The sequence below is a fragment of the Argiope bruennichi genome, chromosome 11 (assembly GCF_947563725.1).
Source record: "Argiope bruennichi chromosome 11, qqArgBrue1.1, whole genome shotgun sequence".
Lineage (NCBI taxonomy): Eukaryota > Metazoa > Arthropoda > Arachnida > Araneae > Araneidae > Argiope > Argiope bruennichi.
The window spans coordinates 34,027,799-34,099,887 of record NC_079161.1 but is presented as its reverse complement, the minus strand read 5'-3'; the positions used below and the strand labels follow the sequence as shown (position 1 = coordinate 34,099,887).

At 29.6% G+C, this 72,089-nt stretch overlaps 1 protein-coding gene across 1 annotated transcript; it reads left to right on the top strand.

Annotated features, from left to right (window-relative positions):
• Window positions 1-24,075: 24,075 nt before the first annotated feature.
• On the top strand, window positions 24,076-45,392 carry LOC129957510 (uncharacterized). The gene is made up of 5 exons (XM_056069843.1): window positions 24,076-24,142; window positions 39,413-39,642; window positions 40,554-40,790; window positions 44,224-44,362; window positions 45,002-45,392. Exons 2-5 carry the CDS (start codon window positions 39,421-39,423, stop codon window positions 45,256-45,258), a joined length of 855 nt encoding a protein of 284 aa, XP_055925818.1. The 5' UTR covers window positions 24,076-24,142; window positions 39,413-39,420; the 3' UTR covers window positions 45,259-45,392.
• The last annotated feature ends 26,697 nt before the right edge of the window (window positions 45,393-72,089 follow it).

Genomic DNA, 72,089 nt, shown 5'->3' with positions numbered 1-72,089 from the left:
AATATTACATACAACCTACTTATTTTTTTTCCCCCGGATATCTATTTCTATACGTTTTTGCATGTTTATCTTCCTCAGGAACTTTTGTCAGATCAGAGAAAGGGAAAATGTTCTCTCGGAGAAAGATGCGCATTGACATCTCATAAATGAATACTATGAACAAAAGAAAGAATTGGGCAATAAATTAATATTTGAGCCGCTACAAAAATGTAAAAGATTTTGTTTCTAATTTTGATTTATTTACCACTAGAAAATAATTTTCTATTTCTCGAGACCTATAAACTTAGTCTTAATGTTACTGTTTCAGCGTGAGGCTTGAAGTGCTTGTAGAACTGAGTGCTGACCGTCAATACGGCAATTATACTTGACCGGCTTCAGTCCCGAAGCTGGCAATTGTCCACAACGCTCGGAGGATCTGTCACATCTATCTTATTCTATGAAGAAACCATGCATAACATCAGAAAAATGATTAAAAAAAAGGAAAAATTAATAATCAGTCAGCAAGTCTTCAGCCTTTCGCTTTTAGTCACTGAATATATTTGATGCAGAAAGTTTCTTCACATTTCGAGGTTCAGTAATCAATATTGTTTTATTAGAAACAGACTCAACTGACTGACAGTTCATGGCTCTGAAATTATAAACGAACAACCAGATTTTAATTCTATGAATGTGGCACATCATCGCCAAAAATGGCTTTTGCGCTACTAAAATTAAATCTTCTTTTATTATTATTATTATTATTAACAATTTCAAAATTCCAGGATGCAATATTAAGAGCAACAGAAAGTGCAAAATACACTTAACATATTTTTCCAAATTGGTTAAAAAAATATAAAAATTACCAAACATTGATCGCGAGTTTAAATACGCTGGTGAAATTTCCCTTCAACGGTCACCATTCCCGGTCATCCACTACCATGCTGAATCCATGAACAACGGAATCTAACAGCATGATTCCTGACTTTAGGAAGGATCAAGAGCCATTTGCTTGGACGAGGCTAGATGGAATTCCAGAACAATTGTTAAATCTGGATTATAATTCTTCACAAAATCACAGAAAGAGCTTATTTGTTATTATGAGACATTTTATGAGCTTTGAATACATTGCGAATGTAAATACATTTTGGAATGTAAATGTGTGCATTCTTTTCTGTATAAAGAATTCTTTATGTCTAAATTAAATGTGAACTTTAGTATCTTTGCATATAAATAAAATTAATGAAATAAAGCTGTGAATGTGGCTTTGATATTGGAATAACTCTTACTGAAAATGACCATTGATTATAACAATTTTCATTTGACGTTTCAGATCTAACTAATTGCTGCCTTTTTTATTTTTTATTTTTTTCTTCTTTTATTTTCTGAGAACATGATGTTTTGGTTTGAATTTTTTGAAGCCTCAAATTGCGTAGGCAACAAATTGGCGATATCGCTTTTGAGGCATCAATTTTTCGCTTTTAGAATTATTAGAAAATACGTAATGCAGAAGGTGGTCACATTTGGCAATTTATCGCCAACTAAAGTACTTGGCTTCCAAATTATTCATTCTCTGAATTCTTACGAATTGCCTTAATTAATGTAAGTCATTAACCAGTTTAAACCGGTTTGAAACAATTTATATATATATATATATATATATATATACAGAGAGAGAAAGAGACCAATAGAGAAGTCTCGTGATTGTTTCAAACCGGTTTAAATTGGTTATGGACTTAAATTAATTAAGACAAATAATAACTTAAAAAATAATAATGTTCTCACATGATAACTTGAAATTGTTGATCGTAAATTTCATTTTTATAATTTTATTTCTTTTTTCCCTTGGCTAGATTTATTATCTTTTTTTGCGTTTTGACTGTTTTTGTAGAAGTCTTTCCACATTTCATTCGTTTTTCAGCTGAAAATTCCTCGCACTTTGTTCTCCTGTTTGGTTTTCTTTTGCTTTCTTTTACTTTTTTTTACTGAGGAAACTTACTTCTTTATTTTACTTTTTTATTTTGTGAATTTATAATTATGCTTTCATGAGATCACCATAATAACTCCGACTGCAGAGCTCTCCACGACTGATTTTCAAGGGAATGAAAGAGAGAAGTGAACGAATACCAGAGACGAGACAAGAAGTTCTTCGACGAAATGGTTGGGAAGAATAGAATACCTGTAAATAGTTCAATGTAAATATTACATTTGTGTAATCATTCTAAATATAATTAGAACGAATTTGGTAATATAATTGTCAGCAATTAAAAAAATCATCTCAAAAAGCACAAAAGCTAATGGTATGAATGATTAGGTATAAATGAACCAAAATAGAATTAGAAATAAATATTAAGTTTATAGTCAAAAATCAAAAAGAAAGATAAAATGAATCCGGCCTGAAGACTTTTTCTTTTTGATTTTTGACTATAAACTTAATATTTATTTCTAATTCTACTTTGGTTAAGCTCATTTGTGTTTTAGTTGTAGCAGCATTAGCGCTCTCTAAATACAATGTATATTTTATTATATAGATTCAGGAAATTTTATATAGATAATTTTCATATTGTTTATTTCTGGATTGATAGTTGTTTAGGTATAAATGATTCATAGAATATTAGGCATGAATGATTCCGTACTTAAATTATCTAAAGTAAAAAATTTTTATTCGAAAGAAGGAAATTTGAATTAAAAAAAATTTTGATCAGTTACTTTAAAGCAAATATTATATAATTCTGAATGCTTTTTTAATACCTTATGGATAAAGAAGCTTTGCTAAAACAGCGATGAATAAAAAGAATATTCACTAAAATACTGCAATGAAAAATAATGCTTATTGAACAGCAAATATTTATTTTTGAGAACATTCAATCTTTTAATAACTGAAAGAAAATAAAAGTTCTTAAAATGAATCCCTTTTTAAAAAATTGAGACCGAAGATCTCGAATTTAAGAACTGATATCTACTTTTTGAATAAAATGAACAAATATAAATAAATTTAAATAAATAAGGTACTTTGGAAATCTAATCTTTCTCTAGCTCATTTTTCACATGTGCATTTTTTTTTCCGTTTAAGATTAAATGCCTATTGCTTAACAAGTCGTTTAAGATTTTATCTATATCTTAAGCGACATGTTTCCCAGTTAAAAGCTTTTATTTAAAAATTCACTCAATCAACTTTAATGTAACATGTTTTATGTAAGCATTACTTATTTATCTAAAAAAAGAAATATATCGATTCTTCTTTCCTGGCTTTGAAAATTTCTTCGAAATCCACATGAAAAATTAATTGGTATGTCTAGTGAAAAAAAAAAATCACCAATACCTATTGTTGTTCAGTGAGTTTTAATTTTCCAATTTTTATGTACAAAAAAATGGTTTTTAAAAAAGATAGGAATTCGCAATGCTTAAAGTATGTTTGGATATTTCAAGTATCGCTGTCATTTTTTTCTCGATGTAGGAGTTGCAAAACATTACAAGGCGAGGTGTGCGTAATTGGATTTATTGCAAATGATAACATTCAATTCTTTTTTTTTTATTTGTCTTTTTCCGAGACTATTACTTCAAGGTAAAGTTCAGTATTGCGATCCGTCGTTTCCATATCTCCTGTTTGTGATGCTTTCGCTGTTTTTGATCTTTGAAAGAGAAAAATAAATTAGAGGTGCAGATGAAAGCGTTTTTTCAAAAAATCTGAACTTTCGATGTTCGTATGATTACAGATCTAAAATTTTCGGGAAATAATGAGGGCTCTTATTTTTTTTTTTTTTTTTTTTTTTTAGAATTGAGATTTTTTTTTGTTACTTGTCGATCGCAAGTACTGCTACATTTCTCGTTTAAAATTCTGAGATATACAGCTGCTCGTAGCCTTTCCTGCAACAAGACAGTTTAGCGTAGTTAGTTTTAGTTATATTGTTTACTTTATTTTAGTTATATAGTTATGTATATGTTATGTATATAGTTATGTATATGTTATGTATATAGTTATGTATATGTTATGTATATAGTTATGTATATGTTATGTATATAGTTATGTATATGTTATGTATATAGTTATGTATATGTTATGTATATAGTTATGTATATGTTATGTATATAGTTATGTATATGTATTGTTATGTATTATGTATATGTATTGTTTATTTTAGTTATATAGTTTCTTTACTGTAATTTAATTACAGTTAAAGAAACATCGATTATTAAGAACTTTCGATTTATAAGAATTATAATACACTATTTAATTAAAAAAAACATCATCATTGTGATAACACTAATACAATAGCTGTATGCCTTTCGATCAGATGTTTTATTTTCATGATAAGAGTTCGCACATATGTTTTTTTAATATTAGGGCGTCCCATAAGTTTCTTTCCTATTTCTAATATGAAATGAATACACAATATTTACTGTTTAAGATATTATTTATTTTGTTACATAAGAACCCTTTTGCTCCTTCTTCCATCTCTGAGGAAGCATCAGTATGCCTTCTTCCCAAAATTATTGCTTTTTGGACAAGAAATAATCCTCGAGGTGCGCTTTTATTTCGCTGATAGATTTAAAGCGCTTATAGCGAAGAGAATGTTTAAGGACAAAAAGAAGTAATTATCAGATGGAGTGAGATCTGGAGAGTATGCAGAATGCGGTAAAGCATCCCAATCAAACTGTAAGAGTTTCTTTCCTATAACTAATGCAATAATGTGGTCTCACGTCGTCATGATGAAAAACAATGACTCATAGGTTCATTAATTCTGACTGTTTTTTTTTTTTTTTTGGTTTTTTTTGCTATTTCAGCTTTTAATTGATCCAGTTGATGACAGTATTTCATAGAATTTATTGTTTCACCTTGAGGAAGGAGTTCGTAGAAAATTACGCCTTTCCAATCCCACCAAATGGACAAAAGAACTTTTTTGAGGTGTAGTCCCGGCTTTGCGACAGCTGAAACCGATGACATAGATGGCTAGTAGATAAGCCTGCATGTTTGCACAAGCAGAGCCAGATAAGGCCATTCATAGCACGATGAGAAAGAAACTTTTTGAATACCCTAATATTTTTCTAGGGCCTAGAGTACATCTTAACTTCTCATGCGTTACAACCCTTTTTACGGGGCGGACTTCATTCTTGCATTTCATTCATTCATCCACATGAAGATGACACTCACACACATTCGCTTGCACAACCCCTTTTCACAGGGGGGGGGGGACTCTTTTACACACCTCACAAATAGAGCACAGGGAAGAAAAACCTTCCCGAATCAGGACTCGACCCCAGTATGCCTAGATCACGGAGAAAACGCGCTACCCCTAAGCAGGACGGTGGTTTAAACTTTCATTAAAATTCTAATAAAAATTTTAGAAAATCCTTAGTGAATACCTATTTCCAAAGGCATAAATATTTGGGAAATTGGGATGCTATAGATTAAATGTAGCACTATTAATTTCTACTACTAATAAAAATATTTTTGTGTACTGGCGCTCTGTAGAGCAGACCGTTAGATTTAGAATTATTAAAATATACACCTAGAAGCGATTTTTCTAAAATTTTAATTCTTTAAAAATTAAACAAAATTTTAGTCTGATTGGTGCGTAAAACTAATTTTAAAATTTAGTTTTAAATTTAAAATTAAAAAATCTTTTTAATAGTTTATTAACACCAACTTGATTATTGGGTGAGTATTCCTTGAATTTTGATATTTTTTAAAATTATAAATCGAATAACTATCTATAATATATTTCTTTGTTCAACTGAAATCATGATGTTCGTTATTGTATTGATGATGTTCACAATGTTACTTTAAACTTTAATCGATTGATTATCTTTTATTATTTGATATTGATTTTATTGAAAGGTAAAGAAAAAGGATTCTGTTTAATATTTGGGTATTTTACTCAATATTTAACAAAGTGAAGTCAAATTATCGCAAAATGTAGAAACTATGTTTTTTTGGACAATTTAACTTGTTAAATAGTATAATGATGGGATAGAACTTTATCAGGATGATACACCTATACAATGAACAGAACAGCAATAAGATTATAGATATTTGTCACAGTTTACTGCTTTATGTAGCATATAGATAAGCATAGCTTAGTTTAGCTTAATAATAATTTCTTGTGGAAATCCTGAATATTAAATTATACTTTAGAGATTTTTATTCAAAGTAAACACTACCAATATTCCCGGCGACTCCGCTGGTCACCAAAGCCGGCTAGTAAATAAATAAAAGGTTTATTAAATTTCCCTGAAACTTATTTCAGCCTATATTTTGCTTTGTTTCTCAAACGGAAGCATCGAATTCCAAGAATCAATTTCAGTCCATTATCCACATATAAAGGTCGTCGCCCACTTTATAATAAAAAGACCACCTGTGAAGCCCTTCCATTAAAACGATTTCCCCCCTGTTGATGCACCATTAAACAAAAGTGGAAGGAAGCTAGAGCCACCCCTCTTTTAGATTCTCAACCCCTTACAAATGACGTCATCTTTTTAATAGAAGTGACTTGATGTTAATGTTTTCTGTCGGTCCAGAATGTCCTGCTGGGATTGAGGGGAACAAATAGACATGAGTCGATTGTTTTAGTGGTCAAAATCTGTTCACCTACTTACACAGTAAAACCACTTCAGTGTGTCGTTCAAGAGACCTCTCTGATGTTGCATATTAAGAATAACGACTCACGGTTAAATCTCAGTGCCACAAACTTTAGCAGTTACATTATAATGGATTTAAGTCTACTTTTTAATAATATTTTAGTACGAATTTTAAATATTATTATACAATAAAACATTTTTAATGTGTCTCTCAAATAACCACTCCAAGTAATCAACTTTCAATTTGAAATGGGATTAACGCCTTAACCGTAAAATATTATGGCAAGAATCTACAATTAAATTAAATTCCTTAATCATTCTAGCATGTTATGCTTATAATGTCTTACAACACTAGTAAATTTTAATACAATTTAAGTAAGCAATGAGGTTAAAAAGTCAATTTTTTGTGAAATTATTAATTTTTGAATTTATTTAACATTATTAATATTTGAACAGGTTTCTTTACAAAACTGTTAGAATTTTGTTTCTAAGTCTATTTTTTGGGGAATTTACAATTATTTTTATACTTGCATTTACAAACGTTTTAATGCTGATTTACATCTTTAGATGTTATTTTTTTTTTCAAATATAAAATATGATAGAATTTTTTTACAAAAAAACTTCTAAATTAAATCTAATGCATATTTTTTGTTCAAATTTGGTATAGTAATTTCTTTATATGCCCTGCAGTTCCTGAACTAGAAAATAAGTAATCTGTTTAGAAATATTTTATAGTTGTTTCAGTGCTTCATAATGCGAAAAAAAAATGAAAATCATCAGTCGAACGCCAATATTTAAAGAATGTATAGAAACACAACTTGTTTTCCATTTCTGGAACTAGATAATATATTCCTTAAGCTATTCGAAAAATTTTAAGCAAATCATTTAATGAACCTCTAAAGCCTTTTTTTTTTTTTTTTTTTTTTTTTGCTTTATTTCTCTTTTTAGCCAAAAAATACTCTTTTTTCCAAATTAAAAAAAAAAATGACTCTTAACAGGTATATTTTAGTTTAATAGATGTTTTTTTAAGCAAATATTAAAAAAAATATTTCAGAAGTTTTTCAAAAAATTCATCGCTAAAGTAGTTACATATCTTTAAAACATTTAAAATATCAAAAATCTTAATTTTTAAACAATTGAAGTACACTTAACTATAGAGCACTTTTATTGCAATAATATATCTTGTGTTACAACGCTAAATATTATTATTCAGGAGATAGCTCATAAATATCGTAAAAAGGAATATTAGTTTATATAATATAGATTAAACTATTTTAGCAGTACAATATATTAATATAGGCTTACTTTTTAATAAGATATCACGACCATTGCATTTTATTAAATATATATCAGTATAGCAAACAATATTCATATAATTAAAAGCTTTAACTTGTAAAAAATTGAATACAGTTTAAGGATTTTGGCTCTTTTAATTTTATATTTCTTCTTAAATAACCATGTATCCATAGTTGTATTCTGTACGTACATGTATATCTATACTTTATAAAACTCAATGCGTGTGTGTGTTTGTGTGTGTGTGTTGACGCTTTACAGACCAGACCGTTCTGCCTACAGCTACCAAATTTGACACGTGTATACCTTAAAGGCCGGAAATGTGCACCTCGGAGCGATTTTGCTTAAATTTTTAATTAATTAAAAATTAAGCTAAATTTTGGCATTTTTCCGCAATAACTTCCAAAAATTTTACAACATAAAATTGATTTTTACATAATATTAAAGTTAAAAAATAAACTTTTCAATGATACTAATGTTTTAACGAACAAATTGAATTTCTATTTTTAATGTTTTTTTTTTAAATTTATTTAATTACATTTTTTAATAATTTATTTCGCGCAAAATAAAAATAAAATTTAAGCTGCACGTTAATGGGAAAAAATTAACTTTTATCAACACGTTGCCTTCATATTGACAAAGGTTTAAATTAAATAATAAGTTAACTATCATTCCAAATTAAATATATAAAAATGTAATTTTCAGCACGTTAAATTGAATTAACATGAAATTAAATAAATATGAAACATGATATTTTTTGAAAATAAATGCAAGGAAACGTTTTCTATGATCTTTCACAATACCTATATTACTAATTCAATGAAACAGTTTTATTTAAGGCAAGTATGTTTAATGTGTACAAGATATCTACTCTAATTGGAACCTAACAGCTAATTTGTAAGCCTTTAGTAACAGACATACATCTGTTAACAAATGGTTCAAATGAAATAAATAATTATATTTTATATAATTTGAGTCAATAAATGCTGATGAATTACGAATTTTAAATTTTTACGTATATCATGTGCTCTATGAATCACATTTAACAAAATATTCTTAAGACGCTAATATTTTATATAAAAAGAATTGCACTCCAGTCAATCAATCACAAAAGCAGATTGACTTATGAAAATTTCAATATCACTATTCTATAAAAAGGAGTGATTATAGATCACTACATCGACCATCTCAAAGAAGCCAATCATCTTCCAGAGTTTCTCAAGAATGATTGGCCTAGATTATGAAAAGGTTGATTGTATTAATATTGTTACATGCTAAACTTAATAAATCGGTCAGATTTGAGCGCAGAAAATAGAAACGTTTATTTATTTATTTAAAAGTTGGAGAGTCAAGAATATTTTGCAGAATATGATTCCTTAGGACCAAAGGACTGTTTAAAAATTAACTTCATAATTTTTTTTGAAATATTTTTATAAACCGAAAAAATAAAATATTATTATTGACAGTGTTTATATCCTTTTAAAACTAAAACTAAAAACTGAATTTTTCCATGAAATTTTTATTGAATAATTCTTTGAGATATTACATAAATGATGAAAATTATTCTGTAAAGCACATAAGACTTCAATGCCAAACGTCTCTGCTTTCAGTTCTCATGTTTTATTTTAATGAGATGCTTGTATTCACTGAGATACGTGTTTATATTAATTGCAGTTTCATTATTTCCAAAATAATTTAAAATTGAATATTACGGGCGCTAATAGAAAATTAAAGAAGGACGCATACATAATACAAGGAACAGAACGGCTTAAAGCCTACATAACAGTATAAGTGAATAATGTGATTATCAAAATTTGAAGCTTAAAAATAGTTTGCTGAAAAACCTATTATGCGAACATAAAGTATTAATTGAATAATTTGGCGAGTATTAATACTGGCGAACCGGCTGGTCGCCAAAAGTGGCTATTTAATTGTATAGTTGTAGTTCTTTCTTGTATTTTTGTTACAGTATATTAAAAAGAAATTCCCATTTTCAGGTATATTGCCTTTGAAGCATCTGAAATGTATTTTACACCTTAAAAAAGTTATTAAAAAAAGATGTTTTTAAGTGTTTATATTTAATAAAAAATATGCAAAAGGTCTTTCTTTTTCCTTGTTGAAATTATTTAGTATTTTTCAATTATCAGTTTATTAATATTTAACCATGCACGAACACACCGAGTCAAAAAACTATTTTCAATTCAGTTCAATCAAGCATTGGAGAATCAATTTGAATTGCCTGACGCAATATGTACATGCATTCTACACCACATATATTGTATCAGTGTACATACGTACACTAATAGAAAACATTACAACAATGTCATAATGTTAACACCGTTGGCTGTCATGTACCGCAAAACAACCACAACAACAACAAAAAAAAAACCCGCACAAAAACAGGTTTAACTGTACTGTAAAATAAAAGTGCAGCTGAAAATCTTCCTCCAAGTTAATGTAAAAAGGAGCAGTTCCTTATTAAATCTTAATTTTCGCTTTAAGAAAAGTACGCAGTTGAAAGATTTGATGGAATAATGAGATTAGTTGGAATTTTTCATCATAATAATGAAAACATGTTACGGATTGTGCGTCAAATTAAATTTTAAATAACTATTAAGATTAGAAATTTTTTATACCAAAATTAAATTGGTATTACTAAAAAAGTAATTATTTTTAGTTTAAAAAAAGCGTAAACATCATTTTTTGGGATATACTATTTTTGAATATTTAAAAAACACATTGAATATTTTTGAATTTTACAATTATGTTGCTGTTGTTACTTACGGCACTTTACAAGTCCGCTAACAGTCTGTCAGCGATTTAAGCCTTGAGTGTGTCGTGTTTTTTCAGCAGCGCCAACTAAGGCGAAGAGTACGACTAAGCTACTTCATGCGTCACATTCGCTAGCTCGGCCCCTTTTCACAGGGGGCACATTTAGATGCCTCATGGATAGAATATAGAAGAAGAACAGCCGTGCCCGAACCGGGACTTGAACCCGGAAAAGACGCGTTACCCCTATGCCAGGACGCCGGGATTTTTCAATTATAATTAACTTATATTTGATTTAACTTTTCAGTTTCAAAAACTACAGTGACTTTGCAAATAAATTCATTTTAACTTTTGATAAAATGTTATAAATGTTCAGAATCATCAACAGAAAGATCTTAAAAAGCTTGCCAAGCATAGAAAATTATTAACAAATTAATTTCTTGAATCCTAAATAAGAACAGTGATTTTAATTACAGTTATTTCATTTCCTGGGACAAAAATAAGTTTTTATTATTTGCATTATGTCATTGGGTTTTACGATGAAAGTAGAAAAAATATTTTAATACTGAATTATTTAACCGTTTCAACCTCTTCGTAAAATGCGTATCTGAATTGTCATAAACACACACACACACATTAATATTTTTCGAATCCTGTCAGCTAAATAATATGAAACATATTTTGGTTTAAGTAGAATGTAGGTTCGAAGCAGTGAAGAGACTTGATATTTTTAATTCTCTTTAATATCCATCTCGGGAAAGCAATTTATTCACAAGCAGACGCAACGCGGCACAAAAGCAGGAGTAAGAAAAGGCAAAAAAAAAAAAAAAAAAAAAAAAAAAAAAAAGGACGAACAAATGATTACTAGTCTTATATAACATAGGATTTCTGGCCACACGCCAAAATACGTGGTGACCTTTGACACGTTTTCAAGGGCACCGAAGGGTTACTTTCATTTGAAACGTAGCACTGATTACTAGCATTAGTTTTACTGAGGAATTAATTAAACTGAAAGTGGAATTGGATCACGAAATAAGAGAATATTTTAGAATAAAGTTACTATGGGCTAAATTAAGATAAAATCTTGGAAATTAATTAAATTGAAATTAGAATTAAAATATCATTATATATATATATATATATATATATATATATATATATATATATATATATATAATTGTCATTGTATTATAATTAATATAATAATTGTCATTGAATAAACTCGTTACAAAGCAAAAGAGCAAAATGTACAAAGCAAATGTACTCGTTACAAAGCAAAATGTTGTACTTTTTTCCCATGACAAGTACACTCACTAAAAACAATTAACTGATTAAATAATCTCATATTTTGATAGAAGTATAAGATTTATAAGAAGTGGAATAAAATGTAAAAAAAAGTGCGAGGTAATGTAGAAATCCTAAGACGAAGATGTCAATTTTAGTCATCGCAGCAAGATGTCACACTTCATTATTTTATCACTATACAGAAATAAAATCAGTCAAAAAAATATTGTTGCCTTCTTGTTGATTAAAAAAATCGTGTGGATAAAAACTTTCATGCAATTTTCTTATGTTGACACGTTCTTTTTATTAAGGCTTTTCATTGTTGAGCTAAACTCACAAAGGAAACTCAATGTCTTGTAATATATTCACTACAAGTAATAGATTCACTATAAGAGAAGTGATTATTCTTGGTTGAGAATCCAAGATTTGCTTGCCTTTCATCGGATGCGGAATAGAAAACAACTTTTACAAAAGCGTGATTTGGAACTAAGAAAATAATCCCCTTTCAAAGCTGAACTATATTGCTGACTGGTTTGCTATTGATGTCGATGAAAAATATAAATGAAATGCGTGGCATTCACAACAACAAATGAATAGGGAAACTGGATGTTATTGCCACAGCCGAACAACCCGTTTCTTGGCAACTTTGTGAATCCTGATAATTTAAAAATTGGTATCTGCGATCTGCTGTTGTGTGATATGCTAAAACTCTGCCTTTGAATATAGTCTTTGAGATAGGTAAAATCTCATTTTCCGGAATACTTATTTCCTTTCAAATAACCTGTATTAAGCTGTATACTTTTCATTTCCCAGTGCCGAATGCCACATGTTGTTTGTTGATTTTTCTGTATTAGAAGCGGCTTTTCAAATGTATTCAGAATGCAAATTGTTTTATTCTCACATTTCGTTATGATGATATTAAATATATATATTTTTTACTTTAACGTTATCGATACTTTATATTTAGGAACAAATTTTAAAGATAAATAAAAATGGACGAATTGAATCTAAAATCTTATCTTACAAATCAGATCTTGCATATTTAAGAACAAATTTTAAAGATAAATAAAAATAGACGAATTAAATCTAAAATCTTATCTTGCACATCAAGCTTAATATTTAAGACAATTTTATTGGCTATTGAGATTTACAGGGAAAAAATATGCCTTTACCTACACTACTATGTCTACTATGTGTTTTGAGTAAAGCTTGGTTTTATATATCAAATATCTTACAATATTTTGAGAGATATATCTAATTGCGTAAATGTTTTGGAATGTTACATTTTCATGATTTTTTAAATACTGGCTATCTGAAAGAAATTAAACAATTGATTTAATAAAGACTTAAAAAATCAACGGATATTTTCTTCATATGTGAGTTGCACATTAATGAAATTTTCAAAACACAAGAGGTTATTTGCCAAAATGTACAACTGCAGTTAAAGAGATTTTACACATCGAGTTGCGAATTCGATGCCCCGAGTGAAATTTCAGAGTGAGAACAGATTTTATCTATGAATTAATAGTTTGTTAATGAAAGAAGGCATAAAGATAGTTAGCGATGTTTTGCGTATGGAGTTACGAATCTTACATACGATATTTCACATTGATATTTTGATGTACAAATACCTATGTCTATATTGCAACTGCATAGGTATCATCAATATAAGAAGGTTATCCCACGCTGGATATCCAATTTTCAACATTCATATAAAATATAGGTTGCCAATAGGGGCATTACAGCCTGCCTTGGGTATTGGAGTTCTCCATGGGAATGATAACCGATCCGGAAATCCAAGGTGTATTAAGTCAGTAAAGGAAGTCATTTGCTGTGTACTACTTATATAGGAAATTAATATAATAACATATTTGAGCTATTATATTTACATATCACTAACAGTTATTAAAAAGATAACAGTTATATGCGATTCTAATTAAACAAATATTGTTCCGTTTCACGAACTAGGCCTAATTATGAACAATAATAGGAACAATTTGCAGATCAACAATGCAAAGAAATGCTCAATTAGAAAAAACAATAATTTCTTTTATTTTTATGAATACAGGAACGCGTTGCCAGATACAGGTTATTATTTTTGTGAACAGATAATTAAAACGATTACGATACAAATAGTATATCGATACGCCACAACTATGTATTAAGATGTCCAGTGAAGAGATAAGCTAAAATAATAATAGTATGTAGAAGATTTAATGTCTCACGTCATGATAGAATAAATTCTCAATCAACTATCTCATTAATCTGTTTTTTTTTAATTTCTTATTAATTTTGTTTTTATTTTTAAATTCTAAGAAGCAATTTTTTATTATCTTCGATAATCATTTTCATTTCTTCTTGTGATTCTTAATAGATTGATAGATGAAATTTGTATATGTAATATGCAACAATATTTATTACTTGATGTGTTTATGGAAAAAGAGGAGTTGGAATTTGTTTTATCTAGTAGAATAGATCTAGAATAGATTGGGAACCACAGATCTACTTTCAAATGGCTCGACTTATTTTTTAATGAAAACATAATACCTTATTATAAATTTTATTGAAAACACCATTTGAACAAAAACTATTGCCGCGTAGATAAACCATGTGTTAACTAAAGTCAAAGATAACACTCTAATATCAACTGGAGACTTTTCTCAAGGAACTAAAACTTACATCTGTTTTTATCCACAAGATGAAAATGGCTCGAATCTTCTAGATTTAGAAAGATGCTGAAATTATAAGAGCATTCTAGAACAAACGAGAAATAAGAGAAAGTAAATCAATAACAAAACAAATTTTAGGTCACTTGCCTGCAGTCAGACACAAACTTGCGAACTGTCGCTTTCAGTTCATAACATTCTACCACTTGGACATTCAATCCGCGCCAAGTTCGAACAAGTTTCATTACGATATATTTAATATTTTATTGAACTATCAAAATTTCCTCCCTCTCACAGAGCATACAGATATCAGTACAAATGCATATTAAAGCATCAACACAGTGAATATAAAGGAAATACAAGTAATATATACAAGTAAGTACTGTTCGTTCTAGTATGACGAGATAACTACTTTTCGGTTATTCTACCTCGCTAAGGGGTGAGATGCGAAGAAAATAAGCGTATTTCAGGAGTTCTTCGTTTTTTGACCTAGATTTCCGACATATTAAATATTTTTATTGTTCCTTTTTTCATATATATGTGAGAATCATGTCGTTCCTGATCGTACTATTTTATTGTAACTCAAAATTGAATATTGATATTAGCTTATATCGTCATTTAAAATGACAAAATACTTTCAGAGATTGCAAGAAGAAAATTTTATATATCATTGCATGTGACTGAGGTTATAGACCGTTGATAATCTTAAAAATTTATTAAAAAAAATTTAATAATAAATTTTAAAAAGTGTTTTAACATAAAAATTATTGTTATTGTTCTGTAAAAAAGTTAATTACCAAATTTTAAGAACATAAATCTTTCATTTCTTCATCATAATTTAATGTTTAAATACCTCACAATAAATTGCTCTAAAATATTTTATTGTGAATTAGTTTCTTTTTCCAACAATATTATGAGTTACTTATAGTTCTCTTCTTTTTCACTTTCCTTTATTTTGACTGAATAAACACATCCTGGTCCGAAAATGTAATATAAAAATTACAATATACCCATGCAAATAAAATGTCCGTACTTTAACGAGCTTTTTTTTTTATGTAAATTGAATCCATTTGAAATTCATTTTTCATTCAACATTTATTTCAAACATATATATACTTATATCTTATAAAAAATCAAATATATTGATAAAAGCGGTAATTCAATGCTAATCTAATAAATACCTACTATACTTTTATAGTGCTAAAAATAGATCATAACATAGTCAAATAAATATAAGATAATAATTTTAGATAAAAAATTTAGAAGCTATTAATGCAACATCAGTATAACATCCTCGCCAAACATATTAACATTCCAGAAGAAATTCCAGCTGCTCCTTAAATAGAATAATTAGTCCGTGTCTGGCAATAATATGTGTAACTAGATCCATTATCCTGAGGGTGCCATAATTCGTTGGAAAATATTAAAATCTTATATCTTTGGCCATGTTATATCCATAAGCGTAGTGAATAATAGTACACTTATCAAGATGACAATAACAGTCATAATTTTTTTGAACATTTTTTTTTTACTAGAGAGAAAAGCTTCTAACGCCAAGGAGCAGTTAATTTTTCCCTTTACAGGGCCATTCTTTTCTAGTCATGGTATTCAAAATACTTTTAGGATTGAGATTGGCTTAAGAAAATTGATTCACTTAGCTTAATAGATAAATGTAATTTAATTTATTAAATAATTGTGTTAACCCTTTCTAAGGGCGTGGGAAGTATGCTTCCCACGAAACTTATCAATCTTTGTATGAATTTATGTAGGTTGGCATAAGTTCTGACAAATTTTTGTAGAAAGACAGAAACTTAGATGCTTCAGTTCTTTAATCTCAATCAAAATGATGTGTCTTGATTTGTTACTTCATTATTAATTAACCAAATTAATTAATTAGTGAAATGAAATTTATCTAATAAGCTAAATGAACCCCTTTTCTTATTCTAATTTCAAGCCTAAAAATATTTTAACATAATATGACTAGAAAAAAATGTCCCTTTAAAGGGTCAATTGATAACTAAGTAACAAATCAAGACACAGTATTTCGTGAGAGATAAGGATCTGCAGCATCTAAGTTTCTGACATATTGAAAAGTTTGTCAAAACTTAAAACAATGTACATAATTTCATACAAAAATTGATGAATTTGGTGGTAAGCACACTTACTATGGTCCTTGAAAAGGTTAAGTAAAAATTTCCATGACATCTCTTTAAGTTCACTCTGGGCAGTAATCCAAAAGTATATCTTGCTCCTATTATAGTCAACCAGTGCCCATTGCTATATTCTTAAAAGGGATTTTTTAAGCCTAAATTTTATCCAGGATCTTGGTATTCCAGCATTAAAAGCTATTGTCTCATATAGGTAGGCCACGGGGCCCCGGTGGTAAGGTTTCGGCTTTAGACTCGGAGGGCTTCAGGTTCGAGACACGATTGCACCAAAACACCGTCGTGTAAGTGGGTCTAGTGCACGTTAAATCCGTCGGAGCTAAACGTCCTCCATTAGGTGTAGAAGTTTGGGGAGAGAGTTGCCAGCTCAAGTGTCGCCCTCGTCATCTGACTGCGGTTCAAAATTATGAGCCTGTCCCAAATTAGCCCTAAATGAGACGTTAAAATAACTAAACTAAGTTAAGCCTCATGTAGTTACAATTCAGAAAATTTTTGTGAGAGATTCTTCGAATTCCGATTCAATGCTCATTTTATTAATGCCCAATATTTGCTTCACTTAGAGCAGTTATATGATATACATGTTCAGTTTTTAGATTTTTTAGCCTCCATTGGAGTTTTTAATTCTCTTTTTTAAACTAGGTTTCGAAATTTTTTCAAGATCTTTCTGTTTCTACAACCTTTTTTTTTTATTAAAAATTAATGATTCCTTGAATTATTCTATTAGGTAAGTTTTTACCATGATACCCTTTTAACCTACCAAGGGATTTTCGATATCTTCTTTTACATAATTAATTTTAGAAGAGAGTAAATTCTTCTTTTTTTTTTACGTACACAACGAATAAATTCTTGCTTGTAGTATAGGTTACATACCGATTTCCGCTTTTTAAATCTACATGCAAATAAATGAATATTTCAAATTTAACCTTGGTATTGAATCCAACCTTTATCGGTACATATAATATTCAAATTAGGATAACGTGTGTTCTTGTTTTTCTGTTTTCCCCTTAATTACAAAAAAAGCTTCCTTTAAAAACAAATTTGTTTTTTTCACATTAAGTATTCAAATATCTAATGCACAAATATCTTGTTTATTCCCTGCGTTAAAATTTTCTTGGAATTGAAAAGAGGGCTCTACTATTTTAAGTAATTAAAACACTAAATAAGAACAAAATTACTTTTAAAAATATAGACACAATATCTTTTCAACGAAGACTTTTCATATTCTATTAATTATAATATTTCATTTCAATGAGTTCTATATATAGATATTTTTTTCAGGTGGCTTGTCGCAATATATGTCCTGTAATTAATATTTAATTATTTCAGAAAAAAGCTTAATTTAGTTATATGCAATAAATGAAATACATTCATAATATTTTAAAATTTTGTAATATTCTTCAAAGTCACGCATTATTAAAAACGCAAATGTTTTGATAAGATTTATTTCATTAAAATAGATCTGCATGATTATATAAATAATATTATTATAACCAACGAAGGTGAATATTATAAATAAGATTAATTTAATCATATTAATAAACTTTGATTAGCTAAAATTTATTATAATAAAGAAATTTTAAAAGTGTAATTACAAACATATAAATAATAAATGGCAAATATATAAATGGAAATGTTATTTTAATTTATACTTGTATAATAATGATACAACATTCTGATTGGTTTTCTATATTTCAAAGTGGCAAAATTAATTAAAGGGTGAAGGTTTTGCCAAAATATTTTATTTTGCATTGTCTCGCAAAGTTGGAAAATAAAACTTAGGGTCAGTCGATTATTAATGTCATATATAGGATTCGAGAGCATTCATATGAAATAAAAATGGTCGAAATCGGTTCATTCATTGCGGTTATAGAATTCTATAAAGGAATTTCTTTATGGAGAATATGTAGGTAAACAGAATTTCTTGTTTTACTCTCAAAAATGGAATGTAAAGGAGGGAGAACGAATACTGATGACGTATCTATGGATCATAAACTTTGATGATGATGTCGTGTCCGCGTTACAATGGAAAGGGGGTGTAGTAGCTTCTGAGGGTAAAGACCCCTGAGCACCCGAGGGCAGAAGTCTGACTTAAAGCTCATATGAAGATGAAACTCACACATTTTTTCTTGCACAACCCCTTTTTACAGGGGGCACATTCACACACCTCACAGTTAGAACACAGATGAAGAACAACCATGCCGGAACCGGGATTCGAACCCGGGGCCGCCAGATCACGGAGAAGATGCGCTACCCTTATGCAAGGACGCCGGCATAAACGTTGATATGAGAGAGAAAATAATCGAAATCGGTTCTGTGGTTGGGGATGAGGAGCTCTCTCATGGTTTTTCCACATTGGCCATATACAGTGAGGCTTTCCTTTTAAGTATATCTAAACAGCGGACTATGAAAGAATACAGGCAGCATTTTAAAACGAATCTGGGCAACTGGTTTTCTTGACTTTCCTTTTTATCACTATCTCTGCAAATAATAAAAATGAATGTGTATGTTGTATGTGTGTGTGTGTGCTAACGCAACAGGCCAGACCATTTGACCTATAGCTACCAAATTTAGCACATATATACTTTGGAGGGTGAGAATCAGCAACTGGCAATGATGCTTTGAAATTTTAATTAATTAATAAGTTAAGCTAAATTTTGACATTTTCCTGGATTAGCTTCCGAAAATATTATGCCACATATATTGATTTTAGACTGTTTTAAAATTTTAAAAAAATGTATTTTTAGTGATATTAATTTCACAATCGTGCAAATTTCTTTGAGTTTCGCAATTTAAAAAAAAAAAAAATTGTTGTCCAATTTTACACATTGGTTCACGTTGTTGCCTTGAAATTCAAGCCTTTTTCATTGTTTATTCAATTATTTAATAGCGTGATTTTTTTTTAATGTTGAAAGCTAAAATGGAAAGACTCTATTTAATATGTGTGTAATTTGCAAAACAAATTAAAAAGTCATGTTACAATACCGCGAAATTTATAAGATCGGTAAACCACACATTCACACTTTTAATAGGACTGTAGCATAATGAAATTGTACATAAAGAATAAAACATATATAAGACAATTAGGTACCTTTCGGTTGTAAAGACCACAAAAAAGCGCCAAGAAAAATTTTCGCCAATTTAGTGATTTCAATCATCAAGAAATATAGCACTTGATTCGCACGTTCAAAATTTTTCACAATAAATAATAATGAATATATTTTTATAATTTGGCGAAATTTTTTCTTGGTCATTTTTGGTCGCCTTTAAAATCGAATTGTACCGACAATTAAATTAACCTGTCTTTAATGTCTAACAGTTTGATGGAATTAAGGTTTAGTTTAGTTTAGTTATATTAACGACCCGTTTGAAGCAACACTAGGGCTATTGTGAGAAGGACCTCGTAATTTTGAACCGCGGTCAGATGACGAGGACGACACCTGAGTTGACACCCCCTCTCCACACCATACCACACCAGCGGGGATAGAATTAAGTGCATGAAGTAATATCTGAATAATTTGATTGAAATTAAACATAATGTATATCCTCATTGAACAAGTTGGTCTTCAACTGCGGCTAATTACAAATAATGTATAATTATAATAATATTATATTTTAAATAAATAGTGTAACATTGCAAATCTTATAACAAATAAACATGTATACGAAACGCTCAGCTGATAAATTTTTCACATTTTGTATCTACATTTGATTGTGCGCCGGTCTGGTGAATTCATCGTTTTACTACGGTTTCTTGAGCGACGCACTCAAGAAATTTTCGTATATAATTCAAGTACAAAGTATTTCCAGATATATATAGGCAGGTTTACAAAGCGAAACAAATGCTTTTTTATTATATGCATTTGGGGAGGAACATTATTACAAATTTTGATATGAAACGACAGAGGAAAACAGAGAATTCCAGGATTTTTAAAAGTTCCGCCGGCGAAATAAATTCCTTACATGTTTTGTACATGGCAATTATTTCCGCCACTTTGTGTGTTGTTGTCGAACATATGAATCTCTCTACTGAAGGTATAATAACCTTAATTAGACCTTACTCAGAGAGATTTATATATTCGAAAACAACACCAGATGTTACGAGATTCCTGGGTTTATCACGTAAAAGTATTTTATTTATACAGTTTTAATATTTCCCTAGGAAAATACAGACAGTAAAAGCTGAATTAAAGTCAATTCCGACATTGCAATTATTATTATGTTATAATCTTTTTATGTTCGATGTTATAGGCAAGAAAATTAAAATATTTATGTCTACATAAAACAATTTTTAGGTTACCAAATGATTCGGATAAATCTTTCAAATGAAATCGAATAATCAAATTAAATTATCGTTTCGATTAGCTTAATTGCATAAGTATCTTGTTTTGGAATAACATTAGGGCTATTTTGGGGCCACAGTGGTCTGGTGGTAAGGTCACAGCTTCGGAGCCCAAAAGATTTCGGACTCGAGACCCAATTCCTCCGAAGAACCACCATGTAAGTGGGTCTTGTGCACTCCAAATCCGTTGGGGCCAAACGTCTTCACGATGGTGTGGTGTGGAAGTTTAGAGAGGAGAGTGCCAGCTCAGGGATCGTCCTAGTCATCTGACAGCGGTTCAAAATTACGAAGTCCGTCGCAAAATAACGTTAGTGTTGCTTTAAAAAGGGTCGTTAATATAACTAAAACCAAAATTGGATTATCCTTGTAATTTTGAACCGCGGTCAGATTATAAAGTATGTCACATTGGCTGGCATCACCTACACCAAACATTCACGTCCCGCCAGCGGAATGGTGTTTGGCCCCGAGCGTGTACCGGTCCCGCCTAAATGGTGGTTATTCGGGAGAATCGGATTTCGAACTCAGAATCCTCCAGCCCCTAAAACGAGACATTCCAATCAGATCAATGTAATGTTGTTTGGAATGCAGTGAATTTAAGAAAAATTAATTTCAATATTTAATAGAATTTATAATAAAGAATCTTAAATGAAAACATTAAAAAAAGAGATAATTAAAATGAAAATATTTCTTCTCTTTATTAAAATAATAAAATTTTGTTAAAAAATTTATTTTATTTAAACTGTTTTTTCTAAATGCAAAATAATAGAAAAGCCCCAATTTTAATAGACAATAAAATAAACAGTGGTCGGTAGGAGCAGCTGACGATACCACTAATCGACTTAGTTCAATTTTTTTTCACATCTTTCGAATTTTGAAGAAGGAAAAGTGAAAATCAGTGCATCGTTAGATTTTCAGATGGATGCTTGGCTTCTTTTGTAACATATCGCCATCTTTACTAGAAATGGTATTATTGTTGCTTTCTTAATTCAGTAGGCTAAATTTGGCTATTATTCCATAGAATCGTATAAAATATGCTATTCAACCTTCAAATAACAGAAGCTGCTTGAAGGTGAAAGCGATGGATGCAAAGATATTGAAAGAAGGTATAATCAGCAACAATTCCTTTCATAGTTTTAGTTTTTGAATTATCACTAGTGGTACGAAGATATATTAAATACATTTTTTGTTTGCGTGTTGTTGCTGCTTTACAGTTAAGATTAAATCTTTAAAGTAAATAAAAATGGAGGAAACAAGTATAAAATGTAAATATCATTTTTTTCAAATCTAGAAGTTTTAGTCCTCATTCCTTATTTTTATAACAAAATTTCAGATACTAGACTCTTTCTTACGCCACAATAAATATTATTTTTTGTATGATTTTGAATTACTTCCAAAATTAAAAAAAAAAAAATTACCTGTTGATTTAGGTGCGTATGTAGAACTATTTCTTGGTAGTAAATAGTATTAATAATATTCGAATCAAAATCAGACGCCAAATTTTATTTTACTAGTTCCTGCCTTTCTTTCTTTCTTTTCTTTTTAGTTGTTGTAGTCTCATACATATTAGTATACTCATAGACAGTCTAATTGTTAATAATTTTTAATATAGAATTTGACATATGTTTGCAAATTTAGATTTCAAATTTCATTCTTTATTATAATTATCTATTTCACATACATATGAATTAAATTGGTCAAAAGAAAGTCAAATGTATGTGGAAAATTTGTTTTAAAGTTTTGATAAAAATTAGACATTTTAGTGAATAATTCTAATACCAAATTTCAATCATCTTGTCATGTATTATTTTTCGATTTTTTTTTTTTTTTTTTGGCTTTCCATTATCGGAACATATTATAAGTCCAAGTAAACACTTAATAAGAAAATAATACCGCTATTTTGACAAATTGGAGCTTACATTTGCAACAATTACAACAACAAAAAAAAAGCTAAGAGGGTTACAAAACAACAACAGCAAAAGTGTATTCAAAGAAGTACTGATAGACAATGCACTAAAGCAGAATAAAAAACAAAGAAAAAATAGCTAGCAATGCAACAATTATATTTTTTTAATATATGTAATACATACAAATAAATATAAAATGCTTGAAAAATAATCCAATAAAATTCTATCTATAATCTCGATCTCATATTAATATTAATTTTTTATCAAATTTTAAAATTTTTTATATTTAGAATCAAATAATGAAATTTTGTTCCTTCGTCATAACCACTTTTAATTTCTTAAGACATAAATGATCTAATAAATTCGTATTTTAAACATTATTAATTGATTCGTAAATTATCCAATGCTTAAAATATTATTAATAGATTTGCAATTATCTAATTAATCGAATCTTTAAATATTATTAAGAGATAAATTACTTCAGGATACTTAAATAATTATTAATTAATTTTAAGCTTATCTAATTAATTGATTCCTTAAACGTTATTAATCGAATACTGCATTCGTCTAAGCACTATACCTTTGCAAATATGCCTATACATTTACGTACGAAACAACTGGAACCACTTTAATAATCTTTCAGATTTTTCCCCTAATTTTTAAGTAAAAATAAGTTTTGAAAAGTTTTCAATTTAAAAGATTTCATTTAAATTAAAATCGCTTTTTAAAATCGATTTCATTTAATTAAATCGCAATTCCTTTTATTACACTTATTAATGCTTTATCGCCTTATTTACTTTTAAATTTTAGCTTGGGAAATCAATAAACTGGTGTGAGATTACGAAAATTCTTTTCATAGAAAAATAGTCACGAGCGGTAAAAGTTCAATTAGCCCTGCGACAAATCAATCCAGCTTATTTTATGAGCAGTTATGCGCATGCGCATCTTTTACTGCGCGAATTAAATTCCACTCTTTCCGTTTCTTTTCTTAATTTCGACTAGAAAACTTGGAAATTCCGATCCCGTTTCGCAGTAGAGGGCGCCCTTGCTCCGCTTTATATAATTGGGTTCCCTCGTGGGTGGGGGTGGTCACATCTTAATTCTCGTTTTCATTTCCTTCAAGCACCCTCCTGCACTTGAGGCCTTCCAACAACAACACAGGATTAGGTGAGTGAATCAACTATTTTTGTCTACACTGGAAGTTTGAAAAACTATATATTGTTAGTAATTATTTTAGTTGAATCAAAATATAATTTTCAAAGAGTTTCATTTATTTATTTTCATATTTGAATTTTACAGAAGTGTGAAAAAATTTATATCTTCCTATTTTTCAACAGATTAAAACATGCGTTAATATTAAGAAATACATATAATTTTGGCTTATTGATTATATTTTGAGATTCAATGTTACAAGCATTATTTAATAAAATGTTTACAAAATTGTATGATTTTTTTTTAAAAAAACTCACAGTTACTAACTATGATCCTGTAAATATATACATCTTTATATCTTTTAAATTATTATAATAATCTGCATAAAACGAGTTCTTCGCTGTTAATCTGGAATTAGAAAATCAAAAGAGCTAATAAACATCGTTTAGTAATTTAAATTAAGGAGAAATTTAATCCTTATTAATTAATTATTAAGAAAATTTACTGACATAAAACATAACTTAACATTTTCAGTAATAAATGGAAGCAGAAAGATTATTGATTTCATAAGTGTCTTTCATTTTTACCATATAAATTAGATATTTTCTTTAACACAAAATTCTATCTATTACAAAGCAAATTTTAAGAATTCTATAAAAACTATAATAAATTTAATTAAAAAGCTTTTATAATTAAATTTTAAATATTCTAATTGCTTAATTTGAGTTAGTTTATTAAAATTTAATTATAGTTTTTTCAAAAATTGTATCAATTTTCAATAGAATTGAATAAAAAATTATCAAATTTTAAGTCAATGTCTTATAATGCCCTCATTCAAAAGAAACTTTTGATTAATTCTGTCACTTCTGAACTTAAAATTTAAAGTATTATCGTTATTTTTTTATTAAAAAAAGGCGCAAATAATCGTTTGCTATTTTACTCCATATGTTATAGAAATGCAAAATCTATTTGTTAATAGGCGATCTTAAATCACATTAAAAATTTCTTTGATAGTTTACTTTAAGCTTAAGTAACTGGAAAAAAAATCATGGCGTTTGATTTATATTAAAATTTGAAATATTCCTTTTTACAGCAAAAATATCATAAAAATCATCTTGAATAGGAATAAGTAAAAAATTTCTTCGATATCAACATCATAAAACATAAACTTATTCGTAATATTGCAGCCAAAAATTGTGTGCGTGTTTGGAAGGTAAGAATGAAACAATAGCGAACAAAATTAAAATTCTTCGAATCGCATAGAGTATCGATATCTGTTTTAAATGTCAATAACTGAACTTTTCTTGAAGGTAAACAATTCGTGAGTAAGAATTTTATCCTAGGAACTACTGATTTTCTTCAAATATTACAGTTTAATTGACGAAACATTTCAATTAAATTCGTCGTAAACAATACCGAGTGCAATATAATTGGAAAACATTTTCTTTCAGTTAGAACGGGAGCTTCATAAAGTTCTATGAAGATCTACAGTTTAGATGCACAGATTATGTACCAAACGATTATTCTTCTGTTGTCTTTTTAAATACAGAGTTCAAATACATAGCGACAAATTATCAGCCTTTTATAGGACTCATGTCCTTTAAAATGGCGGAGGAGTGGTTTCGTAATTTAAAATTTTTATTTCAAATTTTATGAACATAGCTTCTTGCTTCTTTTGTTATCTTGCTCACATGCACATGAAAAAAGTTTCCAGAAATATTGATAGAAGTGTGCAATTTTGGTGCCAAAACCAAATATTAAATTTCTTTATTCTAGTTTATTATAATTTCAGGTACAGACGTATTAAGTCATCCTAAAGGTAAGTTTGCGAATTAAGGCATGAATATTTGTCAAAATCTCGAAACTGAATTAACTGATGATAACAATTTTTATGACACAACTAAACTTCTACAGCTATGAGGAAACAAAAAAAACGTATTTTACACTATTGAACGAAAAAGAAATTCTTCATGCGACGTTCATTTAAAACTAGCATGCTGTTTATTAGAAGAGTATATATCATGCATTCATTACTATAAGAAAAATAAATGTCAATTCAATCCAAAACGTAGGAGCGCATTTTTTTTTTTTTTTTTGGTATTCCACTGTTTCTGTTTTAATCCTTATATTATTTTTCGTTAAACTAACGGTGATGAGTGTACACATGTGTAACGGTAAAGAGTGAGTATTTGATATCGAAACAAGGCTCATGTGTTTAAAAGCTTTTATTAAAATGAATAATATTTATTTTAATTATTTATTTAAAATTAGTAAATTAAAATAAATAATTTCAAATTTTACACTATTGAACGAAAAAGAAATTCTTCATGCGACGTTCATTTAAAACTAGCATGCTGTTTATTAGAAGAGTATATATCATGCATTCATTAATATAAGAAAAATAAATGTCAATTCAATCCAAAACGTAGGAGCGCATTTTTTTTTTTTTTTTTGGTATTCCACTGTTTCTGTTTTAATCCTTATATTATTTTTCGTTAAACTAACGGTGATGAGTGTACACATGTGTAACGGTAAAGAGTGAGTATTTGATATCGAAACAAGGCTCATGTGTTTAAAAGCTTTTATTAAAATGAATAATATTTATTTTAATTATTTATTTAAAATTAGTAAATTAAAATAAATAATTTCAAATTTTACACTATTGAACGAAAAAGAAATTCTTCATGCGACGTTCATTTAAAACTAGCATGCTGTTTATTAGAAGAGTATATATCATGCATTCATTAATATAAGAAAAATAAATGTCAATTCAATCCAAAACGTAGGAGCGCATTTTTTTTTTTTTTTTGGTATTCCACTGTTTCTGTTTTAATCCTTATATTATTTTTCGTTAAACTAACGGTGATGAGTGTACACATGTGTAACGGTAAAGAGTGAGTATTTGATATCGAAACAAGGCTCATGTGTTTAAAAGCTTTTATTAAAATGAATAATATTTATTTTAATTATTTATTTAAAATTAGTAAATTAAAATAAATAATTTCAAATTTTACACTATTGAACGAAAAAGAAATTCTTCATGCGACGTTCATTTAAAACTAGCATGCTGTTTATTAGAAGAGTATATATCATGCATTCATTAATATAAGAAAAATAAATGTCAATTCAATCCAAAACGTAGGAGCGCATTTTTTTTTTTTTTTGGTATTCCACTGTTTCTGTTTTAATCCTTATATTATTTTTCGTTAAACTAACGGTGATGAGTGTACACATGTGTAACGGTAAAGAGTGAGTATTTGATATCGAAACAAGGCTCATGTGTTTAAAAGCTTTTATTAAAATGAATAATATTTATTTTAATTATTTATTTAAAATTAGTAAATTAAAATAAATAATTTCAAATTTTACACTATTGAACGAAAAAGAAATTCTTCATGCGACGTTCATTTAAAACTAGCATGCTGTTTATTAGAAGAGTATATATCATGCATTCATTACTATAAGAAAAATAAATGTCAATTCAATCCAAAACGTAGGAGCGCATTTTTTTTTTTTTTTTTTTTTTTTTTTTTGGTATTCCACTGTTTCTGTTTTAATCCTTATATTATTTTTCGTTAAACTAACGGTGATGAGTGTACACATGTGTAACGGTAAAGAGTGAGTATTTGATATCGAAACAAGGCTCATGTGTTTAAAAGCTTTTATTAAAATGAATAATATTTATTTTAATTATTTATTTAAAATTAGTAAATTAAAATAAATAATTTCAAATTTTACACTATTGAACGAAAAAGAAATTCTTCATGCGACGTTCATTTAAAACTAGCATGCTGTTTATTAGAAGAGTATATATCATGCATTCATTAATATAAGAAAAATAAATGTCAATTCAATCCAAAACGTAGGAGCGCATTTTTTTTTTTTTTTTTTTTTTTTTTTGGTATTCCACTGTTTCTGTTTTAATCCTTATGTTATTTTTCGTTAAACTAACGGTGATGAGTGTACACATGTGTAACGGTAAAGAGTCAGTATTTGATATCGAAACAAGGCACATGTGTTTAAAAACTTTTATTCAAATGAATAATATTTATTTTAATTATTTATTCAAAATTAGTAAATTAAAATAAATAATTTCAAATTTTACACTATTGAACGAAAAAGAAATTCTTCATGCGACGTTCATTTAAAACTAGCATGCTGTTTATTAGAAGAGTATATATCATGCATTCATTAATATAAGAAAAATAAATGTCAATTCAATCCAAAACGTAGGAGCGCATTTTTTTTTTTTTTTTTTGGTATTCCACTGTTTCTGTTTTAATCCTTATATTATTTTTCGTTAAACTAACGGTGATGAGTGTACACATGTGTAACGGTAAAGAGTGAGTATTTGATATCGAAACAAGGCTCATGTGTTTAAAAGCTTTTATTAAAATGAATAATATTTATTTTAATTATTTATTTAAAATTAGTAAATTAAAATAAATAATTTCAAATTTTACACTATTGAACAAAAAAGAAATTCTTCATGCGACGTTCATTTAAAACTAGCATGCTGTTTATTAGAAGAGTATATATCATGCATTCATTACTATAAGAAAAATAAATGTCAATTCAATCCAAAACGTAGGAGCGCATTTTTTTTTTTTTTTTTTTTTTTTTTTTTTTGGTATTCCACTGTTTCTGTTTTAATCCTTATATTATTTTTCGTTAAACTAACGGTGATGAGTGTACACATGTGTAACGGTAAAGAGTGAGTATTTGATATCGAAACAAGGCTCATGTGTTTAAAAGCTTTTATTAAAATGAATAATATTTATTTTAATTATTTATTTAAAATTAGTAAATTAAAATAAATAATTTCAAATTTTACACTATTGAACGAAAAAGAAATTCTTCATGCGACGTTCATTTAAAACTAGCATGCTGTTTATTAGAAGAGTATATATCATGCATTCATTAATATAAGAAAAATAAATGTCAATTCAATCCAAAACGTAGGAGCGCATTTTTTTTTTTTTTTTTTTTTTGGTATTCCACTGTTTCTGTTTTAATCCTTATGTTATTTTTCGTTAAACTAACGGTGATGAGTGTACACATGTGTAACGGTAAAGAGTCAGTATTTGATATCGAAACAAGGCACATGTGTTTAAAAACTTTTATTCAAATGAATAATATTTATTTTAATTATTTATTCAAAATTAGTAAATTAAAATAAATAATTTCAAATTTTAAAACTAATTCAGTAATTGAAGTAAATGTATTTTTATTTATTAATTTTAAACAAATAATTAAAATTCATAAGAGTAGCCGTCACTGCATCTGATTTAATTTTTTATGATGGCATTCTTATGGCATAGCTAAGATCCCTCTACTACAAGAAAATAGAAAACTTGGAATATCTTATACCATAAAACAAAAGGAAGTTTTCATGCAACACTCATTTAAAAGTAAAATTTTATATATTTATTTGAAATTAATGAATTAAAAGAAGTAATATAAAATTGATATTTTAATTCAAATACTTCATATTAATCCATAATATATATATATATATATATATATATATATATATATATATATATATATATATATATATATATATATATATATATATATATATATATATATATATATATATATATATATATATATATATATTATGGATAATAATATATATATATCCATAATATATATATATTATGGATAATATATTAATCCATAAATCAATTCTAAATTTAAATTTTATTTGTATAAAATTAAGCATAAGTAATATTAGGGTAAAACAAACTATACAGAAGTAAATTTAATATACCTGAGGAGATCTTTGTAAATTTACTACAATAGATATTTGTGCTGAAATCTGTTTCGAAGTTTCTGATGTAAAATGTAAAAATTAAATTTAAAATCTATTTAAAGTTTTACAAAATCCTTTTTTTTAGTGACAGAGAGAACGGTATCTAAAAATAACTGTCTCTCACATTTAACGACCTACCTTCTAAACTGTTGTACTCAAGTTTTAATCGTATGACTCAATCTGTATAAAACATACCCGTCTGCAAACGTCATCGTATAAAAATATTAATTTCATAGAATAATAGAAAACTCCTGAGTTGCTCTATGTTTACTAAAGAAAAGGATAGAAAAATTGTCGTTATCTAGTAATAACAGGAAGAGAAAAGGAATAAGAAATGTATTTGATTCCTTTGTTATGAATAAAACAAAATTGTTCATTCAAAATATCGTTTTATCTATAATGTCATATATATATAATAAACTAGCTCCATTAGTTATTTCAATATAAAAAGAAAAGCAATAATTTGATAATAATAAAAAACGGTTCATTAAGGTTTCCCTAAAATTTAGTTTTTAATACCTATATTTAACTTGGCATTTTTGATGCTCGTAAGGATAGATTTTGAAGCCAATTCTTCACACACTTCTTCATGTTACAAATTTTGAAATTTTGAATACTTATGAATGACTAGTTGCCCCTGGCGACCAGTTAGTTCGCCTGAAATTTTGGTTGTATCTAATTTCAAATAAATCATTTAAATATTCATTTGCATGATTATATTAAATTGTTAGACATTAAAACTGTATTATTTTAATTATTCTACATATGTTCTGTGTATTCTGTACATGAATTTTTCTGATGGAGAACCGATCACATAACGTCATAGTGGTATTAAAAACGTAAATATCCTGTGTATCTGATATTAAAATTTCACGACATTGCAGCTTAACTTTTCTATTTGTCTTTTAAAACAGTCAGATATTATACAGAATCTTTCTTCCTCATCTTTCAGCAATGGAAAAAAACCAAACGATTCAATATTTGATAAAGCAATGAAAACAGTTCGAATTTCAGCAAAGCGATAGAATTTTTTTACGGTAAATTAAGCAAAAAAAAAAAAAAAAATTTAAAATGCCAAAATTCAGAAAAAATATGCTATTAAATTTTTATTCAAAAGATAGTTTTTTTAACGATGTAAAATATACTTTTGTGCAATAATACTTTTGAAAGCTTTTGCGGAAAAATATCAATTTTTTAAAATTTATTAAAGTTGTAATTAAAATTTCAAAAAGAATTCACCAAAGTGCACATTCTTAATATCCAAATGGGGCGACAATAAAACGCTAACTCACAAAAATGCGCACATGCATAATTTCATCATTATTATTATTAGAGATTGCCAGTGAAAATAAATTATTTTCACATCTTCCAAATTTAATTATCATTTAAAATATTAATACATTTATATTCATATTAATTTATTCAGAACTTAATCATTAGTTAATTTAACAGATATCTGAATTTGGGTTTCGAACATGCTGCGCCACTTGGTTGCTAATTTCAAAAATTAATTTATTTAAAAATGTTATTATATTAACAGTTATGAAATAAAAATAAAAACTAAAACATAAAATATAATTTTAAAAAAAATATTTCTATTTTCAAGCACACAACAAATGTGTACTTCTAGAAACTGTTTTTTTACTAAATCAATAGAATGTAGTCTTTGGAATCTTTCAAAAAGTTAATGAAAGTTAATGATGTAAGAGGAAATAAAGATATCTGAGTATTATTTTTTTTTCTATGAAATTTCATAAAGCAACTTACAAAATATTTGAGGCCTTCTAGCCACCTATTGTATCGTCCTCATTAACAGCAATAACTAAGGGCAACAGGAAAACAGAAATAACCAGTAAAATACCGCAAATATTTCTAAAATAGGAAGGAAGAAAGAAAGAAAGAAAAAATAATAATAAAAGTCACTTCCACAAGAAGATGAATTCTTTCAATGTTAGATTTTTTCATTCTTTTCTTTTCATTTTTTTTCTTTTCTTTTCGTTTTTTTTTTTCTTTTCTTTTTCTTTTCTTTTTCGTTTCGCCTTCTTTAGGCATAGTTAAAACTGCTTTAAGGCATCCGCAAATAACGACGCCCTCGTATTCACCAATAACTATGCATAAAATGGAAATGGAAATAACTAGTAGAACATTCCAAATATAGCTAAAATAAGAAGAAAGTGGAAAAAAAACCCCACTTATGAATTCATTGAAATAAAATCAAATTACACTCGAATTCCCCCCCCCCCCCGTCTTTTGGCATAGCTAAATTGCTTTAGGCTTCCGCAAATAACGAACCGTTTTCAGAAACTCCTTACCCTCGGGGAAAAAAAAAATCCAACTGTTGTACACATTTTTCTGAAAAATCTTGCTAAGAATTATTTTGAAAAATGCTTAGTTTTAAATTTTTTTTCAAAGTGTTAGAAAAACGTTATTTGAAATTCGACTCCTAAATATTCCAGATTATGTCATCCAATTTTGGAGGAAGAAAAATAAGCTAGAATGCATAATGTTAAATTCGATGCTTTACGCTTTCTTTCGAAAATATTCTAACTTCTTTAAAGTTATTTATTTATACGTTTAAAAAAAATCTTTGAATTGAGAAGAAATATCAACACTTTTTGAAAAGCATGGATTTACAAAAATTATTTTAACTCCAAGTTTTATGTAAAAAATTGTGAATTCGACTATAAAAGCAAAAGTAAGAGCAGTGAAAAGCTTTGGGAAGCAGAGATTCGGCTTTTTAAACTTTGTTGAATTCACTTTTTTAATGTGATTACGACTGCTCGTTATCTAAAAAAAGGCTTAAAAATGCAGCAGATGTTTTTATTTTAAATTAATTCTTCTTTATTTATTTATTATGAATTCTATTCCATTTTGCTTTCATTTTCACTGGTTTAACGTGATTTGTTGTATGTTCGTAAAAATGGAATTTCGAACTTCTTTTTCATATATTTTCTGATCCGCTGGTGTTCTAAAATGTTGTACAGATGAGTATTCATTCCTTGAATATTCAATATTTTAATCTCTTCAAAACTCTTTTGATTGCTTAATTTTAACTAAACTTGATTAACATAATCTCATTGCATTAACTTAACAAAAATTCATTGTTATTATAACCAATTGCATTTGCTGACCAATCAACTCACCTTGTTTAATGCGTGAGAAAAATTTAAAAAAAGACTTCTTTCGTGAATAATCTTTCCTGCAAGCTATTTTTGATTTCAAACTTTCATAGGCATATAATTTATATTATTTGAAAAACTTACTCTTGTTTTGTTTCTTTTTGCAATGAAGTTGATATCTGATACTTTATCTAAAATTTGAATTTTATTGAGATTCGGAAAGTTATTAAATTTTACCCAAGCTTGTAATTTGTTTGATGAATCTGAAAAGGTTCATAGACTGTGTAAAGTAATAAATTAAATCCGTAACAACGGGGAGGGGGGGGGATTGTAAAGGGTGTCCCAAAATTAACGCATGATTTGAATTCGCCACCATTCGTGCACTAAAATGTTGGCAACCTTATTAAAAAAAACAATTGACAGCTAATAGTTTTATGTTAGTAAAAATGGAGAGTTATATGATAGAGCGTGTTAACGCAAAATATGAATTAAATAAAAAAACACAGTTTTTAAAAATTATTATATTCATATTGAATCGTAAAGTACACATGATAGGGTTATTTATGTATGGAATAACAGTCCGAAAAACACATTTTTGGAATTCTGTGTCTCCATTTGTCTATCTTTGAGCAGCGTAATTCAGAAAACTCTTTCACCTGGGTGGATGAAATTTGGTATGTGGAATTTAGGCCAAATTCGTAGATTTCATTTCGAATAAATTCCATTCAATATCAGTCTGCTTGTTTGGATAGTGCAAGTCAATTTAACCGGTAGAGAGCCAGATAAATGAAGTTTGGTGCCGGCGTCCTGGCATAGGGGTAGCGCGTGTTCTGGGCGTCCCGGGTTCGAATCCCTGTTGTGGCATGGTTGTTCTTCATCTGTGTTCTATCTGTGAGGTATGTGAATGTGCCCCCTTGTAAAAAGGGGTTGTGCAAGCGAATGTGTGTGTATCATTTTCATATGAGCTAGAAGTCAGACTTCTGCCCTCGGGTGCTCAGGGGTCTTTACCTTCAGAAGCTACTACACCCCCTTTCCGTGGTAACGTGGGCACGACATTATCATCATAATCAAATGAAATTTGGTACACATATTTCGAATTCAAGATGTAAATTCATATCAAATTTAGAACACAATCTGTCAAAAAGTTGACTGTCTATCGGTCTGTGCATTCACATGTATGTAAACGTAATAACTCATAAACGCAATGGAAATCAGTACATTATCTTGTGACTACAATGATAGATCCTCGTCAAATTATCTTGTGACTGCAATAATAGATCCGCGTTAAATTTTGGTTAAAATCAATAGAAACCTGTTGGAGTGTTCTTCCCAATACTTTCACGCATACTCCCTATGCATATTAAGATTAAACAATGCTGTTTAAAAATTATTTTAACCGTTTGAAACAATTTTATTTTATTTTTTTAGCGCTTATTTGACATTTCACTTGTGTTTATACTTTCTCGTACGCGAAGAGGAAGTATTGTTATCGTCACAAATTCGTACTGGAGATTTTGACGAATCTGCTCGTTTTAAAATTCCCTAGGTCCGAAAAACTCATTTTTGGCAATATGGCAGTCTATTTATAAATACTATAGCTCAAAAACCTTTAAGCTAGATAGATGAAATTTGTTATAATAACGTATGACCAAATTTGTATCCACTCACAGGGAGTCTGTCGGTCTCGCTGTTCTAATAAAAGTGATCTCGATAATTAGAAAAGGGAAAGATTTGGGTGAGTAAAATTTAATACACATGTTTAGAATCTAAAATATATCAAATTTTGAAACAAATCTGTCAAAAGTTCGATCATTTAGCAGTCTTTACTTTCGCATACGTATAAAAGCAGTAATTTAAATTTTTGTTTAAAAAAAGTCGGTATGTCACCTTGCGACCACAACTGCAATTTCGTGCCAAATTTTGGTTTTAATGGGTCGGCAAAAAGGCATCTTAAATTCATATTTCCTTAATGTATTGTCAAAATGCTAGATTCATGCCAAAGCTCTATATTTTGTGATTATAGTTCACCAATGCCAAGCAAAGCATTCGTGGCCTTTACAAAGCTCCGAAATTTTATGCTTGGGAAAGTGTATGAAAAATTCATTGTAAAGTATGCGAGAAACCTCCGTAGAGATCATTTTCGCTGATTTTTAACTTGAATTCACTGAATAAGACTTTAAACCCCTTGATAAGTTTGCTAATTTTTATAGCATCATTATTTACCAAATGGCGAAGAGTAAAAGTGTCGTTTAACACAAAGCTTTAGATTTGTGATTGATGGATGATTGTCAATTAGGATTAAGGATGACTTTTAAAGAATTGAATATAAAAATTCAAAAGTATTAGACACACTAAAAAAAACAGTAAATTTTAATTAATTTCAGAACTTTAAAAAATTTATAGTGGATTTTTTTTTCTTTCTTTTTTATGTAAGCCAAATTTAACCAAAATCGATCATAAAGTGCAAATTTGTATAAAAGGCTTAAAACAAACATTCGTCTTTATATAGTACTTTGTGAGAATAAGTCCTAATGGAGTAAATATTTAGATTTCAGCCATTCCATGTCTGGAATCCATTACAGAAATTGCTACATGTAGCAGATGGTTCAGATAATAAGCCATAAAGAAATATAAAACTCATAATATGTTTGTCACGTGATAAGAATGTTATTACACTTATATACTTAACTCATCCTCCCGGGGGACCTCAAAAATTGAAACGAGAAACTTCCACCATGGTGATTGGTTCTCGCCGCCCTGGTGGGTACAGAAATGGTGTGGTGTGGTTTATTTCCGGCAGGTGACTGGACACATCTCCTACGAGAAGGGTTGTGCCGTGGCCTGTGGGAAACCTTTAGGACTCAACCATAATTCCTGCCAATACTGTTGTGGTGATCTGATCTTTCAGATTTATGCGAATGACTTCGGGTAGCGTGTAGTTGACTATTATGTTTATCTTTATTACTGATTCAATCAATTCTTCATGCAGACTCCAAAATATTTCCTAGTTTAAGTTTATATAGTGCTACTTCTCCGATTTTAATTCACAAGAAGATATCCTATTGTATGCTCTTGATATAAATATGGTAAGTAATTAAAGAAGCGAGAGTGATCTCTCCTAAATTGTCTCCTATATATTCTAATAAAGTGTTATCACCTTTCACCCCGCATAAAGTTGTGGACGTTAGGAAATATCGTGAATGTCATAAATGCTCAGATTTTTTTTTTTTTTCAGAGTAACCCCATACGGCCTTTGTGCTTCGTGATGTAAAAAGGCAATCCGAACTCGCCTTTTTTCCCCGACTGACTGAAACCAAAATTTGAAACCGAATTGAGTTTCAGCAACAAGATCACATACCCAATTTTATTTATTCATGTGATATCATTTTTGATTTATCATATTCGTATGCATGTATACGACAAACAAATACTCTCTAGGCTAATTTAATTCAATATTTGATGCTTATATACACAATATGAGCGCTAAACTTCATGCTTCTAGCTTTTTACGTTTTGTAATTATTGTGTTCTCAAACAGCCAGATTTTCTTTTAAAATTTGATAAGATTTCTATATATTGGATGTAAAGACCACATTCCAAATTTCATCTGTTTAGCTTAAAGCGTTTTTGAATTGTCATCTCACAAATAGATATTAACCCCAAATATGTCATTTCTGACTCAAGAGAGAGAAAATTCGTTAAAATTCTTGAATTCGAATTTGTGGACAGTTGAAATTTATTTCTTATACGAGAATGTAAAAATGTGTGAGCCAGTTTTGTTTATAGCAAAAAGCAATGCACATTTTAAAAATATTTGTAAATATTTGCGAAAGTAACATGGAAGTCAAATTTTTTGTAAAAAGAATAAGCGAAGCGTCAGTCTACATCGCGACACAAAAGCAAAAGTGGCAGAAATTTTCCCTTCAGTGATTTTTATGTGAGATTTTAACCCATTGCGCCCCACCGGAAAATATATATCCAACAGATATTTTTAAATCACCTAAAGGGATAATTAAGAGGGGGATTTATTGAAGTACATGTCCCAATGGTTTTCTGTGATTAATTCACATATTAGTGCAATTTTTTTCCGCATCTACTGTATTATATGGTCATCTCAACCCCAATGGTTCACTTGTCCCATTTAAAGAGACCACTGAAACACATATGTCCCCCCTCCAAAAATGTAGCTATAGTTAATTTTTGTTTTTATTTTAGCGGAATATAGTTATTTATACTGTATTTGACCCATTAGAACCTTAAATTATCTTAATTTTGCAACAGAAAAAACGTATTGAAAGGATAAATAGGGATTTCTTGACCACATGTAGATTTAGGAAAGGAAATCTTAGGTATCTTTAAAAGAATGTAGTAAGCATTAAGGATTATCATTAACTCTCTCGGAGCGTGAGAAATGCTGAGACCAGCAGTTTTATTAAGTGCTTGTAGAATTAATTAAATGAAAAGGAGGAATTGGAGCAGGAAATAAGAGAACATTTTAGAATGAAAATATGGGTTAATTTAAGATAAAAATTAGTAAATTAATTAGGATTTAAATTATATTAAGAGTTATAATTACACACACACACACACACACACACACACACACACACACACACACATATATATATATATATATATATATATATATATATATATATATATATATATATATATATATATATATATATATATATATATATATATATATATATATATATATATATATATATATAATTGTAAGGTAAAATGCATTCCTTTTCATAAAACTGTTTTAGTCTTCCCTTAATTTGGGGTGATTTAGTTTTGGGTGTTTAAAAATTTAAGAAACGATCAAGGGTTTATTTTTTATTTTTGCCTTTAGATGCAAAAGAATAATTAATAAAAGAAATCGAGTATTTAATGGCATAATTTATGGCAATCGAATATTAATGGCATTATTCAAACCACGTACCAATGAAAAATAAAGTTTTATTTTCCTTCCAGTTATTTAATAAACAAAAGCGTTTAATTATGCATCTTCATTCTCCGATTAATTAACGGCATTCATTCGTAAGCAAACAAAGAATTCCTGCAAGAAAAAAACCCCGCTTGGATAATTTTGTTTTTCTAAGAAATCGAAAAAGAAAAATCTTTGGTGATAAGGAATGATGATCATAAACTGAATTGAAGTTCAAAAATTATTCTTGAAATGTTTCTGACGCTCTCGGAATTTCAGTAAGGACATTTATGAAAAAGTTGTGAAAAGAATTTAACAATTTTCACCTCTTTAGTCCAATGAAACGACTTCTAGATCGCAATTCATGCTTATAAAAGGAAATGGTTTATGTATGTGTGTGTACTTCGACACTCTATGAGATAAAGCATTAGACCCAGAACTACCAAATTTAGCACATATATATTTTTGGAGGTAAGAATGTTCACCTCAATGTGTATTTAAAAATTTTAATTAATTAAAAATTGCAAGACCTTAAAATTTAAATTTAAAAAAATTGTTGCCCATGTAATTGCCGTGCAATAATTTTCTTGCACTTTAACAAATTTTTATTTTCCCGTATACGTAGTATAGAGAACACATAAGCGTAGTATAGAGAACACATAGAGCTACATAAAGAAAATTCGGTATAGATTTAACATCTGTATTGTAGAACACCTTTCAAATTTTGAACCAAATCCAACAAAGCGTTGACTGTTTGTTGGTCTGCACTTTCAGAAACATGTAAACACAATAATTGAAAAAAGCAATGACTTAAATATATGAAATTTGGTAAGAGATTTTCTGACTACAAGTGCAGTTTAGGGTTAAAGTTTTGTTCCAATCGGTTGAAAAAAACTCGTCTAAAACACAGATTCGATTTTTGGATATTATTAATGCATGCCAGAGATTAATCGCCAAATAACTCGCCAAGAATGATATGATAGATTCAGAAAAAATGCTGAATTCTTGCCAAAAGTTAATGTTTTGTAACTATTGTACGCCAATGCCGTGTAAGGCGTTCTCTAGCATGACAAATTCATTAGACAGACAATTTTGGATAGACCACTCCTCCTGGTTTTTAGATGTAAACACGATAATTTAATAACATTAAACACAAATTAAATGTATTTATTGACGGATTCTGACAATGAATTCACAGATTTATATCAAGTTCCGCACCCTAATGAACAATAAAAAATAAAATTCATTCGATGTTTTATTATTACTAGGAATTAAACATATAATTCGTGTTGTACATGTATACGAGGAAATCATACGGAAAGCATTACCTGTGATTTAGAACAGAAATCATGACAATTTTGTATAACCTCACAAATGAAATTTGAATTTTGAATTATGTACTCTTTTCGCAGAAGGCACCATGTCCTGCTGGTGGGTGATACTGGGGATCATGTCGGCGATTGCGGAGGCCAGACCATCAGAGTCAGAGCGTGTGACCATCGATTTATCCGCCCTACGTCCTTCTTTGCCTGGGCTAGTTCTGTACAAATATGGCGATGTCGCACCCAAATTGGTGCAAGTCGACCTGTCTGCTCTGAATCCCCAATTGCAGCCACATGTCATATGGCCTCAGTTTGATGAGGTAAGTTTCTCGTATCTTCCAGTGGGAATGTCTAATATTTAAACTTTTTTTGTAACCTTGTAGCAGCTTGAATTTTACTAGACTGTAATTCCCAAGAATGGGTGTATAGTTTCTAGTGTTGATTCAGATTTACTGAAAATTGAATCTTCGTAAAATTACTCTTCTTCAATCAATCAAAATTTTGAAACTCTTTTTATCTCTTTTATTCTGCTCAATTAGCCTTAATGGGGCGATAATTGACATTATACATGATGCGAAATTTTCCATGCTAAATTAATTTTGAATGAATATTTTGAATGAATCTATACAGAATAAAAACAGAGTGTGAAATCACAGAATCAAAATGATGATGCATATAAGGAACAAAACCATCTTGCATTAATAAGAAAATTATAGCTAAATTTTGGTTAAATATTAACAAATGATAGTAATAATGACCTTAGTCCTCTACAAATTTAAATTTCGCTTGGTGGGAAGTTGAAAAAAATTCGCAGGAGCCAACCAGGCCTTCTTAGTGTTTAAAAAGTTAAAAAGTTTCTTAGTTTCTGAATATTAATGCTAATTAAAAGAACATCCAACACATAGAATCTATAGCTATCTTTCAATTTATATCCTCCGTAGTCCTCTACATATTTGAATTTCGCTTAGCGGGAAGCTGAAAAAATTCCCAAGAGCCAACAGGCCTTCTTAGTGTTTAAAAAAATTCAAAAGTTTCTTCGTTTCTGAATATGAATGCTAATTAAGAGAACATCCAGCACATAGAATCCATCATGTTCTTCAAAGTTCGTACTATATGAATTGGAAAAAGTACAATTACAAATTTTAGCTTTATATTTGCTATGTTATTTATCTAATAATCCAACTGATTTGAAACTGTTGTTTTCTTAAAATTGCTAATCTGTTATTATCAGCTGGATCTCGATGAACGAAATTTCGATATGGACAATGTCGACGCCATTCCTTATCTCTCAGAAGAGGACACCCTCATGTACAACAGCTATCCCAAGCATCAGTCTCAGCGCATGATGGGCAGAATAAGTGGACATTGGCTGGACAATGGAGGCCGCTCGGACATGTACGATTTCGTTGCAGATTCTCCTGACCAACAGCTGCTTTCACTGCATGGAAGCTTGCCCGTGGCTGACGAAGTAAGTGGAATTTCTTTCTGGGCATGATTGTATTTAAATAATTTCATCCATAATTTTTTATTTCATTTTTTATGATGATGGAATTTTGTAGTCAAATTTTCATTCGCTATATGAAATCGTGAAAAAAACCAAATTTGGCTCCAACAATCTCCTAACAGCATACACATATTATACAATATTTTATGATATAAATCAATATTCGCAATACTGTATAACATTGTTTGATATTGAATAATATTATATAATATAGTACCATATTGTACAATATTATGCTACAGACTGTGCTACCTTGATCACATAATTTTAAAATTTAATTATCAACCATTTGATTAATTTTTAATTAAATTTGGATTTTATATGAAAGGTATCTTGAATTGTATCTGTATATTGAATTCGGCAAAATTTTTACTACAGCATTTCATATTCATTATAGAGTTATGAATATTGTTAAAACCGAAAAAATAGAATTGTAAGTTTTAAAAATACGCATTTATTAGTGTATTAAAAAGTAGATTTCAAATATATCAAATTATGGGAATTAAAATAGAATCAAAAAGGCATGAGACGCTGGAAACAATACTATATGGATATTAATGAATATAAGAAATGAATGTAATGCAAATGAATATAAGAAAAAAAACTCCTCTGCTTTCATTATAAAATATTTATAATAAATAATATTGAAATTCCCATTCTATTTAGGATTTTTCTATCACAGGCCTATATTTTCATAATTCTTTTTAACATATTTTAGATAAAAATTTCTAGTTTCTAGTTTTGATAATTAAGTTCTTGTCCTCTTCTTCTAATATGATGAAATAATGTTGTTGTTGTTGTTTTATTCGTTTTGATTATACATGTTATTCTCTTTGGCTGAATGTATTATTTGTCCTTTTTTAAATGATTCCATGTATCATTGTAAGTAGAATACATATTACTTCAAATTATGTAATATTCTGAGAATTTTCATTTATTTATTGGTATTAATAATGATTATTTATTACTGAAATCCGAACTGCTATTGATAATGTAAAATCTAATGCATTATGCAAACAAAAATTCCTCCGAAATTGTTGAAGTTATTTAGAGAATAGTGAAAAAATTCATTGCAATGATTTTTAAAATCAGATTTTAAGAAATTTACATCAATAAATGTCTTAGAATAATCACTGTAGTCTTATCTGTACAAATGCATTGTCATTTGAAGTTCACTGCTCTCGATTGTGCTGCCCTCTACATATGTTTTCACAAATTATACAGGTTAGTTGTAAAATGGATCATTTTACACTCTATTCAATTTCCCACTTCTTTTATAACCAGATTAAATCGTGAAGCAGGCATAGACTAGGGAGAACAAAACTGTTCCTTCTTTGTTACATATAATGCGTGGTAAAGATGGAAATATCCGATATCACGACTATTCTGTAACTTGTTTAATTGCTACAGTATACAGTAAGGTTATAAAAATATCTCATTTATCGAATTTCCAGTGATTGAAAAGAAATAAATATTAATTGCTACCAAACTACAACGGTTAGGGATGACGAATATTTTACGAGCGGTTATTATGTAACTAATATCATAAAGTCACAAATACCAGTGATCAATACTTTTCAAAGAGGGGTGTGATTCAAATTCTTGATACGATCTTACTGGTGATATTTCGATTACAGGCTTTGGATCACGATAGAAAGTAACAATCTATACGAAATCACTGAAATTTACTGGAGCGGTGACTTCACTGGAAAGTAACAATCGATACGATCTGTCCAATGGAAGCTCTCGAACAAAACAGTAAAGGAGAAATCTGTGAATGGATTGAAAAGTGAACGGGCCGGTTATTGGAATTATCGTATCACTGAATTGCATATCACTGAAATTTATCGGAGCGGTGACTTCATTGGAAAGTGTGAAGTCGCCACTCCACTTCATGAGAGTAACCTTGACTTTCCGATATTCGCATTTGATGATGCACTATTCCATACAAATCCTTTTTAATTGCTTGTGACTTGACTTTGCATATATTCCGTTTACTGCTGGCTCCATCTATTGGTAGAATATAGAACTAAAGTAAACAATTTAAAGAAATGACATATATATCTAATTCCAATTTTTCAGAAAATGGTTTGCTCCAATAAAGAAATTAAATAAATAGTTTTGAAAAAAAGTCAAAATTAAAACGTAAGCTGAAATAGATAAATTAATTTAATCACACGTTACTTAAATTAGTAAATTAAGTATTAATTACAATTAACAAATTACAATTAATAACAATATCAAAATTATTTGTTATTCAAAAAATCGTGGATTATGCATCTATAACAACGGTACATGAAAAAATTTTTGCACTTTTATACACAGAAAAAGCCTCTCCCATTGATTCGATTTATACTCAAAGGAAAAAGGTTTTGAAACGAAGTTGTAAACTAACAGTAGATGAATGAGAGTGTAATTCAATATCCAATTATTTGTTTGTTCCTGGAAGTTTATAGCCATAATTCAAGCTGCATAACTCCTATGAAGTCAGCTCTTCAATCAATGTTAGACACATCGATGATATCAATAGAATTCATTATTTCTCTCTCAAATTACAACGAAAACAGATAATAACATTGATCTGTTTATCACTATAACATATAATAGCAAACATAACAGGTTTATCACCATAGCAGATAATAGCAAATACAGCAGGTTTATCACTTAAACAGATAATAGCAAACACAGTAATTTATCTTTATAACAAATAATAACATTGACCGGTCACGTTTTATCTGACAGCTATAAAACAAGGTCAAATTATTTCATATTTAAAAAAAAATCATCTGGCTCCATATTTAGCTTCTGAACTACTCATTTCCTTGGACATCTAGTCAAATTGTGAAGAAGAAATATCCATTTTCACTCAGTGGATTCAAATCGATTCAAGGCATAATGAATATAGCTTTGAATTATATTTTACAGAATAAAGTATCTAAAATAATTCGAGAGAAGAAAAAAAAGTATCTAAATAATAATTCGTTTGTTATCAAAAATATTTTGAACTCTTCCAAGGTTTATGTCAAAACAGTAATTAAAAAAATTATTCATTTGGAAAGTTTGATCATATGATTGATCATTTTTATGCAAAAGAATACAGAAATGTCAAATAAATCAAAAGAAGGACATCCTGCAATTCCTTTAAAATAACATAACAATTCGTTTTGGTTGTAAAAGATTTTTTTAAAAATAAAAAAAATATCTGTTGTCTTTTTGGTTTCGAAATTTACAAATAAGGGAAATAATAAAAAGGTAATCTTAAAATTACAAGGACAGTCCTGATATTGTTATAAGCGTTTTGGCTATATGAAATGAATGACCAAAAAAAACCTGTTGAAATCTTACTAACAATTGTCGCCTTTCCCATATTTTTACAAATATTTCCTTGTGTCTGCAGGTGATTGTACCTCTGGACTGGGAAGAGGAGGAAACGAAGCAGAAAGGGAAGAAGAGGAACGTTTTCCTGACCAATGGTTGGGCAGCTGCTGGAAAAAAAGAACTCAAGAACAGGCCTCAACCTCCTAATGTACTTAAAGGTTAGTACCACACAGTCGTCTTTGAGATCCTGACGTACTGGGGGTATCTAATTTCTCGACTTTATAACCAGAGAAATACAGTGTGGATTTAACATGCACATATTTTTTATGCACGGCGATCATTATCACGGACCAAATAAAGAAATCTAAGTATATATAGAATGCAAAAAAAAAAAAAAGAAGTTTTATTTATTTATTTATTTTCAAAAATACAGTAAATAATGAATAAAATCAATATCCATGTTTTCTTTTTGATTTGTCCTTTTCTTCTGTGCTTTTCATCTGATTCAGTTACATTAAAGTCCCGTTTTTTAACGAATGCTAGAGCTATTTTTGGACGGACCTCGTAATTTTGAACCGCGGTCAGATGACGAGGACGGCACCTGAGCTAATTCATTTCATTCAATTTATCATATTAATTAATTTAGAATTTATCACTGATTTTGGAATTTAAAAAAAAATGAAATAAATCCTGACGTTTTAGAATATTATTTATAGTTTAGAATATATTTTTCAACAAGTATCTTCTCTCACTTTTTCAGAGATTTCTCGTTTTTGTCGTTTGTTTATTTTAGATCGACATTTTAGTTTTACGTTAAAAATTATTGATATGCTAATACAAATCTTTCACTTCTCAAGGTATTTCTTCCAGTCCCAACAGTTATTTCACAACGAAACCAGCTCAAGAGCGCCCTTCTTTGCGCAGGCGCGAAAGGGAATCTGAACAAAACCACTCTGTCTCCAGAAGTCACCAAGCAATGGAAGACGCCAAATCCAAATCATCTGCATCTCCTCAGAACGCAAAGGCGGAGACAAAGGTTACCAGCCAAGAGTCATGGTCAGTGCCTAGACAGTACTGGTCAATCCCTCACTTTTTTGTGGGAAACTGGAAATAAAGAGAAGGCTGCACAAAAAAAAAAGCCTTAAGAAACATGACCTTGAGGCTCCCATTAATTGAAAGATGACAATTTCGGTGTTCCATATTGATGTACATTTCAGAAAATTCATGCAAAAACGTGTATTTCGCAAACTAAAGCTTTTTGAAATAAATTCTGCTTTTTTTTTTCGAAGATTGTTTCATTGTTCATTTTTATTACTTGGATTTGTATTACTCTATATAAGAATCTCTTATTAAAGTGAAATTTTTTAATTCGAATTCGTAGCTGATTCGATTTTTTTTTTCTTTGGTCATATTAATTCATATCAACATACAAATTTTAATATAGTCTATTATTCGAATTTTTTTTTCATTAGTCACTTTAATTCATCGTCAGGATAACGTTTATATATCGTTTATTTTTCAAATTTATTTTGCCAACTTGGAAGTGAAAACTAAAAATTGAGAAGAATTTATTTAATTTTTGAGTGTTTTAATATAGTTAAATTTGTACGTTATGCCCTGTCTTTCGTATCTGTATTATTTTACGTGGTGTTATTCTGTTGGTTGCTAATTTTACAATTTAATTGCACATATGTTGTATTCAAAGTACTGTACGCTATTCATTTATTAATTATGAATTACTATTTTTTGAATTCTTAAAACTACTAATATTAAAAATAAATCTCCACTGCATTTTTAATTTAAATATTATCTTCTTCTTATTATTTTTTTTTTGTAAACATATTCAAAGCAAGCTTTCCTTTATTCGAAATTATAGATAAGGCAAAATTTTATAGAGGTTCACATTCGAATTATTCAAATTCTTCTACAATAACCATGTGAATCAGCATAAAGCTATCCGAATTCTAGACAAAATTTATTAAAAAAAAAATCAAAAGCATTTTTTTCCACATTTTTTTCTTATACTTCTACTCATAATGCTGCCAGTCAAAAATGATTTCACTAAATATTGTTCAAAAATGAAATAAAAATTCATATTTTCACCTCATGCTAATTTTGTAAATTATTGACTTGTAGAAAGACGAGACTCTTTATCAATTCATTATGAGACAGATGAAAATAATAGACGAGTTTCAGGAATGGTTATTTAATCATTTAAGTTCCACATCTCACAAGACAAAACAAACACGAACCCGAAAATACACGACTCTCACTTGGAATACAATCTAATAATGGCCCATAAGAAGGATCATGGGAAATATATCTTGATGTTAATAAGGTAACGCCATCTGTTATATCAAAAGAGAAGGTAATAGAGTTATGTAACTGCTACAAAATGGGGTTTTTTTTCTTCGCACTTTTTTTCTACGTCTTACCAGTAAAAACTTAAAAATCACACATTTTTAATAAGTGAACTTGTTTTTATTGATCTAGTGACGTAGCAAAGTGACGGAATTAATGAAGCTTTTTCGCGATTTGGGAAGGCATAGTTATTCTAAATTAATTGTTTACTATAATTCAGAATACTTTTGTTCAATTTGCGGAAGTTATTTTAAAATAATAAACCATAAATTCATTTTTTATGTAAGATCAGCTATAGGAATTGAAAACGAATCTTGCTTACCTTGTCTTTTCTTCGGTTTAAAATTAATGTAAATGAAGGACAGGAGGTCTATAATTTACGTGAGTATATTATCATGCGCTCGAAGAGTCATTAAAGAATACTTTTTTTGAAAATTAATTTATTAACTATCCAGTCTTTATTATAGCAATATTCAGAATTACCTCCATATATTCCCAATTACCCAGAGATTACGAGGCAATTGGAAATACGTATTTTGACTTCTTATCATAAGAATATATAAATCAGAATTTATTTCGCTCTCCTTAACAAATTCGAAGTACTGTTTATTTTAGAAAATAGGAAATCTTTCTCAATAAAAAAAGGTTATATTTTATAGAAATTCGCATCTAAATTATCATAACTATTTTATATCTTCAATTTGGAGTACTTTAGAGAATTTCAGGAAATGAGCTTTATATATATATATATATAAGCAGGCAAAAGCAAAATGCAGGTTCGAAGCAGTGAAGAGACTATGTATTTTTAATTTCGTTTTATTCTACCTAATATCCATTCCGGGAAAGCATAATTTTTTACAAGCAGAGACGCGGACAAGGCACGTCCGCCATAGCTCGGCACAAAAGCAGAACGGAACAAATGATCACTAGTTTTATATAACATGGGACTTCCGGCCACGAGCCAATTCAATACACATATTGACCTTTAAGAAGGGCAGCGAAAGTATCACTTTCACTCGATACGCAGAACTGATTGCGCAGTAATTTTTGCACAGCTTCAGTGGAATGAGATCAAGAAATAAGAGAATGAAATTACTATGGGATAAATTAAGATAAAGTTTTGGGAATTAATTTGGTCAAATAAAGAGTTTAAAATATCATTACACACACACACACACACACACACACACATATATATATATATATATATATATATATATATTGTATTAATATATAAATATTAAAAGACAAAAGAAGGAAATACCTAAGTGTAGAAATGCTTTTTAAATAGATTAAGGACGTAATTCATTTTAATAGTAGGCGATAAGGTTTTCATTTTAAATAGAAAGGTAGGTCTTCAATTCTATTCTTTTTTCCCTGGTATTTACGCCGCCTGGAAAAAAACATTACACAGCAGTAAGACGAAATAGCGAAGATTTCATCAAATTTTCAGCAATCGTAGATTATCATTGACCACCTAAACAAATTTTGGTTCAATCAAATGAGTGATCTTAAAACCTGTCGTATTCACTTATGACAGCTGTAAACTCCATCAACGTTTTAGAAGAACAGGTTTTTCAACGGACGTATAATGGGCATTCATTCCGGTACCTTCGAAATAATCGATCAAAAAATATATATTAAATGAAAAATATCAACTATTAATGATTCGATACAAATTTAATCCTCCATCTCCACAGCCTCCATTTCCCATTTAATCGATTCAAAATTCATCATTATCAGATTCTTCTCTTTGTGTAACATTTTCTTTTTCTTTCTTAACGTAAAGCAGCATTCACATGAGGTCAATTACTGAGCCAATGGAAGGCCACGCCTACCTCAGGAACATCATGTGACCCCAACGGGACATTGGCAAATAGTTGTCCGGATGAAACAACCTTTTACCATTGTCCCGTTGAGATCACATGATCTTCCTAAAGAAGGCGTGGCGTTCCATTGTAGGCAATAGTTGGCTTTGTGTGAACGCTGCTTAAGTATTCTTTTTCTTTTCCATTCTTCACATCAAATATTTATAAATAGTCCTTTTATTCATAATAAGTAATATAATATATGTTTTCGCATGATACGTTCTTTAAAAATGGAGAGAAAAATTCCTCCATTAAATTTTAAAATGTCAGCAGTTGACTATATATATAAAAAATAATGGACATAAATAGGCCTACTGCGTTTCTAGATTTTATCCATTTAGCCATCGCAACTTTCCATCATATGAAAAATTATTCCAAATACAAGAAAAATGCATATTTCTATTGCAATAAAAGATTGTTTCTAATTTTCCCGAAGTGAAAACTATTAAGTATAATTGAAAATTGTAATTGTATAATTGAATGTCATCTCGAAAAAAAAAAAAAAAAAAAAAAAAAAAAAAAAAAAAAACGAAGAATGAATTTTATTCATAACGTTATATTTCTACAGTTTCAGGAAATCTGTAACTTTGCAACTTACTTCACATCCCCGTGCTTACCTGATGTAGGGGTTCATAATAACATGAAAGTTTTGAATTTTTTTTCATATTAATTTATTTAGGGAATAATTAGTACGAAAAAAATATATATTAGTATATGAAGTATTAGTTTTTCATATACTAATATATTTAGGGAAAATATAGTAATCATCAATAACTACGAACTTTATATTTTGATTATCACACTTTAGGTCCCTTTGATTTCAAAAAACACATTTTTGGAATTTTGTCTTTTTGTCTGACAGTCAATCTATCCGCGAACATCTTAATTCAATTTTGAGAGAGATTGATCACATTCGACATATGGCCCTAACGCTAAATTTGTAAATTTCTGTCAAATTTTGAACAAAATCCATTCAGAGAATTTGTGACAGTCCGGCTAAGCGAAACCAAGTTTACTCGATAATTACAAAACCGAAAAAATTAAATGAATAAAATTTTATACATATCTAAAAATGTAGATAGTATTAAATTTTAATTGAATCCATCAAAAGGTTGACTGTCTATCGGTCTGTGTTCACAAACATATAAATGCAATAACTCAAAAGCGGAAAGACAAATAAATGAAGTTTGGTATGTGATTTCGTCTTAAAATTGCAGTTCTGTGTGTGTGAAGTATGGTTTTAACCTACCGGGGAAAAGGTTTGAAAAATACACATTTGGTTTTCCTGTACTTGTATATTGACAGCATCCCAGCGATTAACAGCCACAAACCGAAACATATTCCCTTACTCTGCGGATACGGTATGAAGCGGTTTCTGTGTTTGAATTTTGTACGGGAACAAGGCTAAGTACTCACGTATTATTTTATGCATTACCGTTTTTCTCGCGTGACAAGAAGCTCGGACTGAATTTCTAGGGAAGCATGCAATTGTTTCCTCAACGGAACAATTGCTTTTGTAATAGCCGAACGTAGTCGTTCAACAATGCCGACTTTCACAACCGCAATATTACCTGTTCATTTGAATTTCTCTTACAATTGCTTTAATGTATTTCGGTGCAGATCCTTAACGACTTGGAATTTGCACCGAAAACTTCTTGTTGCAGTAATACCCATATAGTAGTTATAACTGCCAGTGCTACAGGTTACGAATCTGAATTTTAATGGATTTTTATGAAATTTAACTGTTGGGAATAAATAAGGATAGTTAAGTGAGCAAGTCTTAGTTTTGGGTTTTTTTGCGAAAGCTAGCATTCTTTTATCTAATTCCTTTTTCCCGGTGTTCTTTAACATATAAGTTGCATTAGAGTTATATTCATTAATTAAAAGTTCTTTATAATAATATTTACAAATTAAACAGAAATTATTTGTTGATTTATCTATTATTGTAATAACAAATTTTTCTTTTAAATTTTTTATTTCGTTTTTTAATGTTTTACTAAAATAAATCCCACGTTCTTTAGATCAGTCAAAATCAGTATTCATTTTTATTTTTATTTCCTTTAAAATTCTCACTTTCCATTCCCCGAAACCTTTCGCAGGCCAATGGTATTTTCCAGATAACTTAGAATAAAAACATCTAAATCATTACCAATAGAAATCAAAATTTTGTTATGGTTTATTTTTTCTCTTAATCTAAATTTTGTTCCTCTTCCCATCAAATCTCTAAAGAGTTGGATTCAATAATTTTTAAATTACCTGTAACCTTTATCAACATCTATAAAATCTTTATAGTTTCCTTTGTTACAGTAACAATCTGTTTTATTTATTTTATCTAAATTTTTGCTATAGTAATTATAATTACACATTTTTTTCTTTAAAGTTGAAGTGTAACTAAACGCTATTGATACAGTTGTTTTATCTGAAAGAGGAAAAAATATATTATTATTATGTATAATTTTGGGTAATTTTAGATATTTGAAGTAAATATCCAAGAATTTAATCACACAGAATTCTTTGTAAACATTATTTTTATTATTAAAAACTAAATCGTTTTTTCCAATGTTAAGTTTACATTTAATAATATCTAGAATAAATACATTTTGTGTACGAATTTTTAAACTCTAATTCCCAGAATTTTTTATTTAAAAACCAGTTAATTTCGTCTTTTCCTTTAGTGCTATTTTTTGTTTTTATTGTTATTTTTGTTATTGTATTTTTACTTTGTAGTGGTTATTTTCTTCTAATTTGTTGTTTTGTATTTTTCTTTCTGTTAAAATGATATATCTCTTGAGCATAATTTCAGGGGATTTTCGGGTCACGAGGAATCATTATTAGATTAATGTCTGCATTTCCTTCACAGAAAAAATCCCTTTCTTTGAATCTCTACCTGAGGGTGACTCTTGAAAAATTCTTTAGGCAGGATTCTTTTATATATATATATATATATATATATATTCTTTTTGATTTTCCTATTAACTTGATTTTAATACTTTTGTATCAATTCATCTGTGTTTTAGAAGTAGCTGCAGTTGCGCTCTCTAAATACTATGAAGTTCTTTTTTGGTTTTAGTTTGAATAGGTAATAATTTTTAGTTGCGATTTCGAAACTGTTTTGTTTCGTTTGCATTTTAGTTTCGTTTTCAAACTATTTCTTACTATAGTTTGGTTACTTTATATATATATATTTTAAAGTCTGATTTCAATTCTAATTAATTTACAAAGTTTTACCTTAATTTAGCCCATGGTAAGTTCATTCTCTTATTTCTTGATCCAATTTTACCTTCTCTACTTAATTAATTCGAGAGAAGCTTTATAAAGTTGCTGAATCGGCTAAACGCCGACACATTCACACGCTCAGCGTGAAGGGATACAAAAATGTCCAATAAGCACATTCTTTTTTTAAAAGATCCCTGCATTTCCCTTACTTGTAATTGACATGCATCAAAAATCCTATCAGAAACTTAATAATATATTAGCACTGTAAAAAAATATTTTCCCTATGCATATCTCATGTTATATAAGACTAGGGATAATTTATTTCGAGGTTTTTCCCGACTTCTGCTTTTGCAACGTGCTGTGGCGGACGTGCCTTGTCCGTGCCTTCTTGTAAATAATCGTGCCTGCTTCCCGAGAGAGAATAAAACAAACTTAAACAATTCGAAGTCTCTTCACTGCCTGTCGCATCTGCATTCTGCTTCACATAAAATAATGCCTATATCTATATATATATATAGTTTTATATAATAAACAAGATAATACATATTCAAGCTTTGAATAATAAAAAAAGAAAACTGCAGACGTTGACTTAATTGCTGTGATCTAAGAAGTAGTGTTAAGATATCCGAACACGTTAAAAAGGTCGATTTTCGCCAAAAGTGACATTTAAAAAAAATTCTTTTATTGGATAGACTAGTCTTTGAGTTATCCAAAACAGGTTTACTTTTATTTCTACGTTAATTAGAAGTCAAGATATAAATATTTTCGTAATGATCGTTAAACCGGAAGTGGACATTTAAAAAAATTAAGTGGACATTTAAAAAAATTTTAATGTCCACTTAATTTTTTTTAAATGGACATTAAATTTAAGTACCGATTTAAAGGGCCAAAAGCATGTTAAAAATTTGTATAAACACACATTTAGTTTTAAATATGGCACATATTTTGCACTGCAAATGAAAAATGCCAATGAGAGTTTTAACGGTGTTTTGTGGAAATTTGTACATAAAGATGTCTCTATTGAGCTCCGAACCCTCAGATTAGGAGCATTTATGTCTGTAATACATTTTAACGAAGGTTTTATAGGATTACTGAATGTTCTTAAGGTTATTGGAGTGTATAATAGTGCAAATGCAGTTAGAGTATTTGCTGAGCTCGACAAAAACAGAATATACGAATCTAGGCGGCATTCACTGCCCAACGCAAAAATTGCCAGAAAAAAAAATGATTAAAACGGGGAAATTATTAAATGCTGAGGAGGAAGAAGGTATAACCTATAAATGTGGTGAATTTTAAGTATGTACACACATAATTTATTATTAAAACATGTTAGTGTATACTTTAAATGCATTTTTCTCAAAATTGATTTTTTCTTATGTTTTGCTTATTTCAAATCATGTAACTCAAAATATAATTATCATATTACTATGAAATTTGGTGGACTTTGTCTTTATACTATTTTCTAAGGAATGAACTAAAAGAATTTAGATTGAGGAAATACTTTTTACTTTACAGCCTATTGTTAGAACAATAACGTCATAAATTTACAAAAATATTTCATGATCTATTCTACGACTGGTTCTAAATTTTTTATTTTTTATTATATTATAACCTACGATTATAGTTCATTCCTTAGAGATAACTATGTAGTTTATTTTGATATAAGTTTTGTTCGGATAAGAGTAATAGTTTTTGATGTAGTCAATTTGAAGTTTTTAAAGAATTTTCTTAAATTTATGCTATTAAATGCCAATTTTCAAAAAGTTTTAATGTTTATTTCAAATATTGACATCCTATTACTAATTTTGAATAGTTTTAAACCCAGAAATATGGTTAAAGTACGTCTACACCATGTTTTTCTTAAACAAGTGCTCCGAACGTGTTCGGATACCTTAAGAAACATTTGCTTCAAGTTCAAAAACATTATTTTTAACAGCTGCCTCAAAAAATATTTTTTCAGTCATTAATATTTCATGATTTTGAATGTATAATGAGTCAAATGTTTCCCACGCCTAACAATTGCAGGCCTAAACAATTTTGTGGCGCTTACATATTCAAGCCCTGAAGCCTTTTAAAGTATTTTCTTTTCTTTTAAATTATCTATTTGATTTCAATATGTTGAATGTCTCAAGCTTGTCGCTTTAAGTCGTTGTTTTCTACATTCTACGTACGTTGTGAAACAAGAATTCAAAACTAGAACTACAATGGTGAATATTTAATTTTTCATTTCTTAAAATATACTGCCGTTGTTCTCATTTTTTTTTCAAGGTCACAGAGTGCGAAATTTTATGATCAGAAAAATTGGTTGTGCGCGAGCACTTTCAAACAGCACTACTTTCAGCAAGCGTAAAACCATAAAGAAGGAAAATAGAGGCTTTATTCACAGACGTAACAAAGACAACTCATTTAACAATGCATTGCATTTAGACTGTTGCGCCATCATTCTTGGAAAATGGAATTAAAAGGAAATGCATCACTCGGGATCTGTCCCAGAGAAAGAGAAATTAATCCCTGCTGTCGCGAAAACGATATAAATAATTATTAGGTATTTAGTCTAGTTTTATTTCGTTTTCCATACTAAACTTAATATTATTATAAAATCCTGATGTATTGCTTTGTTACTTATAAAAATCAAACCATGCAATTCTGAAATAATAGTTTCTCATTTGTTTAACCTTTCTTTAATACATAAATGAAATGACGAAAAGTTTTACAGAAGCTACGAACATCATTAAAAATTGTCGCTATTTAAAAGATCAAAATATTTTAACTGTAGTCATGAAAAATTAACTATTACGGATATCAGAGAAACATTATTTATTTTATGCAATAACACAATCATGAATGTTTTAAATTTTATCAATAAAATCTGTAAGTTAAAAATAATTAAAAACAAATAAAATTGAAATCTGCTATCGCAAATTTCAAATTATCATGTGAGAGCATTATTTTTTAAGTCACGTGGTATCAGTCCGACAGAAAAACGTCATGTTATCACCTGGCTCATATTTCACAATCAATAACATTTAAAAAAGTTCTATGGTTCAATCGAGTTCTAAAAATTTTTTTCTCGAGGCCAGAATTATTTTTTTTTTCATGAAAAATGCGTTTCAACCGGTTTTAAACAATCACATGACTTTCAGATTACGCAAGGTGCTAATATTTAGGGGACGATTTATTATTATTTTTTTTTCCCCATCTCACAATCATTGTAGCTCCAAATTTTTTTCTCCAGGCCCGAAATATATTTTTTTCCTCCACAAATCCGGCATAAACTGGTTTGAAATGATAACGTTATTACTGCGTTGCGCAATCATCGAATTTTAGAAGAGCGATAATTTTTTTTTCATCTCAAAATCGCTTGAGCTCCAATACATGTTTTTCAGCTTGAAAAATGGAAAATTAAATATATATATGTAGGATCGTGTCCCCAATCAAAAGAAGACTACACGTTTTTCTTTTCCGTATTTTAATAAACGAACACAGGACTACACGAACATTAAGCAAAAGAACAAGACTATAGGGTTGGTTGCAGTTTAGGCAAACATAGCATGGTTGTTATCCTTCAACTTCGACGCTCACACACTCTCGCTCCAAGTGTTTCTCTTCTACAGTTTGCCTCGCTTCTCCTTCTAGTTGGAACACTACTGTCATCTGCCGGCGAGGTAGGGAGAGTCGCATATGGACTCATACTACAGGCCGTCCTGACACTTCCAGCTGACCACAGCGGAGAGGGAATTTGAAGAAAAACCTGAAAGGAACAAAAACCCAAAACATACAAAGTACGTAGACAATAACATGGAGATAAAAACACAAATGTTTCTTGTTTAGTGCAGTAAGTCGGTGTTTCAAGTGTCTCTGCACCAAATTTTCATGTTGTCGGCTGCAGTGGAGGTAGAGTTTGGTCCGTCGTGCTGACCAACTTTTTAACATCATAGCGGTTATTAGGCCTGACTTGTAGCACTCCATATGGGCCAAAAAATTTTGGTTGCAATTTTAAGCCAATTCCAAACTGGGTCCTTCGTATTGCCACCAAATCACCTTTCTTATACTGATGAGCAGTTTTTCGGTTCTTATTGTAAGTACGTCGATTCTCCTTTTGAATTTTTAGGATGTTCTTTTTAGCTTCATCTCGGATATTCTCACGATCAGTTATAAAAGAGTTGATGTTCTCCTGTTCGAGAAGCTCAAGTATTTGTAAATCTTACTTGGTTCTGAGCTTTACTCCTGTTAAAAGCTCAAAAGGTGTTCTTTGTGTACTTCTTGAAACTGTAGAGTTAAGTGTCTTTTGGACTGCGGGAACGAATTTGAACCATTTGGTGGGGTCATCAATTGAAAGTTTGGCTAAAACTGGAATAATTGTACCCTGAATTTTTTCCACTTGTCCAATACTGCGAGGAATTCCGGTTGTAATACATAAATGTTGAATTTTTTCGGTGTCACAATATTCTTGAAACTCTTTAGATGTGAATGAACTGCCTTTATCTGTTATGATCCGATTTGGGTTTCCGAATGTTATTTCTTGTTGCTTGAGTTTCTCTATGCGTTTTGTGAAGATGTAGATTTAACAGGATAGATCCAAGTAAATTTTGTGAATGCGTCGACTGATGTAAGAATGTGGTTGTATTTTTTATTAGTCGAAGGTAGAGGTCCTAAAAAGTCAACGTGGTATGTACTGAAAGGTACATCGTCTTTTGGAATGGGGTTTAATAATCCTTCACTTTTACCTCGCTTTTTGTTCATTCAATGCAATTCGATATGACATCTACGCATTTACGCATGTTTGGGAAATAAAAGCTTTGTTTTAGACTATTTTCTGTTTTATTTATACCAAAGTGTCCTTTAGAGTGGAAATGTTTAACGACTTCAGCTTGCATTTGTTGAGGGACCACTAGGAGATCAGAATCGGTTACAATTTTATACAGTATGTTATTCTTCAGAATAAAGTCGTTAATTTGTCTGTTTGCCAAAAGTAGTTTAATGGAATTGATATATTCGTCAGCTTTTTGACAGTGGACGATTTTAGAAGTCAAGTCATCATGTGTTATCATCATAATAGGATATCTGCTTAAACAATCTACATGCTTCATTTGCTTCTCTGGTCGATGTACAATTTCATAATGAAAATCTTCCAAAAACAAAGCCCATCTAGCAATTTTGGGTGTCAGCTGTGCTTTGCTCATAGTTTTTTGAAAAGCTGAACAGTCTGTTACAATTTTAAACTTAGTGCCAATCAAATAGTTGCGGAATTTTTTTAAAGCTTCAATAATCGCCAAAACTTCAAGTTCGTAACTTGAGTAAGTTTCTTCTTGGGGGGATGTTTTTTTGCTCATGTAGTGAATTGGGTGAAACTTATTATCGTCAGATCGCTGCAAGAGAATTGCGCCGTAGCCAAATTTACTTGCGTCAGTATGCAATTCTAATTCTGCACCCTGTCTGTAAATATGCAATACAGGATTTTCAGAAAGCTTTTTCTTTAAGTTATGAATGCTGATTGTTATTCGGGAGTGTTGGCGCGAAGTAAGTCGCTCAATGGCTTGGCTATTAGTGCGTAATCTTTGATAAATTTTTGTAAGTAGCCAGTGAGTCCGAGAAAACTTTGAATTTGTTTGACGTTTCGGGGCTGTGGAAAATTTTGAACAGCGGCGGTTTTATCCAAAGAAGGAGTGATTTTGCCGTTTTCTATTATATAGCCAAGGAAGTCGATTTTCGATTTTAAGAATTTACATTTCTTCAAATTTAGCTCCAATCCATATGCAGTTTTTAATACCATGACTAAGCGCTGTATACCTTCCAACTCATTTGAACTGGGTATAATGATGTCATCCATGAAGATAATAACAATGCCTTCTTTAAGGAGATCACGGAACACATTGTTAATGTATCTTTGAAAAATACTTGGGCTGTAGCAAAGGCCAAATGGTACTTTGTTAAATTCGTACTGGCCATCATGTGTGACAAATGAAGTATATTTTTTACTGTCTTCCACCATTTCCACATGGAAGAATCCAATTTTTAGATCAATGGTGGAGAAAAATTTTCCCGCATGTAATTAATTGATCGAGAACTTCCTCAATCAACGGTAACGGATACCTATCTTTAATTGTTTTAGCATTCAATTTACGATAATCTATGCATAATCTTAAGTTGCCATTCTTTTTTTTACATAACACTAGTGGAGAACAGTAATCGGAACAACTGTTCCTAATTATTCCTTGGTCTAACCATTCGGTGATTTGTTCGTTTACCTTTTGTTTTTCAGGGAAAGAGAGTCGCCTAGCCCTTTGACAAACGGGAATGTCATCTTGCAAAACAATTTTCATTTTCAATTTAGTGTCCTTAATTTTGTTAGGTTTGTAACTATCTATCAAGTTTTGAACTTCATCACGAATTTTGTGATTAATAATGTGAGAAAGATCAACAACAGATGTTGAATCCTCATAGATATTAGCGATAGCAATTAACATGTCATCCGTACTCTTGTTACAAAGGCGTATGCCCTGTTTACCAAATGTAAACTCTGTCCATGCCAATAATGACATTAAGGAGAATTGAAGTGTCGCTAACAACATAAATTTTGGCAGGGAGTGTTGTGTCTTCAATTGTAATAAAATCTTGAAAAAATCCAATGCTGTGTATTTTGTCTCGACCAATTCCTGAGAATGTTATGTATGAAGGATACAATGGTGGGGATCCAATGCTTCGACATGTTTTATCGTTAATTATAGTGGCTTGTAAACCGGTGTCACAAAGAGCAGTAAATTGAATTTTGGCAAGAGTTATGGGAATATGCATAGGATTTGCGGAAATTTGTCCAGACAATTGAGGAGAAATTGGGTGAACAGTTCTATCCAAAGAGGTGGAGGTGTTGCGATTAGATGTTGACATAGAAGTGGTAGAATTTTGGGGGCAATTAGCATGTATATGGCCGAAGTTTTTGCATCCATAACATTTCTTACCACGTTCTTTATTTGTGCACGAGGTACTTTTGTGACCTTTAAGTTCACATGAGTGTGGTTGCGTGACACGTTTGTGGTCAAGCCTTGCCTCAAGTGTGTGATCATCATTTTTCCTATCTACATGTTGTTTAAAAGTTTTTGAAGCATAAAAGAGTTTTTCGTAAATTTTCAATTTTTCTTTAAATTCAGAAATGGATTTACAGCCATATAAAATAATTTTGTTGTTTGAAGAATCAGGAATGCCGTTTATGACATAATCTATTAAGGACCTATCATCAAAAGAGTCTTTATGTGCCAAATCTCTCATGGCCAAAAAGTATTCCTGCAAAGTTTCGGTAGGTTTCAACCGTCTAGCTTGCATCAAATTATACAATTGAAGACCATTAATTTTCTGAGAAAATTCTTCTATCAAGTGTTTTTTCATTTGTTCCCAGTTATTAATACCGCGAATAGACCTTATTAGAGTTAAAGCTGGACCAGTTAAGCATTTCTTTACAAAAATAACTTGATGAATTGGATTTTTTATTTGGTATAAATCAAAAATATCTTCCACAACAGAAATGAAAGTTTCCACACTATAGTTATCACGAGACGAAAAAAGGTTTTATTAATTCGACAATATCTTTCAAGCTAAAAGCAGAAAAAGTATTGTTAGTTTTTTCGGAATAACTCTCAGAAGGAAAGGGGAAGGTTCTGAGTCAGCACATCTAAATCAATCGGCTATTTCCGGTGTTCAGAGTGTAGTTCGATTTATCAGGAATTTCGTTATGGCTAGGATTTTGTTTTGGCTCCATTTCAAGGTCTTTGTCAGTGCTCAAATCGGAAACTTCCGTTTTCAGCAATGAGAGATCACACGAAATAGTAAGGATAACATCACAACATTTTTCCAAATCCGTAAAGAATTCTAAATGGAGTATATTACAAATCGCGATTAAATCTTTTAGGGAGAAATCTTGGAGTACTTTTTGTTTTGTTTCCTCTAGATTGAAAGGAGTTGGAAATCCCGAAAATTTTCTTAATCTTGATCGATTTTGTCTATCGCCATCTTCACCAAAAATGAGACGATGCAGAAGTTTTATGTTATTCGTACAACTAGTTTTTAAAGACTTTGCAATTTGTGGAAAATCGTTAAGAGTAGCCATTATTCTATGTTTTTAGACAATTTTCACAGAATTATTCAAAAATTATAACAACTGTGATTACTATACACTCAAAATGAAGACACCAAACATTCAATCAGAATATGCTATCAACAAATGTTAAGAAAACAACATCAAATAGTAATTCAAAATTTGTTAGAAAATCTTCAAATTAGTAATACAAAATTATCTTCAAAAATGAAATAACCGTGGAAGAAAACCGAAGAATTAAATTCAGCATCAAAGGAACATCAAATAGGCGATTAAAATCAACAAATTTCTTCAAAGAACATTTGTTTCTTCAACATCAAATAACTTCATGAATTATTCTTCAATTTTCTTACACTTGTAATTTTCATCAAATTTAAAAGTTTGTATTACATCAAAATTCTAGATTAAGCATCAAATATTTTTTTTCGAATAAAATCATCATTTAAAAGAGTTTTACTCACAGTTTGCCCTTGATACTTCTTTCGGTTTGATCATTGCAAATATTCTTGTCTAGGGTATTGAATAAAGTTGCCAAAATCCAACCGGCCAGAACTCCCATGTAGGATCGTGTCCCCAATCGAAAGACTACATGTTTGTCTTTCCCATATTTTAATAAACGAACACAGGACTAAACGAACATTAAGCAAAAGAACAAAAGTATAGGGTTGGTTGCAGTTTAGGCGAACATACCATGGCTGTTATCCTTCAACTTCGCGCTGACACACTCTCGCTCCAAGTTGTTCTCTTCTGCCGTTTGCCTCCCTTCTCCTTCTAGTTGGAACACTACTGCCATCTGCCGGCGAGGTAGGGGAAGACGCATAGGGGCTCATACTACATATATACCTTTTGATATCTTGCCTTGCTGTTTTGTGTTCATTCCCATTTTGTTCTCTGGACTTTCTCGGTCAATAACTTCTTAGGACTCTGCCTTTTGTTGGCCAGACAGGCGAATCGAGTACATGGCGGATATTGGAGCCAAGTTGTAACTTTTTATTGGCCATAAGTCTCCAAATGTGACAACTTGCTTTATTATTTTCGAAGAACCCTAACCTCGAAAAATGGATGTCTCAAAAGCGACAAATCACCAATTTTCTTTGGAGGTCTCAAAAACCTCCAAGCAAGACAGCGTCATATTCTCACATGATAAAATGCTTATACAATACTATCATCATATTTACAATATAATTATAAATGTATATTTTTTATTTACAGCAATATCTCTATATGAATAAATAATCTTTATCGAATATTAATATTGCTATTTGAAAATTTTTTACCTTGAACATATAACAATAAAAATTAATATAATATTAAAAATAATTCTTTTCAAATAAAATAGCTAAATTTCTATTCATATTTCAAATGAACATTGATATAATGCATAAAAAATCTGTAATACAATTTTCTGCCTACACGTTAATGAATACAATGTCTAATTATTTGACAGATTATTTTAAAATTCTTCAGCAATAAAATGATAATAAGATAATAGTCTATTATTTTACAAGTAAACACATTAAAACAAATTTGTAAAGAAATAATTCAATAAATTATGAGGGATAAAAGCTCTCAAAACTCTTTTAAAATTAAAGTGATATGGAAAGGAGGAAGGAATATGAAAAGAAAATGTGAAAAACAAACGTTTGAACTTTAATTATACAGAAGCCGCTAATGCACCCATTACCTAGTTAAAATGCCGAAAACTTGATTCTGCACTCTAACGGAGCAAATAGAACCTCTATAACGATGAGAAGGACTGATCATCAATCATATGAATGCAGTCATTCTAGATGGCTGTACGATTTCGGATTTCTTGTCTTGGTGAGTGAGGCGCTGCGATCGCTTATCGTGCAGTACCTGAGTGAAACCTATGATTCTTTTCCTTTGAGTTTCAAACATGAAGACAGAGCCTTAATTTTCTTGGCACTAATGGAAACATGTAACACTATATTTTACGTTGATTGTAGCGTCATTTTTATTGGAAAATACAAATTCAACGGATTGTACGTCACTCTTGACGCACGTAAATGGAATAAATTCCTGCTCTTATAGCAACGATGTAAACACTACTATGCTGTTCTTTCATCCCAATTTTAGAAAAGATTATCTTTAATGGGTTAATTTCTTATGTATCAAAAAATTATTTTTTAAATTTTGCTGAACCTTAAGAAAAGAAAAACTTTTCGTATTTGAGTTTTTTAAAGATTTCCAAAGAAATTGCGATGTTTTTATTCCGGCATTGTGAATGTTATTTTAAGCCGAAGAGCATGAATTCGCATCTTCGTAATACCAATCTTTTATGAATTTCTTCAGATTTAAATTTTCGTAAAATCTGCCTCATTTGTCAAGGAATAAGTTTTTTTTTTAATAGATTTTTATATGTTTTTTAAAACAGTGGACGAATCATTTTTCTGTAAATTTTATTATTTCATGTTTTGTAAATGAAATGTAAAGTGACACACTATCCACAAAAATAGCTAAAAATCATTGTTTTCCACATGTTAAATATGTTATGTATGTTTATTTGTGTGTCTATTCATTAAGATATTCGAAACGATTATAAAATATAACCAGAAGCAGCCGCAGTGCGCCACCTGTGGGATTGCAAATCAATTAATTATTCCTCTATGATTATTATTAAACGTTCATTACGCATATACCAACCGTCGTTGTTGCATAGAAGAAACGGGTCAAGTCTTCCGTCTCGCCCGAATCCGTTTACAGAAAAAATTTATATTTCTATCGCCTTCACAAACAGAAATTAATTTGAAATTATATTTCACGCAGATTGAAATGGGATTCCAAGTAAGAATTAGCAAAAAAATATATCATACTGACGTGATGGAAATGGAACAAATTCACGTAATTCTGACTTACTTTTCCATTTTTTTTAATACATTAATAAAATTTCAAACATCTTATAAAGTATTAATTTAAGTTTACGGTCATTTGATTAAATTTGCTTATTTTATGTATAGCATGAATATTTTAATTTTTATCTAAAAAAATTTACAAGTTAAAGATTAATAAAACTTTAAGAAGTGTTGTTAAAATGGAATTGAAAGTAATATAAAGACGATGTTATACTCATAGTATTATTTCTTAAGTATCAGAAGTAATATATGTGATACCGCTAAATAAACATAAAATTAGCCAGAATGTAGAGATTCTTCATTAGTTCATTCTATTCCTTTTCAGAACAAACATTTTGCATTATAAAATATTTTGCATAGGATAGCTATGCGTATTTAATACTCATTGCATACAAAAATGTATAGAGCACATAAAATGGCAACAATTTTAATGCCATCAAATTTCATTTCCAAGTAACTTTATAAAATTAAAAAAGGAAGTAAACCCGGATTTTTTTTCTCGATCATTACTGCTTTTATTGGTGAATTTTTTTTCAATTGTAAGGATTTACGACAAAAATCTTTATTAGCTGAAAAAAATTCAGCACCACTTTGGAAATTCTTTGCACAAATGTTAGTATTTATAGGAATCTGTGGTGTATGGCTAACGGCTGGTTGACGGCGGTGTGGTTCTGGTTGGGGTCTTTGACCGCTTTAAAACGGCAATTCTCTTCGACTGCTTTGTGCAGCAACTCTCCGTGTCCTGTAGGTAACCCATGACACCCCTGCGGTGACTGGGTCAACAGGCTTCTGTACGCTCTACGCGGGCGAAGCCGATATCTCAAGACAATATTATAACTCTGATTATATCCCCCATATTCAATCAGAACCACTAAACGCAAAAAAACTCAAAAGCTCGGTGATCATACTGAAGCTGATCGGAAATCATCCTGAAGCTCAGTGATCCCAAAACTCTAAAGGCCTGTAAAGCCCTCCCAATAAAACCATTGAACCTGTAGCCGCCGTCAACCGGCTTTTTGCAACAGAAAAATTAGAATTCTTTTTAGAAAATAACCGTGACTGCTTAACGTTTTAAATCGAAGTGTGATATTGTAAGTTTGAGGTTCTAAAAAAATTTACAGATGTTATTTTGAAAAACATATTATTCAATTAAATTTTTCATTAAACTTTATAGAACTATTATAAAAACACATATTCCTTTACCATTAATTCTGAATCATTTTCGTTTGCTATTTCTGGCAAACGAAAGTACTTAATTACAATAATAACTTAAAAGCTGAAAGTAATTTATCTGTTTCTGTAGACACAAAGGGGAAATAATGTAATTACCAAAACTAAATAATTAAGTAAATAAATCGAATTTCAGATTTCGACGACGTCTATGCTTCTAAGCATTCGAATCTGATAAACGCATTTTAGGTATCATGTTTGTCTACCTGCGAAGACGTTACTTCGAAAACGTTTAGAAGAGCTGAGATAAAATTTGGCACAGAGAAGGAGGGGACAGAAGTTTCACTTCAGCTTTTGGTTAACGATCGCAGCGCCGCCTCATCCCCACAATTCTAAGAGAACTACAAAAGACAACACGGTGACATCTCGTGTGTGACATATTGGATTTCCTCGAGTTGGTTATTCTATTGTTCTTTTTCTCGTCTCTGTGACCCTGCGTTCTCATTGCTCCTGAGATTATCTTTTATATTTTGCCTAGATATAATTTTGTATATATACTCTTTTCTGTTTGTGTGTGTTTTATATTTTTCAGGATTGCTATGGATGTGAACACCGCTGATGCCTGTCCGAAAATTAGATCCTTCATTATGTGAAACTCATGGACAAGTTTTATTCGGAATTAATTCCTCCAGATGAGGACAGTTATGATTTCTTAGGCAATTTGTATATTTATTTACATGATATGTATGTGCGAGGTAACTTTCGTTTTTTGCTTTTTTTCCAGCCAGTACATAATGTTCATCCTATGGATTAATATCTGAACTCGTATAACTGTATTTTACAATTTGGTGAAATGTGATGTTTGTTGATTGTAAATGCTTTATGTTATATTTTCCGAATACAAAAAAATGGCTCTCAGCCCTAAAACGAATCTCAGCTTAAGGCTCTCAGCCTAACATAAGGTACATCTTAAGGAATGCCAGAGTGTATAACAATCATTTCTCTGCTCCCTTTTTGTTCCATGTCAAAAATTATTAGTAGATAAAGTCAAAATCTTAGATAATCACGCATTTTTTTTTTTTTGTTTACATTTGAAAGAATATGATTACGTTACATCTGGGTTAAACTGGCCAGTAAATGATGTATTTCAATATTTTGTAAAATTACATGAATTTTGCATGACTAACTTCCATTTATTTTATGAAAAGGAATGTATAAATAAAAAAATGTGCTGGTGTTTCGCGCAAAATATACATGAACTATATCATGAAGAGCACAAAGAGAAAGTGTAATTATTTTTTCATTCTTTTTTTGTTAGGATGATGATAACACATAAAGTAAAAATGATGAACTGTGATTTAAAACCCAATTTAATTACATAAAAAAGGTGAAATATTTGTGACACTTTTTGCAATGGTCCTTATTTGCAATGGTCCTTATTTGCAATATTTTATTAAATATGTATGCTCAATAAATTAGTTTTATAGCATTTTAAGTCTGACATTTATTATAACAGTTTGGTGCAAAGCTAAATAACATTTTTTCCCTATGGCTACAAAAAATGATAGTTAACTATACAAATGAATTTGCTTTACTCTAATTACATTCCGTAAATTTTTATATTTTTAAAAATTGCATGAGAAATTAGGAAAAATGAATTTATTACTTCAATATATTCTGAATAGATAGTACAAAGTAAAATTGATTTTACTAAAAAAGTAGTTTCCTGAGATTAATTTATTATAAATTATATTTCAACAAAAAAAATTTTGAGATAAGAATAAAAGGAATTCATTCCAAAAATACTTTACACTTCTTAAATTGTTTATCCTCGTATTTTGAAATATTTATACTCTACGAAAGGGATTATTATTTTCCGTTTATATATAAAAAATAAATATGATTTAAAATAAACTTAATACTTTTTAAATGAAATTTCCACATGCTTTAAATTATTAGTTCTCTACAAAAAGTGAATCTCAAATAGTGAGGAATGGTTGCTGGATTGGAATTTTTTGATTATAGTCATGCAGTGAATTATTCACACAGATGAAGGAGAAGTAAAACCAGCTTAAGATTTCAGTCTGTCGATATCTAACAATAAAGTACATCCAATCTGTTGTACTGATCTCCAATCTGTTGAAAATTCCTTATATTGATGATTAAATAGTAAATTAAAATTAACAATACATAAAAAAAATTAAGGCTGCTCCTAAATTTCATAATTGTCGAAACATGATAAAAATTTAGAATAACGATAGCAATTGCAAAAACTTTTCACATCGTTGCCATGGAGAAAGGCAGCCTTTCCTGCCATTTTGGTGTCACGATGGCGTAGCCGATTAGTTCAATTGCGGGAAGTTAGTGGCGCTACTGTCTGGGGGAAGCGCAGTGTTAAAAAAGTTGTCATTAGCGTCTATGAGATTGATACCTAAATTTCTCCTTCTCTGTGGAATTTGGTATGTGGACGTAGTACCAAATTTCTTTATTACTGTAAAATTTTGAACGGAATCCTTTCTTGTTAAATCTGTCTAGTCGGCTGTCCAAATAAAAGGAAAACACGATACTTGCAAAACATAAAGACAAAATTTGTTATGCACAGTTGGCACGTAGAGTGTAGATTCGATTAAATTTTGAAATAAACAAGTCAAATTTCGTTTGCACGCAAAGGAGAAAAATATATATAAAAAAAATTCAAACAATTAGGTAAACGAAATTTCATGCACAATTTCAATAACTGAAGTGTATATTCGAATAAAATTTTGCTTCATATCCATCAAAAGATTAATCGTCTTTCGTTCTGTAGCTCTCTTTTGTGTAAATGCGATAATTAAATAAAATAAATACTTAAATGAATGAAATTCAGTATGTGGTTTTGTTCCTAAAATTGTAGTTCTGCCTCAGAGCTTGGTTTTAATTTTTAAAAAATTTCAAAAAATATAATCTGTTCTCTTTAATATATTAAGTAGCACAAAACTCTTATGTGCCTAACCGTGGAACTAGAAATCTGAGCTTAAAATCTGAAACTTGAAAATTCGTGATGTATTTGCATGGTTACTTGTAAATTTCATCTTACGTAATTATGAAATAACACATTTTCACGTGATTATTCTTTCGAAATATATAAATGAAATTATGAACAGCTTATGCATCATTAAAAAAACTGTTGAAAGTAAAAATAGATAAAAAAAGTTTTAATTCCTGTAATAAAAGTTAACAATTACGAATAGCAGATAAAATTTACTTATTTCCTTCAAGCATGAATTTTTCAAATTTTATTTGTAAAATTTACAATTTAAAATATGATTAATAAAAATGTAAAAATATCTCCTTAAAAAGGAATACCAATAAATACAAAGAATATACTCTCTTTCAATTATTTCTAAAACATTAGAAATAATAGGTTACAATAAATGAAAGTAACTTCTATCGAAGTGAAGAAATTATTCATTAGGTCATTTTCAGAACAGACTATTGGTGACATAAAACTTTTAACGAAAGATAAAGCAAAATATTTATTAGTATACTCATTCAAGAAATCACAACAAGTGACCAATTAACGTTATAAAGCAACATTGTTGAGATAGACAATATTGTTACGAATCTGTGATGCGGCTTCCCAGCATAGTTGGTTCCATAGGAGGTCCCAGAACTTGGCGACAAACTTGGCGACCATTTGGCCACGAATTTGGCGACTTTTGCGCCAAAATAGATTATACACGAAACATCGAGAATTTCCCCGGCCGTCCAGTAGGAACGGAGATACGCCTCGAACGTTCCTGATTGGTTGAGAGGCTTCTAGCCCCGCCTCCTAAGACATATAAAAGGAGCTGCAGCTGCCGGGGAGGAGTGGTGAATTGAGTAGTCGAAAAGTTGTCGGAATCGATACTAAAGAACTGGCCTTCCAGAGAAAAGTGGAGCAGCGACGGAGTGAAGCTAGTGCTAACTAAGCTGTGCGCTACTGTCTGCAGTAGAGTCTTGTTATATGTTGCTGTGTACGCTGTTGTTTCTGCACGTCTCGGCTGAAGATAATCGTCTTCTGTGCTGTATATAGTTGTCGTCTTTGTGCTGGCCTGTGTGCCTTCGTGTAAATAAACGTCGTTGTTTTATTTTCTACTGCCGCCTGGTGATTGAGCGTTCTTCACACCATATAACTTCCACTGTCCAAACGAATCCCGGAAATTTCGTAACATTATTTAAAACATGCAGTAAGTATTTCTTACAGGAAAAGTGGTAAATATTTAAATACTTTAAAAATTAACTATTGATTAATCTATTGTTCAAAATAAAAAAAATAATTAAGTATTTACTGAAATTTTATTTCCCTCACCCAAATATAATTAAATTTAAGATTGTCCTAAATTTTAAATATTAAAATCACGTAATTCTGAAACAACGTATTTCTGACTTTTCTATTTCTTTAATACATTAATAAAATTTCGAACATCTTATAAAGTATTAAAAAATACCCGTGAATACATATACATCAAAATATGTCGATTTAATCAATAAAAAATTAACTTTACGGTTATTTGATTAAATTTGCTTTTTTATATAGCATGAATATTTTAATTTATATCTAAAATATTTAAAAAAATCTACAATAATAACATTGAATTTTTATCCTGTCTTAAGTATTTATACATCCACAGTGTTTATTAATTTCACTGAATATAATAATTTCAAAAGATGTTTCAGGGATTTAAACATTGAATTCCGCTAACCAGAATGTCCAAATTGGAACCATTTACAGGGTTGTTTCATAAAGGACACCTCAAGTGGAAAAAACAGAAGTGCGGTATAATGAAGAGAGAAAGATCTAGAATTTGTTATACTTCTCTTTACAGAAAGGGCTCCAAGATTGATTAATAAATTGAGAAAAAGGAGCCCTATAATTATCCATCGAGTTCTTTAATTAATTGACGAGTTTTATTAGCTTTTAAATATCTAGTATCTAATTCTTTAGCGCAGTTTCATTCAACTAAATTATTTTGTGGGCTTTTCTTCAAGTGAATAATCAGCATACATTATTTTTGGCGCAGTGAAAGCAAAGGTGAAAACAATTTAGTGAAACTTTGTGAGTTTTTTTTTAAACATCGCCATCTTTTATCATCAAATTCCAGCTTTCTTCCAAAAACTTTAATTCTCCATACTATCTTAAATAATAATTTTTAAAAAAATTATTCAAACAAACTCAATTGAAATTTAACTGAAATTATGCAATGAATACGGATTCACTTTACACAATAATTTCAGATACAACTTACACAATGCTTTTGGATTCGTTTTAAGAATACGTAATGTACTTCAATCGATGAAGTAATTCCGAATGACACTACGTATTGATGTTTTCCTAAATGGTATCGTAATCTTTAGAGTGTGTTGGTATTTATTATGTCTATGATATAAAGTGATTACGCGAAATAATGTAAACGCAGATGCTGGAAAAAGCGGCAAAAGATTGTTTAAAAAAGAATTGAAAACTAAAACTAGAATGGAGAATCTTTTTTCTGGATTCGATAAACTAAAGTTTCTGTTTCTGTGATTTGTACTAATTATCTTCAGAGTCAAAAAATACGAAGTTTTTTTTCAAGCGAACGACTCGTTCGTGTGTTAGGTTCAGCAAATAGTGCTTCTTTACAACTAGAGCAAAAACATACAGAATCGAAATAGAAGTTTTATTCACATAGACAATAAACGAAACTCGTTCCATGTTGCATTATTTTCACTATAGCGCCATCATTCTTTGAAAATGGATTGAGCACGAAATGTATCATTCTTGGAACGAGGAAAAGAAACGAATCGCTGCTCTGATTATAAAGATATAAGAAGTAAACAGTATTTTTATTTAACTTCCCGAAGAATATTATTAAAATTGAAAACTGATGATATACTGTATTTATAATCTTAAACTCTGCAATTCTAAAATATTTTTTTTCTTTCAAAATTGTTGCTCTCTTTAACACGAAAAAAAATTTCGAGCATTTTGTAAATAAATAAATAAAAACCCTGACAAAATGTGGAATAAAAATATTTTGAAATCGGTAACTAAATATTAGTTAATATAATCATTAGATCAACTTTATTTATTTTATTCATTTTAAAAGAGCATGAAAAATCACCAAAATAAAAAAAAAATTGCATAAAAAAATATTTTGAAAATGGAATTGGAATCATTATAGAGATGTTCTTTTCATTGTATTATTTTTCAAATATTAGAAGCTATATAAAAATTTAAATAACTGTAACATTAACCAGACTCAAGAGATTCTTCCTTATTTCACTCCATTCTGTTTCATGTTAGACAATTTGTAATATAAATTGTTTTATGGAAAATATAGTTAAGATTTTTTTGGTACTAATTGGAGTACTACTATGTTATGAATAAAAAAATACAGTAGCAACTTTCATGTTATAAAATTTCATTTGAAATTGATTCCACAAAATTAAAATAATCGAAAAACAGTATCCTACTATCCAAGTATTTACAATATAATTCTTAATGTTTGTATTACATCAACAGCAAAATAAAAATAGTGTAAGAAAAGTATATAATTCTATCTTGGTTTTCATCATACAATATATATACCTTGTTTATCTTTTATAAATGTTTATATTAATATAGAATTTGAATCCGATCTTCATTATGTTGATTAAATTTTTTGTTATCTTGAAAATATTTTAATAAAAACAAGGATAATAATATAAATCATTTTTCCGCATTAACAATCAAATATATAGGGATGACGAATATTTTACGAGCGGTTATTATGTAACCAATATCAAAAAGTCACAAATACAAGTGATCAATACTTTTCAAAGAAGGGTGTGATTCAAATCCTTGATACGATCTTACTAGTGGTATTTCGATTACAGGTTTTGGATCACGATAGAAAGTAACAATCGATAGGATATCACTGAAATTTACCGGAGCGGTGACTTCACTGGAAAGTAACAATCGATACGATCTGTCCAATGGAAGCTCTAGAACATAACAGAAAAGGAGAAATCTGTGAACGGATTGAAAAGTGAACGGACCGGTTATTGGAATCATCGTATCACTGAAATTTATCAGAGCGGTGACTTTACTTGAAAGTGTGAAGTCACCGCTAAACTTCATGAGAGTAACCGGTCTTACTGGTATTCGTATGTGTTGATGCACTGTTCCATACAAATCGTTCTTAATTGCTTGTGATTTGACTTTGCATATATTCCATTTACAGCTGGCGCCATCTATTGGTAGAATATAGAACTAAAGTAAACAATTTAAAGAAATGACATTTATATTTAATTCAAATTTTTCGAGAAGTGGTTTACTCCAATACAGAAATTAAATACATAGTTTTGAAAAAAATCATATTTAAGAAGTAAGCTGAAATAGATAAATTAATTCAATCACACGTTACTTAAATTAGTAAATTAAGTATTAATTACAATTAATAAATTTTATATTTAATATTAAATAATAATTTTAAATTAATAATATGATTGAAATAACAGATATCTGGAACAAATATTTAAAAATAACAATAGCAAAATTATTTGTTATTCAAAAAATTGTGGAATATGCATTTCTACAAATATATATTGACATTTTTTTTACCAATACGCAAGAAATCTACGAAATTTTTGAGGGGATAATGAATTCTGCGATAATTTACATAAATTTTTTAAAAATTTCCCAGCACCGTAATAATAATAAAGTGGAAGTTCAAAAAATGTTGAAAGAAAAAATATATTAATTTAAATATTTTTTTACTTATGATTTCAAAAGCACTTTAACATTATCATCCTCATCTCGAAGTGTTTTGAAAGAAGATATGTACGACAGATTTAAGCAAATGCCAACGCCTTCCTTTTTGAAATACTAGTCATCTTTACTTAAAGATGAATCCCATCAAAATCAAAAATGAATTAAATATGTAATAAGGCGCTCTACTAAATATCGGGATGCTTACAGGTTAAAAATGTTTCATGCCCACTACATATCCGTAATCTTTTCTTTCAAATTTAACGATCATGTCACTATAATTGTTCACGGAGTAGGAAATATATGATTGCCCTATACTGCTCACGGAATTCGAACTGCAGTACTTACTTATCATTCGCACACTTCTTTTCAACAACTCTGGTATACAGCTATTAAATAACATCAAATGTATACTGTTCCAGTAACAAAGAAATATTTAAAATTTATTTTTCTTTCTCTAAAATAGTGGTCTATTTAGTAGGACGTTAAAGATGAATATGTTACCTCGTCATATCACATGACATACATGAAAATATTCTCTTGTTCGATTTAGATCATAGTTTTCTAGACTCTAAGAGCATTATGGAATAAGAATTGAGAACTAGAACAACAATGGAG

Coding starts and splice junctions, on each gene's coding strand:
- LOC129957510 (XM_056069843.1), top strand. CDS start 39,421: ATGTCCTGCTGGTGGGTGATACTGGGGATCATGTCGGCGATTGCGGAG. Junction 39,643..40,553: donor TATGGCCTCAGTTTGATGAG/GTAAGTTTCTCG, acceptor TGTTATTATCAG/CTGGATCTCGATGAACGAAA. Junction 40,791..44,223: donor GCTTGCCCGTGGCTGACGAA/GTAAGTGGAATT, acceptor TTGTGTCTGCAG/GTGATTGTACCTCTGGACTG.